The sequence below is a fragment of the Diabrotica virgifera genome, chromosome 10, assembly GCF_917563875.1.
Source record: "Diabrotica virgifera virgifera chromosome 10, PGI_DIABVI_V3a".
Taxonomy (NCBI): domain Eukaryota; kingdom Metazoa; phylum Arthropoda; class Insecta; order Coleoptera; family Chrysomelidae; genus Diabrotica; species Diabrotica virgifera.
Window position 1 is genome coordinate 110,168,227 of NC_065452.1, and position 72,089 is coordinate 110,240,315.

At 33.3% G+C, this 72,089-nt stretch overlaps 1 protein-coding gene across 3 annotated transcripts; it reads right to left on the reverse strand.

Annotated features, from left to right (window-relative positions):
* Positions 1-2,543: 2,543 nt before the first annotated feature.
* LOC126893314 (alpha-taxilin-like) lies at positions 2,544-45,975 on the reverse strand. Of its 3 annotated transcripts, XM_050663353.1 has the most exons (6): positions 45,504-45,975; positions 44,649-44,787; positions 43,644-44,285; positions 32,710-33,159; positions 29,020-29,299; positions 2,544-10,227 (listed from the first exon to the last, which is right to left on the reverse strand). In XM_050663353.1, exons 2-6 carry the CDS (start codon positions 44,649-44,651, stop codon positions 10,178-10,180), a joined length of 1,425 nt encoding a protein of 474 aa, XP_050519310.1. In that variant the 5' UTR covers positions 44,652-44,787; positions 45,504-45,975; the 3' UTR covers positions 2,544-10,177. The 3 variants fall into 3 exon arrangements, with proteins under 3 accessions (XP_050519310.1, XP_050519311.1, XP_050519312.1); XM_050663354.1 differs by lacking the exon at positions 44,649-44,787 and having other exon boundaries at positions 45,504-45,974; XM_050663355.1 differs by lacking the exons at positions 44,649-44,787; positions 45,504-45,975 and adding an exon at positions 44,340-44,642.
* Between the last annotated feature and the right edge of the window lie 26,114 nt (positions 45,976-72,089).

Sequence of the window (72,089 nt, forward strand, 5' to 3'; positions counted from 1 at the left end):
TTTATAAGCTTGACGGAAAGAAGGCTTTGAAATCAAACATACGAGTAGCTAGTTTGTTGTCAACAAAAATTATTATAACGCGTCATTTGAGTTTGAATAAATTAACAACTGTCAGTTTTATTATCAGTAAAATACAATAATGGCACGCGGAAAACCTACTGATCCAAAAGTGCGAGAAATTATTATTCATCAGTACCACAAGGGGAAAACAATGCGTGAAATTTCCAGTGAATTAACGGTAGCAACAACTACTGTGTTTAATATAATTAAGAAATATGGTGAAACTGCCAGTATTGATGTTCGCGGCAAAACCTCAGGCCGTCCAAAAGCTGTTTCTCAAAGGAGTGTCAGACATTTAATCAGAATATGTAAGTCGGGAAGAAGAAACACACTACGAGAAGTGACTGCTAGATGGAATAGAGAAACTGGGATGAATGTTTCCAGAGAATACTGTCGCAAATATATCCACAAAAGCGGTCTTAGTTTTTATAAGGTATGTTTGATAGGTTCTTATTTGCGATATAAATTTTCTATTTTTTTAATTATTTGAATAGGCCAAAGAAAAACCATTGTTGACAGAAGCTCAGAAAAGGAATCGTTATATTTGGGCTAAATCTAAACTTTCGTGAACCAAACTTGACTGGGACAAAGTTATCTATAGCGACGAAAGCAAATTTGATGTCTGTGTGGGAGATTACCGAAAGCGTGTGATTAGGGAAAAGACAGAAACATTCCATAAAGATTGTCTTAAAAGGACTGTAAAGTTTCCACAGGGTATCATGGTGTGGGGTTGTATGTCGGTCAAAGGGGTGGGAACTTTACATTTTATTGACGGCATAGTAAACGCAGCCAAATATCAAGATATCCTTGAACATTCGCTTTTACCAAGTGCGGCAACGTTATATCCATCCGGAGATTTTATCTTTCAACAGAACGGAGCCTCATGCCATACGGCTAAATCTACCAAAAAATGGTTGGGAGAATATGACATTAAAGTTTTGTCACATCCTTCTAGTAGCCCGGATCTTAATCCAATAGAGACACTTTGGCACAAAATGAAACAACGCCTAAGAAATAACCCTCAGCGTACTTTGCCACAACTACGTACTAAATTGCAAGAAATATGTGATAGTTTCACTCCTGAGTTCTGTGAAGGCCTAGTTGATACAATGCCTAATAGAGTTCGGGCTGTTATTCAAGCTAAGGGCGACGTTACGCCTTATTAATTTTTATTTTAATTTGTTAAAAACCGCTTGTTCCAATATTTAGTTGTCAGCATTTTTTGATTATCTAACAATTGATTAAATAGTAGTCAACATAAAATATATAATTAAATTGTAAAAATAATTCTACACACAAAAAAAGTTGTTAATTGCATAACTACAATTATTAAAAAAAATTAAATAAAAGAATTCCGGTAAATTGGCATTTTATTTGTAAAATAACTGCTTGTTCCAACATATAGTTGTTAGGGCTCGTATACTTATTTACGATCGAGAGTGAAATTTTATCACATGCCGGGCGCATGCGCACACAGACAGTATGTATTTTGTTGCTAATCTTTCAAGATGTATGTATCAGCGCAAATAAGTCATATTATATCATATAAAAGGATATATTAGTGTTAAGTAAATGTATTATTTATTATAATTTTTGTGTCTTTGGGTTTGTCTTCCACGGGAATAAGATATTTTATAATAATAGTAAGTATATTTAAAGTATTTTTGTATACTTCACTTGGTCAGTATATGAGAAATCTTGTAACCTGTCAAAGCAGAAGGGATATAGTTCAGTGGAAGAGCGTGTGACCGGAGATCAAGAGGTCCCGGGTTCAAATCCCGGACGATTCATATTTTTTTTTTTATATTTTTGGTATCGTTTTAATAAAATTTTTTTAAAAGTGGTAGGTAAATAAAGTTAGTTTAATATTTAAATAAAATACAAATAACCTGTTAAGTATATTAATTTCGTTGAAATCATAATAATAGAAGTATAACTTCTTACGTGCGTACAAAGTACACACACATTCTTTTTTTATATATAATCCCTTTTTTGTATTCAGTTTATTTTTGAATTTGTAAAGTAATTAATTTCGGTAAATTTTTGTAATATGAAGGAGGATCTGATTATTTACAGCTGACATTTCATCACCATCACTTGACTGACACAACATCGCAAAAGTACAGTCTTTTTGTCATTCAAATTTCATTAAACTACTTCACTTGATAGTGGTTCTAGCTCGACTGACAGCGCAGGTGACCTCCTAGCTATGTGCTGTTGACATCGACCGCGACTTAACTAGTAGCATCCACCGCGACCTATACCTCCACCTCGACCCACTTGTTCTGTTCTTAGCCTTTGAGGGCCTCGACCTTCTTAAGCTTTCTACGCCATTCTTTTCTGTCCCTTGCTTGAATTTTCCAGTTGGCGACTCCGATCTTTTCGGCATCTTGTGTTACCCCGTCCATCCACCTCATCTTTGGTCTACCCCGTCTTCTCACACAGTATTTATGTACCAAACGATATTTTGAATAAAACAAAAATTGACACATTAATTTATTTTATTTTGAATAAACAGATACGAAAGTTTGAGGTACAATACAATCATTACTATTTTCTGGTTTGTCAATTAAGTAACATTAATTATCACATAAGTTCTAAGGCATTGTAGTTATATATAGAAAAAAGTTGATCTCTATATTGGGATGAACTATCGCTTTTCTTGTTAATTCTTCAATTGGACCAGTTATTTTTTATTTGTTAGCTGCTCTAAGAAACAGTGTCGGTAATTTATAAAAGTGGTATAATTTCTCTTTATCGTTCGAATGTAAGAAGACCCAATTGGTCGCAATTGCAACCTTTGACTACAAAAATGTGACAAACCTTGAAACAGAAAACTTTTTTTCGAAAATTAGCGTTACCCATACATATATAGTACAGAGAAGAGAACTAATGGTTGAAAAGAAAACTAAATCTAATTCTACTATTAAATAAGTAGCGTCATATGTATTTCTACTATTAATAAATCCAGTAGAACCCCGATTATCCGTGATATAATTTTTCATTATTCAAATTGCATTTTTGAGATTTTATCGAAATAATATCATTGTAAGTCATTCGACGAAAACTATATACCGGGAGAGAGACGTATAATGCAATATCGATGGCACCAGTGCTGGAGGAAATCATTTGCTTGTCATTTGCCGCTGATGCTGAAGAGGCTACTCTGCTATATTACTAAAACAAGTGTTTCAAAAATAGTAATAGCTAGTGTAAAACGCAAAGAAATATTTTAAGGATTGAACAGAAGCTAGTGATTTTAAATAAAGTGAAAAGGGGGACGTGTCGCATCATTTTCATTATCACGAATCTATGAAGCTGGAAAACAAACAATACGGCATATCAATAAATACAAAGTGGATCTACAAAATTTTATTCTATAAAAAATTGAGTTTTCAACAACTCGATGAAGTACTTTCCAACCAAATGATTTCTGCAGAAAAGGTCGGAGAGCGTAACAATCTCTGGGCGAATGTGTGTTAAGCAAGCGGATTTTCACGAAAACTTGAAAATCGAAAAGCCGCTCAAACTGATTTATACGAAAATGAGAGTCAAGCCAAAAAAAAGTGATGGAACGGTATAAATCAAAAGAGTAATTACTCAGGAGGATGAGGAAGCTACCAAAATTGTATTAAGACTATTTCGAGAAACGAGAACCTTCGGACCTTGTCATTTTGAATTTGCGCAGAATACATCAAATTGTCACATTATGAATTAAACTTTATAAAAAAGTAACAATCTTTCATAAACCATGTGCTCCGTAAGTACAACGTGTTACTACCGATTGAAAGCATGATACAATAACAGAAGATATGACATGGAGCAGGTAGGCGGGGCCAACGTAGCTACGTCACTCTGTGAGTAGATCAGCATTATATTCAGTGTTGTCGTATAGTAAACACTGTTTATTTTTGTGTTTAAGGTGAATTTTACTTATAATTTGTTACACTTTTATCAAAAATATTATATTCATAGTTAGATTTGAATAGTCCTTAGGATGTGTGATCATAAATATAATTAATGAATAAGAGAACTTAAGTAATAAAAAAATATAACTGATGGGCTTCATGACTATCGCAGCTTTAACTTTTTTTATCATTTAACACATTACAATTTTATTGTTACCTTTATTTCATCGTCAGTACATGTATTATACATGGTGTACAATACAGGGTGTATAATACATGTATTACATATAGGGTGGAAGGCACTTATGGAATAAAATTATTTCTGTCCTTATTTTAAAAAAATTTAAAAAACACTGAAACCCGTTTATTTTTATATATAAATGTAGGCTTTTTAAAGCTGAATTTAAATTTAAACATGGTGATTCACATAAGCCTGGTATAGTCCATAAGCTTTATTTTTAATGGAACACCCTATACATATATTTTTATATTATTAAAAGCTACTTAACGGCCTGATTTCAACGACCCATATCATGTATGGTGTATGGAAACCACTTATGGAATAAAATTGTTTGTGTCCTTATTTTAAAAAATTATAAAAAACGCTAAGATACGTCAACTTTTAAATTTAGATATGCTCTCTTTAAACATTAATTAAAATATACGGGGTGATCTACACGAGTCTATCATAGTCCATGATCTTTAATTGTAATGAAACACCCTGTATATTTTTGTTTTTCGAATTTGCTAAATAACTTCATCACAAAAAAGTGTATTGTATAGGGCCTATTATGAATAATACAAGATGAAATTTTAAAATTATATAGGTTAAATTTTCGTCAAGATATTAAATAGGTACCTACATAAAATTTTGAAATTATCTAATAATTTATCATACTTTAAATAATAGTAAATTATATATATAATAATGGTATTTTAGCTAAATAAAGACATATATTTTCTAAACTAAGTATAAATAATATTTATTTTTTTTGGTTTTGTATCTTTAATGGAGTTTATGAATAATTTAAAAATTTCACCTTTTCAAAATTTCACCGTGTATTATTCATAATGGACCCGAATAATACATTTTTTTTAGATAAAGTGATAAAGTAGCTTCTAAGCACATAAAAATATACAGGGTGATCCATTAAAACTAAAGATCATGGACTATGCTGTACTTGCGTAAATCACCCTGTAAATCACCATTTAAATTTAAAAGTTGACCTGTTCCGGCATTTTTTATAATTTTTAAAATAAGAACACAAACAATTTTATTCCATAAGTGGATTCCATAGTTAATAATTTCAAAATTTCATCCTGTACTGTTCATAATTCACCCTACATGATTTAGTTAGTTGAAATCAGGTTGTTGTAAAGCAGCTTTTAAAAATATAAAAATATACAGGGTGTTCTATTAAAAATAAAGCTTATGGACTCTGTTTGACTTATGAATCACCCCGTGAATTTAAATTTGTGTTTAAAAAGTGCAGATATTTATTTAAAAATCGACGAGTATCACAGTTTTTATAATTTTTCGAAACAAGGAGAGAAATCATTTTATTCTACAAGTGCCTTCCACACTGTATAATTAGACGTATGTTGCATAATAATAAAAAAATCATGTTTCTGATTGATTTTTATTATTAGAATATGTTCTCAATAATTAAATTTAATCATACTAAAGAAAACAGCACTTCTAGAAAGTTTCATAACTGATATTAAAAGCTAAAATCTCCAAATCACAATGGCAATGCATTCGAAATTTAAAGGATCTACTCACAATGTGACGTCATATCATATCTTGGGTTATTGTATCATGGATTGAAAGTATGATTGAAAGTGTACCCCAGGCGCTTGCTTCGTAAAAGTGATTGACTTCTTAAGCACAGCCTACCTAAAAATACTCTTTTTCTGTTATGTATCTTCTTCTTGTAGGTACATAATATGTATGTGTGTATTATACAGGGTATTAGTAAATAAGTATGGAAAACTTTAAGGGCTAATTTTACATGAAGAAATAATGTCGGTTTGCTCCATAAACATATGTCCACAAATGCTTCGTTTCCGAGATACGGGGTGTTGAAATTTTTATTTCAAACTGCATATTTATGTATTGCTCTAAGACCAGTTGAGCTATGAAAATGAAGTTGTAGGAGGTAGTTATTTCGCATTTTTTGACATACAATTAAGAATTTTGCATTCATCATTGGCGCGCATACGGGTAATAGTCTGAATTGTTTTAAAGAAAAAAATAGTACGCCAATGAGATATTTCAATTTAAAAATTATTTTTAAATTCCACGTTTAATTTTTGATAAAAAACCTTTCCTGACTTTTTTTCACATGGTGCACCGTTTTTATGCAGAAAAATAAAACATCCTGACGCGTATTTTTCATTTCTTAATACATTATTAAGAAATATCCAATATAATACTCGTAATACTAAACTGGAACAATAACAGAAAATATTATTAACAAGTTTTTAACTAGGTGCAAAACTGCAAGAAATGTTTAAAATGATCTCCTTTACAGGTAACAGAAGAATTTTATATTCATCATTGGCGCGCGTACGGGTAATGGTCTGAATTTATTTAAGAAAAAATAGGACGCCACTGAGATATGTCAACCTAAAAATTATTTTTGAATTTCTTATTCAATTTACGACAAAAAATCTTTCTTGCCTTTTTTTCATATGAGGTGCCGTTTTTGTACAAAAAAAAATAAAACAGCTTAACGCTTACAAAGTATTTGAGGTAGTTTCCATATGCATAGAAACTTAGTTCAAATACTTTGTAAACGTTGTTTTATTTTTTTTAAGATGTTTTATTTTTTTGCATAAAAACGGCGCCACATATGAAAAAAAGGAAAGAAAGATTTTTTGTCGTAAATTGAACCAGAAATTCAAAAATGATTTTTACTTTGACATATCTCAGTGGCGTACTATTTTTTTCTTAAAAAAAATTCAGACCATTACCCGTATTACCCGTACGCGCTCCAATTATGAATATAAAATTCTTCTATAACCTCTAAAGGAGGTCATTTTTAACATGTGTTGTAGCTCTGCACCTAGTTAAAAACTTATTAGTAATATTTTCTGTTATTGTTCCAGTTTAGTATTATTATATTGGATATTTCTTCATATTATATTAAGAAATGAAAAATACGCGTCAAGGTGTTTTATTTTTCTGCATAAAAACGGTGCACCATGTGAAAAAAGGCAAGAAAGGCTTTTTTTATCAAAAATTAAACGTGGAATTTAAAAATAATTTTTAATTTGAAATATCTCAGTAGCGTACTATTTTTTTCTTTAAAAAATTCAGACTACTACCCGTATGCGCGCCAATGATGAATACAAAATTCATAATTGTATGTCAAAAAATGTGCAATAACTACCTCGTAAAACTCACAAAATTTTTTCATAGCTCAACTGGTCTTAGAGCAATAAATAAATTGCCAGTTTGAAATAAAAATTTCAACACCCCGTATCTCGGAAACGAAGCATTTGCAGACATATGTTTATGGAGCAAACCGGCATTATTTCTTTATGTAGAATTAGCCCTTAAAGTTTTTCATACTTATTTACTAACACCCTGTATATAAGAAATAAATGTTTGGTTATCCGTGCCACATCCGGCCATGTGGAGCACGAATAATAGGGATTCTACTGTAAATAGCGTCATATGTGTATCAGTATAAAATGATTCTGATATCTTTAAAATACACTGCTGCATAAAAAACTCAGATATTTAATTTTTTTTAGATTATTCAAAATTAACATACAGGAGAAAGTAAGCAACTGTTCTCATCTTTCTCAACGAATATCAAAGAATCTTATAAACTTGTTAACTATACTCTAAAATACAGTCTCTGAAACTATGTCGCAACAATTAAGACTAGTCTATGGCAGTCTAGTTTTGGCTTAAAGAACTAAATATAAATAAATCAGCAATAAATAAACCTGTATATACAATATACATACTTGTAGGTTAAGACAATTTTGTACCATATGATAGGAGTGTATTTCACTTTAATAATATTAGTGTTACACTTGGTGTCCGTTTTTTGTCAAACAGTGTCCAGTTGGTCCATGATTCAACACGTTCGCTACCAAGCGACTCATATATGAGCCACATCGATTTTCTCATAGACCAGCGTCTCACCCGTGAGCCGGGGATCGCACTGCACATATTGGCAATTTAAATAGCTATGGAAACCCAAATGGAAGAAATATGTACAGAAGAATTAAAAGAAGCGATAAGTGGATTAAAAATAGGAAAAGCGAGCGGAGCAGATAAAACTGATCACGAAATGATAAAATGGATAGGGAAAGAAGTGGTTGCTGGAAATAATGAGAGAAGCACAGAGAACAAACAAAATGCCGAGAGAGTGGGAAGAAAACTTACTGATCCCAACTCACAAGAAAGGAGCAGAATCCACGTGTGGAAACTATAGAGATATATGCCTCTCATCAGTAGCGTTCAAGCTCTATACGAGAATAATAGACAGATGATTAAGAACAGAGGTAGAAGAAAAACTTGAAGACGAACAAACAGCATTCAGAGCCAAAAGGCAAACAGTTGACAATATAAGCATACTACGAAATATAATAGACAAAAATAATGATCGGGGAACAAACATATATCAAAAATATATTCATAGACCGTAAAGCAGCGTTCGACTCAGTAGATCGGAAAGTATTGTGGAATACTCTGGAGGAGCTGGGAGTACCGAGGAAACTATTACAGATAATTAAAAGTATCTACAGCAGAGTATTGGGGAAAGTACAAATGGGAGGTAGCAGATCACTAGAATTTAGGATTAATAAGGGGATAAAACAGGGAGATAGCCTGTTTTAGCTAGGGAGATAAGCCCACTCCTATTCGTCATAATTATGGATAAATTATTTCAAAATATAAAAAGAAGAACAAACCACTTAAAAACAATAATGGGCTACACGCACCTAACACCCGTTATTGATGTAAGGATTACAGTATGCGGACGACGTGGTTCTCATAGCAGACAAACCGAGAACGATGCAACAACTAATAATTGGTGTATGAGCTAAGGAAATTGAGAAAATGAAATTAGAAATAAACATCAGCAAATACAAGACGATGAAAATAGGTTAGCAGGAGCAGGGGATTGGATGCAAAACACGAGTGTTCTGTAAAGGACAAGAATTGGAGAGGGTGACGGCCTACGAGTACCTGGGAACGACGGAAAGCTAGACCTAGAAATCGCAAATAGGACAAAGAAAGCTACGAAAATTTATTATGCGATTAATAATACGATACTGGGAAATCAGCCAGGAAACAAAAATACATGTATATAATACAATCACAACACCAACTCTTCTATATGCAAGCGAGACATGGGTTACAGATAAAAGACATGAAAGTGCCATAAATGCAGCAGAAATGAAGCAGCTAAGAAAATAGCTGGAGAGGGACAAAAGGGAAAGGAACGAAAACTAATAGAGAAAAAAATTGAAAAAAGAAAACTGAACTAGTTTGGACATATAATTGGAATACACGAGAACAGACTAGTAAAGAAGGTGACAGATGCTAATAGACAGGGGAAAAGAAGAAGGGGCAGACCTAGAAAGGGGTGGATGGAACAAATCGAGGAAATCGGGACCAAGAGAGGGAAAACAGTGTAACAGATGAAGGGAATGACAGGAAGAAGTGGGTAAAAGATGGATAGGTGATACCAAAGTCCAACGCTCTTATGGGGCATAAGGACAACGAGAAGAAGAAATAGCTATGGTCTATGAGGACAAAACTTAAATACCAGCTTAGTAGCGAACGGATTAAAATGCGTCTATACTATATCAGATCTAAGTATAAAATAAGTAGAAGTATATTATTTAGTGATGTTTAGTGATCAACCCTTAAAGTACAGTCTCTGATTGAGACAACATTGAAACCATTAAAAATACTGAAGATAGCCAAGTTTTAGCTTAATATGCTAAACATAAATAAAGCAGAAATGAATAAATTAAAGCACACTTCCAACGTGTAATTGTATTGCTATTGTACGTCCCCAACTTTCTAATAAAATTTGACTAAACATTTAAATTCTATGTAATAACATTTATGAACATAGTTTATGGACATAAAAAAGAAACACGAGAAAAGTAAAAAATGTCCTTTAGACCAAAACACAAAAAGGTCGAAGGAAACATGAATGCAGCGAAACCTTCGAAATTTATTGGACTGATTCATCGGAATTTTTTTCAACGGGTTGTGGAACTTTCCCTAAAATAAAACACAATAATTAAAGTAATATTAATGACAACTGGCACAAGTTAGATTTTTGCACACATTTTCACAAACTACCCCAAAGTAAAAACCAAATTACTTTGGGATGGTTTGTGAAAATACAGTGTGTCTACATAAGTTGAAATCATTTATGGAAAACTTTTTTGTTATTAATTTTACGAAAAAAAAGGTATTTTTTTATGGTCTAAAACCTAAGGTGCAACCATCAGATATCAAGTTTTGCCAATCTTGTACGAGGTATGTCAAAAAATATGAATTTCGCACAATATTGAAATATGTTAAAATTAAAAGTTGTTTCGAATTAAAAATTATCTTTTAATACGCAATTACAAGCTTCTAATAAAAAACAAATTGCAAATTTTTTTCAAAATAAAATACATTAAAAATCTAATGAACATTGAAGAGTTGATAACCTTTTTTTTTCTATCGGAACGGAAGAGTTATACAATTTGGTAATAAAGAAAAATTATGTTCGGTATTAGTAATTTGTCAAAAATTTGCAATTTTTTTTTTCAATTACCTTGAGCGAAACTCATATAATATTGATAAAATTCGATATCTGATGGTTGCATCTTACGTCTTAGACCATTCATAGCATTTTATGAGGAATAACATATATAATGTACACACAGTAAGCACGTAAAGGTTGGAATAAATTCCTTTTTTTCGTGAATCGGCGATTTTGTAAGTAAATCCCGAAACTGGTCGATTTTTTATTTTTAAAATATGATTTTTTGACATTTATATATCAAACGAGTGACGTCATTCATCTGGGCGTGATGCCTTAATCAATGATTTTGTGAAATGAGATTAGAGGTCGTATGCTAGCTCATTTGAAAGGTCATTCAATTCTCTATATACACTAAGCATCAAAATTGACGCACCACCTTAAAAATGCGACATTTTTTATATCTCGTATTTCCTAAACCTGTTGTCCGATTTGAGTATTTTTTTTTAGTATATTATAGCTTTATTCTTCAAGAATATCGATGTAATAATATTATTGCTAAACAGGTAAGTGTCATTGTATACCAGGTGTAACAATGATAGTGTGTTTGGAACACCCTGTGGAATATTCTAGCCTATATAAAATATTGAAATTAAAACTCAAGTGTAGTCTTAGGCTTTCTTAACATTTTGCTTTTCGATTCATTCGCTTATGTGGGATAATAAAAAAGTTAGGTTAACAACTTTAACAACTAGCCATGTTATTCATCAATACAGGGTGTTTCTAAATAAGTGCGACAAACTTTAAGGAGTAATTCTGCATGCAAAAATAATGACCATTTGCTTTATAAACATATGTACGCAAATGCTTCGTTTCCGAGATACGGGATGTTGAACTTACAAACTGACGATTTATTTATTGCTCTAAAACCGGTTGAGATAAATAAAATTTAATGGGTTTTAAGAGGTAGTTATTGCGCATTTTTTGACATACAATTAAGAATTTTATATTCACCATTGTCGTGCATACCAGTCATATTACCCGTATGCACGTCAATGGTGAATATAAAATTCTTAATTGTATGTCAAAAAATGTGTAATAACTACGTATTAAAACCCACCAAATTTGATTTGCATATCTCAACTGGTTTTAAAGCAATAAATAAATCGTCAGTTTGTAAAAAAAATCAACATCCCGTATCTCAAAAACGAAGCATTTGCGGACATATGTTTATAAAGCAAACGGTCATTATTTTTTCATGCAGAATTACTCCTTAAAGTTTGTCGCACTTATTTAGAAACACCCTGTATTAATGAAGAACGTTGCTAGTTGTTATAGTACCTAACTTTTTTATTATCCAACATAAGCAAATGAATCAAAAAGCATAATGTTAAGAAAGCCTAATAAGGCTACAGTTGAGTTTTAATTTCAATATTTTATATACTCTAGAATATTCCACAGGGTGTTCCAAAATTTAAGGAAAAACGCACTATCATTGTTACACCCGGTATACAGTGACACTTATCTGTTTAGCAACAATATTATTACATCGATATTCTTGAAGAATAAGGCTATAGCATATTAAAAAAATCACTAAAATCGGACAACAGGTTTAGGAAATAAAAGACATCAACAATATCCCATTTTTAAGGTGGTGCGTTAATTTTGGTGCTTAGTGTAGTAATATAAAAATTAACACAATTATTTATACAGGGTGCCCAAAAAATTTTTTTTTTAATTGAATTAATTGACACAAAAAGAAGAATGTATGTAATTTATTTAATTCAAAATACATTTTACTGCTGTCAGAAAACAGAAAAAAGCAAACGCGAAAAGATGTAGTGACTACCGAACCATTAGCTTGATGAGTCATGTTTTAAAGATATTTCTACGAATTTTGCACTCTAGGATGTACCAAAAATAGAATAACAGTATTCAGAAACACTGTTTAGTTTACAGAGATGCAGAGATGTCGGACATCCGGTTTATATGTGTTTTATTGAGTTTGAGAAGGCCTTTGATCGGGTAAAACATACTGAAATGATTGCTATTCTTCAGAAAGTGGATAATGATGATAAAGACCTACGCATTATCAAAAATCTTTACTGGCATCAACGTGCAAACATCAGGATTGGCCGGGACACGTCTGAAGAACTTCAAATACGAAGAGGAGTAAGGGAGGGCTGCATTTTGTCCCCACCAATATTTAGCATCTATTCCGAGTTTGTTTTCAATAAAGCAGTGGATAATGCTCAATGTGGTATCAAAATGAATGGCGTCAATATTAATAATTTGAGATACGCGGATGACACGGTGTTACTTGCGAGCAATTATGAAGAAGTTCAACATCTGATTAATAGGATTACCACAACGTGTGATGAATATGGACTCAAGCTAAACACCGCAAAGACCAAGGCGATGGTTGTCAGTAAGACGCCAATACAACCGGAAGTAGTAACAGCTTATGGTGAACAATTAGAGAGAACTAACAGTATCACCTACCTTGGTTGTAATCTAAATGAGAACTGGGACATGAGCAAAGAAATTAAAATACGTATAGAGAAGGCCAGAGCTGCATTCTTTAAGATAAAGAAACTTTTATGTGGAAACAACATTACTTTGAATCTTAAAATTAGATTAGTGAGATGTTATGTGTTCTCTACTCTTTTGTACGGTGTCGAAGGTTGGACTTACAGATACTCTTCCTACAGAAGTATGGAAGCACAAACCTTATGGAAATTAGGTCCCAGTGCATTTAGTTCATACTTTGGGAAAATACTCTTTGAAGCATTGTGATGAAAAGTTCTCATGGGCACAACTCGATCGTATGGAGGATTTTCAAGATATAGAGGCACAAACTCGGAAAATTACCGATTTACTGGGTATTACAATTCCCTGAATTACTGGTTATCTGGCAACATGTAGAAAGTTTGGATCAAAGAAAAGTACTATACTGCGTTACACGGTCACCTTTCAGTACAGACTCTTATGAAGAACAGTGTTGCCAAGAGATATTAATATTTATATTAAATAAATTTTTAAGTATTTTTATACCTCACTTGGTCTATTAAATTTGTCAGTATGTATGAGAAATCTTGTAAGCTATCTAAGCAAAGGGAGTTTAGCTCGGTGGTAAACGTTCGACCGGAGATCGAGAGGTCACTGGTTCGAATCCGTGTGTTATCTAATTTTTTTTTTATTTTTAGTATTGTTTTAATAAAAATTTTTGGAAAGTAGTAAGTAAAAATTAGTTTAATCTTTAAATACAAATAACCTGTTGAAAATATATTTATTTCGTTGAAATCATATAATAGAAGTATAACTTCTTACGTGCGTACAAAGTACACGTGTTAAAAAGTACATTTTTAAGGCACTCATGTGAATTGCGTGCCTTAAAATTGTACTTTTAACACTTATATCATAAATAACTATTAAATATAATATTAATCACAGGCTAATTATAATTAATATTCAAATGATATATCTTTAATATCGTATAAATATCTTTCATAGTACCTATCTATGAATTATTTAAAAATAATAAAACCCACAGATTTTCAAATCAAGATGTTTTGGACTTCTGGAATATTCTATTTAGACGGACTTTAAGTTCGTCTGCTTAAAACCGGCAACACTGAGCTGCAAGGTTCCATAAGTTTTATATTGGGATATGCTGCCCACACTACAAAGTGACTGCGGAACGCAGAATAGTACACTAGGATTTTTTCCTGACTATCCAATGGCGACCTTTACTTTGACCTTGACCTTCAACGGACGTCATCTTCTAGGGTTTCGAGGGTTTTCGGCATTAAATTGATATAAACAGATTACTCATGGGTTTTTGGGATCGCTAAACACGAATATGCCATCAGAATTGACCTCCGGAGTACGTGGTCATATTCTAGAGTTTCGATGGTTTTCGGCATTTAATTGATGCAAATGAATTACTGGGAACTGGGGGGGTTAAGGCCCCTAAACACGAATATGCCACCAGAACCGACTCCCGGAGCACCTGGTTTCCAAGGTCAATGAAAGGGACTCCTAGAGTTTTGAGGGTCTTCGGTACTACATTAATGCAAACGGATTAGTTATAGGTTTTTGGGGTTGCTGAACACGAATACGTGATCAGCACAGACACAGGAGCACCTGGTGCCTAAAACAGGTTATCTTCTGGAGTTTCAGAGAAAGCAAATGGATTACTCTTAGGTTTTTGGGGTTGCTGAACATGCATACACTATCAGTTCCGACCCGCGAATCACATTGTGCCTACGGCACGTCATCTTCTGAAGTTTAGTGAAAGCTCTCGAATCTCCAAAGCATGGCGTGCCTTAGGCACCAGGTACTCCGATGTCTGTTCTGATGGGGTTTTCGTGTTCAGCAACTCAAAAAACCTATCCGTTTGCATCAATGTAGTACCGAAGACCCTAGAAACTACAGGAGCTCCTTTCATTGACCTTGGAAACCAGGTGCTCCGGGAGTCGGTTCTGGTGGCATATTCGTGTTTAGCGACCTCAAAACTCAAAAAACCGTCCAGTAATTGATTTGCATCAATTAAATGCCGAAAACCATCGAAACTCTAGAAGATGACATCCCTTGCAGTGGCCCTGGCCACCACGTCCTCCTAAGGTCAACTCTGATGGCATATTCGCCTTAAGCGATCCCAAAAACCCATGAGTAATCTGTTTATATCAATTTAACCCTTAAACGCCCAAGGGTGGGTAAAAAATGTCCACCTAATGTGTATTCCCTTGTAACATATTTATTACGTGTTTAAATTTTTTTTTTAAATTATTTATTGTTAAAAAGACAGCCCATTATCGAATGTTAATTTGGTTCTACCAATATTTTTGAAAATAAAAGCAGCATCTTGAGTTAAATATGGATGGGCATAAAAAGTACACCCTTGGCAAAACTTGTTACTAAAGGTTTCTATATAATTTCTCGTTGGTAGGAAGATAATCCATATAATTATCGATGTATAATTACATAATCTACATAATTATCCGCCAATGAGGAGTCTGAAAGAAAGAATATGGAGAAAATAGACAAATCTGAATTACTGGTATGTTAATTTTGATGTACAGTTGCGGTCATTAAATAGTTTACAGGATTACGTATCTAGGAGCCGATTTTTAAAATTTTTACCCCGTGTAAACGCACCTTTTACGTCAAAGTGACGTTACCAGTGGTGTACCTAGAATAGGTTGATTAAAATTAAAAAATCAAAATAATATAAATAATATATTTTACAAAATTTAACAAAATGAAAAGTATAGAAAGAAGTTTTTTTGAATAAACTTGATTATGGTCTTAATAACGAAAATAAGGAAGTCTGGTTTTAAAATACCCTTTTATTTTAAATCTAGTTTATATTAAATATTGATAAACACATCTTTGTTTGATTTTCCATATGCAAATATAGCTCACGTTTAAATCTGCAGCAACTTACCTAAGTGACCAACCTTCTTCGAGTTTGGCAATTGCTCTTGCCTTTTGCGCATCACTCAAATGCATTCGAATCATTTTGGAGGAGTTTGATATCGTTTTATTTTATTTTCAACACTTCTGAAATTTTGACAATCATTGACTTTTTCAAATTTTTTGACTTTGACATTTATCAAATCCGTACGACACTGCTATTTTTGCAGTATTACAATGTAAAAATTAAAGTGTAAACTATTCAGTGACCGTAACTGTACATTGTAATTTTGTTGTAAGGTTTGTAAATTGTTTATATTAATATTTTAGAAGATGCTGTGTTTATTAAGCATAAGATTCTTAAGTTTAATCCATTTTCAACAACTCTCAATAAATATATTAGCTATTTTCGAGGTGGACATTTTTTACCCACCTTTGGGCGTACATGGAACCTAAAAAGGTTGGGCGTTTAAGGGTTAATGCCGAAAACCCTCGAAACTCCAGAAGATGACGTCCGTTGAAGGTCAAGGTCAAAGTAAAGGTCGCCATTGGATAGTCAGGAAAAAATCATAGACTACTAGTACTTTTATTTAATCCAAACTTCTACATGTTGCCAGATAACCAGTAACTCAGGGAATTGGAATACCCGGTAAATCTTATAATTTTCCGAGTTTGTGCCTCTATATGTTGAAAATCCTCCATACGATCGAGATGTGCCCACGAGTACTTTTTATCAGGAAGAGTATTTTCCCAAAGTATGAACTAAATCCACTGAGACCTAATTTCCATAAGGTTTGTGCGGGGTACTTTATGTGTAGACTGAAAGTCTGCACACTTGTTTATACAGAATAATCTAGTCTACAAATAGATACTAACACCGTTGACTGATAACTATACCACACTATACTGGAAGATACGAAACTAAATGAGCGTTTATGTACGACACCAGTGGTTTTAGAAATATATGGCGTTAGCAGCTTTCTACGTGCGAGATTGAATTTACCTGAGACAACGATGAGACGTATTCAGGTAGCTTTGGTTATCGGAATTTGGGGTCGGTCGGGTCGATCGGATTATAATAAAAAGTATTTAATTCTTTTGATGCATTTAAATTTGAGTTCTCATTCAACGATAACAATGGCAATCTTTAAAATAATTATTGGAGTGTACCTATATGTATTACTTTCTAAACTCGTTTTTAAATTAGCAAGAATAATTTTGTAGTTGTAATTTGTCTTCTAATTTGAATTCTTGAAACAAATCATTAAATATTCTAAAGTTTATTTAATAATTTTATATAATATATATATAATAATATAATTTATTTAATAAAAAATTTATTTAACGAGAAAAATACTCACTGGGTGATTTTAGATATTGTACCTACATTTCTTATTTGCCTCATAATCTCGATAAAAAAATAGGTAGTTATTTTCGTTAATTACAGTCTCTTCTGATAATTGTATATTTTGTTTGGAGATATTGCAAACGTATTTACTTAAATGAAATTGACTTAGTAACCCGGTCGGCCCCGTCGGCCACTTTAAACTCTTCGAGAAAAATGGTAAGGACTCATGAATTGTTGCAATCACGATCCAAGTTTTTTCGTGCAGTCGATATTTTCCGAGTTAGGGGGAAAATAGTGACTAAGTATAATTATTGAATTATTTATTATTAACTTTACTTCTTAAATGTGCCGTGTATTTCTGTGTAGGCGTCCATTGTGCATTGTATTGTCAGGTGAGATATTAGATAGTCACGATTACATTATTCTATTAAGAGTAATTTCATATAACATATAAAATATAAAACACGCTGTATTTTCCTGTCACCGTGTCACACAAAAAATTGGCCAGCACAGGTACATGTAATAATTATTATTACATGTACTTGCGCTGGGCAATTTTCTTTGCGACATGGTGACAGGAAAATACAGCGTGTTTTATATGTTCGTTCATGGGTATTCTTTCATTTTTCCGACTGTATCTCAGGTTGAAACCCAAATTTCAGTGAACAGTCATAAGAGTTTGGACGTCGACATTCCATTGTTTATGAGAGATATTTTTCATTAAGTTGAGCCCGTTTGAGCTGACAGTCGGAGTGAGTGTATATTGTCTTACCAAGATAGACGATTATCCAGTTTTATTCCCAAGAAGTTAATCAATTCTGAATAATTTATTGTAAACTCTTTAGGAACTACTTATTAACTTTTGCTCTCAGAACAAATTTCGAATAAACAATACGTTCTTCAGACACAAAGATCAAGAAAAATATACATTCAAAAATACAAGAGCACACATATCCGATATTGATTATATATTGACAAACAGAAACATCCATCATTCTCAAGTACTAGACATAAGATGTTTAAGTGCAGCTAATATCTGAAGTGATCACAACCTAGTACTTGGAAAAATCAGAATACATCTACAAAAAACAGGAAAAAAGACCCTATTGAATGTGAGACAAGAATAAAGGTAGAACAGCTACAAGACTTGTCAACACGAGATCTATACCAGACAAGACTGCAAAAAGTACTGAACGAAAACTACATAACACCAGATGAATTCATAGAAGAAAGTTGGAGGAAGATTAGAGATAATATCAAAATGGCAGCAACGGACGCACTTGGAGAACGTAAGATAAGTAAACAAATACGAAAGAAAAGGAGAACAGCCATGGATCTGTGAAGAAATAAAAATAAAATGCCAAGAAAAAAAGAAAATCTAGCTAGAATACAAATTCAAAAGAACGAGACAAACATATGTGAAGAATCTAAAAGAGTTTGAAATGAGTTAAACTCAATAGTAAGAAGGAAGAAAACAAAACATTGGTAAGCATTTTCAAAAGAGATGGATCACGACTTATACGGGATGCAAAAGGAAATGTGGAAAATGATAAGAGGTCAAACAGCAGAGATGAAGGAGTTGATAGAAGTAAAACATATTGATACAAATACATGGACAACTTACCTAGAAAACCTGTATCAAACAGCTAATCATGAAGAACTGGAAAACCAGCATTAGAATCGGATGAGCAAACAGAAATTAAAGAGGAAGATATAACGAACGCCTTAAAACAGATGAAAAATCGAAAAGCACCAGGGAAAGATGGAATAGCTAATGAACTTTTAAAATACGGAGGAGAGAGACTTCACAAAAAACTGAATATCCTGATAAGTAAAATAATAAATACATGAAGAATTCCAGAAGAATGAGTACCACTCAGATGATAGCGTTATTAAGAAAAGTGATAGGGCACACCCCAGTAATTATATAGGGATACATTTACGGAGCACTATACTGAAACTCCCAACAAAAATACTGATGAAGAAAATAATGGCGTGCATAAATATATCGGTTGAACAACAAGGATTTAGAAGGGGAAAATCATAACAATGCAGTTTTTGTGATAAGACAAATAGCGGAGAAATCATTAGAGTATAACAAGCGAGGGTTTTTCTGTTTTATATACCTAGAGAAAGCGTTTGATAGAATACAATTAAAAGACGTGATACACCTACTATATGACAAAAATTTACCACTGAATATTATAAAACTGATAGAAAACATTTATGTACGAAATAAAATAGAAATGAAAGTCAATGGAATAATAACAGAACCCATATAGAAGCAAACACAGGAATCAAGCAAGGAGATTCACTAAGCCCTCTACTGTTTAACATAACGCTGGATGCAATAATACAACAAGTGAAGAAAAAAAGAGGGTAAAAAATGGGCGATAAAGAGATAAAAATACTCTTTTACGCTTATGACACCGTGTTAGTAGCAGAGTGCGAAGACGACCTACAAAGATTACTGCACGAATTCAACATTAACGCAAAAGAAATGAATATGAAAATATCAGCCCAAAAAACAAAAAGCTTAGTAATATCCAATGAACCAATAAGATGCAAATTGGACTTAGACAATAAAAGTAAATACCTGGGAATTAATCTATCAGCCGACAATAATATCGAAGAAGAGGTTAAAGACTAATAATTAAAGCCAGTAGAACGGCCGGATGCCTAAACGACACAATTTGGAAAAACAAATACCTTAGAGTGGAAACAAAGGACCGAATACAGTCGAACCCGCTTATTGGAATAGCCTTGGTGCCAAGCAAAATTATTCCTATAACCGGGTTATTCTAATAACCGATCATTGGCTGCTAGTAGAAACGTTCCGGGACCTCAAATTTATATTCCTTAAACCGGGATATTCCTATAACAGTTATTCTAATAAGCGTGTTCGACTGTATATAAGTCATTTGACTGAAGTTATTAGACCAGTTATGACTTACACTGCCGAAACAAGATCAGATGCAAGCAAAATATAAAGACGTCTGGATACCAACAAAATGAAGATCTTAAGAAGGATTGCTGGAAAAGGACTACAGGACAGGGTAAGAAGTGAGGAAATCAGATGCATAATGTGGGGTAGACAATATAAATACCTGGGTAAAGAATAGAAAAGAAGAGTGGAATCAACACATAAGCAAGATGTCTGAATCAAGGATAGTAAGAATAGCCAGGGACAAGTCACCGTTAGGCCGAAGAAGTATAGGACGCCCAAGGAAAAGATGGAATGACAATTTAGGGACAGAATGAAAGGCACCGTTGAAGAAAAACAGGCAGTACTGCCTATATAAAAGAAAAAGTAGAAGAAGAAATTCTTTAGGTAGATTTTTGGTAGTATAATGTGCTTCTTTGGAGTTTTACTGAAGATTATTGTTTTCGTTTTAGTGGGAGAAAATTCTAGGCCAGTAGTGTTTGACCAATTCTCTAATTTCTAAATGACTAGTGGGTTAAGTGATTTAGCGATGTCATTGATGGCAATAAGAAAAAGTGCAACGAGTAGACCATTGAGGAATGTCGTTTAATTGGATTTTTGAGTCTAAAAGAACGTTATTTATTCGAATAAGTTTCGTCTATATAGGAAATTATTAATAAATTTTATATTTCCTGCAATTGACCAACTTAATAGAATTCTTATATCTAATCCCCAAATGGCACGCGTTATAAAATATAATAAAAGATAGCCATAAGCCAAACATACTTTATCACATCCAAATGACCCATGAATTACAGATTCAATATCCACTAGGTTGTCTAATGTAGATGTGGACTTTCTAAATCCACTTTGTATAAGGCTAGGTAGCTATAATATCAATAAGTCTAATACTATCTAGTATCTATCAAGTGGATAAACTGATTAATTGTAGCAAGTTTTGTTCCATTGAGTTTTTTCACTAAGCTAATACTTTTCGAGTTATTTGAGGGTGAATATGTTCGTTTTTTAACAAAAAAAAACACGTTTTTAGACGGTTTTACGCAAGTAACACAATAAGTAAGTATTTTATCGAAAAAAGTATTCAATAAAAATATACTTTATAAGCGTGAAAATCACCCTCTAAAAGGGAACTTGCATAACATTTTTATTTCGAAAGAGATGCTATAAATTTGCTAACTCATCGCAACTTTTTTAAAGTGTGCGAAAAAGCTTTGTTTTTGTTTTTAAAAATGTTTCTAGCATTAAAGTAAGCACGTTACGCTGAAAATAAAGTGGGTCCTTTTTTGTAAAAATAGTTTTAAAAAAGCGTGAAAATCACCCTCTAAAAGGGAACTTGCATAAAATTTTTATTTCGAAAGAGATGCTATAAATTTGCTATAAATCACAACAGAACACGATTTAAAAAGAAAAAAAGTAGTTTGTGTTTTTCGTTTGGCCCCTCAAGACGAATAAACTCAAATTATTGTTACCGCTTCACAAGTGACTTTACTTATGTATTGTTTTTAATACATATGATCTGTAAGTTTCATTGTAAATTTAGTTTTACAGTATTTTTTTTATTTTGAAAAAAAAAATGCCTTTTTTTAAATAACTTTTTAATTATCAGTGATACGAAATATCCCAAAGTGTAAAGGTTTTGGTTTTCTGAATATTTTGTTTTTCTGTAATACAAAAATTGGTTAAGATATGGCTGTTCCGAATTTGCATATACTCGTGATTAGTGACTCATTGAAGCCCTTTCAACTACAGCCTTTCACAAATAAGCACTTTGAACCGATGAAACTTACAGATCCTCTATAATAAGCATACAAACGTAAAGTAACTTATGAAGCGCTACTGATTAATTTCATTTGAGATGCTAATTAGGAGGTGATTTTTAGATTTTTTTACAAAAAAGGGATCAACTTTATTTTGTGCGCAACTTGTTTACTTCTGATACTAGAAACTAAAAAAAATAAAGCTGTTTTTAAACTTTTTAAAAAAGTTATGATGAGTTTTCCCCGAAAAGTTCTTAACTTTTTGGTTATTTCATGTAGAAATATTCAATTTTGAATTTGACAAATAATAAGAACCTACTTTTCATTAGCTACAACTCTGCTTTTACTGGGTCTACGACTTCAGAATATGTCATATTTATATAAAACATTTTTTTCACTTTTTGATAAGCTGTATTTTTGCTATGAATGTTTTTTTGGTGAAATACTTCCTTTTTTAGTTATTTGCGAAAATCCGTCTAAAAACGTACTATTTTTTGAGAAATGAATATATTCACTCGCAAATAACTCGAAAAGTATTTACTTGTGTGGTCAAGACTAGTGAAAAAAACTCTATACATAGTCAATTTATATTTCCAACATTTTTGCAGAAACAAAAACAAAAAAAAAATAATACAGATTAATATGATAGTGACTGCTGCGTTAAAATTTTGAATACGGGCCATGTAAAATAACCGCGTGTTCTTGGCTAGTTCCTTGAGTAGGGGGAATTTTACACTTCCCTCTAAGGCTAGTTCCAACAAATTTAAGCTAGGCGCGCCACTATACGGGCAGGTTTTAAAGACAACAAAATAATGCATAGGCTTTCGTATCTTTCCCGTATTTATCAATCAACGCTAACAGAATATGAACCTTTGACCACTCACTCTGGCATTGTGAAAAGGTATGCAGACAATTAAAAAAAATGTTAATGAAGTACTAAAGAAGTAGTTAGCACTCTCTCTATTAATTACTGGGAAATCCTTCATTGACTATAAAGAGCTATAATAGACATGAGTGAATTTTCCAATATTTACTGAATTACACTGTGGGTCAAAGAAAACGGGCACCCCAAAAATTGGTCATTTTTGATGTCTCGTATATCCTAAACCTGTTGTTCGATTTAAGTAATTTTTTAAATATGTTATAGCCGTATTGTTTAGCAGTATCGCTGTAATAATATTGTTACTAAACAGGTAAATTTTCATTGTATACCGGGTGTACGAATCAAACTGTGTTTTTTTTCTCAAAGTTCGCAACACCCTGTGGAATATCTTAGCATTTATAAAATACTGAAATTAAAACCCAACTATAGCCTCTGGTTTTCTTAAAATTTTGTTTTTTGAAGTTATACTTTTTTAGGCGCGTTGGGAGTAAATTTATATGTGCGCGAATTCATCAAAAGTCTTGGTCCTGGGCGCAGCTGAAACGTTATGCGCAGCTGAAACGTTATACGTGCTCTGATTGGGTAATTACAATGTCCTGCCAACAACTGTCCGATATTTCGGTTATTTTATTAATACGTCAATGGTTATGTATGGGTAAACCAATGTTGTGTATATTAGCTTTTATTGTTGTGAGGACACAGACAAAAGTAAGTTTATAATTGTAGTGACTTTTTAAATAGTTTTTAAAAGCAACAGGTACGTAATTGTAATGGTTTTTGTTTCAGTATTGTAATAAAAAATTATATAGGTACTTACCTATTTGGAAAATGTACCTACCTAGTTGGTAATGCTTTCATTTACATAAATTAATTACCAACAAAATTTCTACCAATCTTCATCTACTATATTGTTTTCTTACTCTATGTTTTGTTGTATTTTAATATTTTAATTCCACAAAAAATCAAACTGATTTGATTAAAAAAGAAAAAGTTTGTTTTGGTTGGATCAGAGAGAGCAGCATAATGTGCCTCCTGATGAGAGACTAATACGTTTCGAAACCGGTAGAGGTGCTTGCTGCACTCTCTGATTGGACTAGAATATGATGCGGCTGTATTTTCGTTTTGCAACGAAATTTAAAATGGTTATTCATTTCTAATTTGATTAAATTCAGAACTGTCAAACAGTAAAACGTTCAGTTCGCCTATCTTCCCACATGACAAATATGTGTAAGTGTGTAAATGAGTAGAGGCTTCGATTACAAATCTAAGCACCCTAATATGCACGGGTTCGATCCCCAATGCAAGTTTTTATTTTTTTTATACATTTTATGATTGTAAGTATATTTGTTATATATGTTTTTTTTTCAGAAAATGTGTATTTAGTTAAAATTTTTGCCAACAATTATTGTTCATATATCATTTCTTTGTGGCATTTTTCAATGTGTTTGTGTGTTTTATTCTTTTATTTTTTAAATTTTTGGTATAGTTTTAATAAAAATTTTTGGAAAGTAGTAAGTATTAAAATTAGTTTAATATTTAAATAAAATATAAATAAACTTTTAAAGTACATATCGATGGTGAAAGTTCCCAACCTCCTATGTCAATTTTTGGCTATTTTGTTTTGTTACCCTAAATTAAAGAAAAATATGTATTTTTGCTATTTACAGCTCCTACGTCGTTATTTCATTATTTGGCTTATAGATGGCCATAAATGAATTAACGACATAGGAGCTTGTAAACAGTCAAAATACATATTCCTCTTTAATTTTAGGGCAACAAAACAAAATATTCAAAAATTGACATAGGAGGTTGGGAACTTTCACCATCGATATTATCAATTTCGTTGAAATTTGAAATCACATAATAGAAGTATAACTTCTTACGTGCGTACAAAGTACACACACACACATTCTTTTTTTATTCATTCGATTATGTCGTATGTTTATTAATCACAAACGACATCTCTGGCGGAAATTTAAACAGACCGGGCTTTTCAGTGATTTTCAAAAACACCGCAGATTTTCAAATAACTTACAAACATTTCTAAAAACTTTAAGACGTAATTTTGAAACAAGTGTTATTGAAAGTGGTAACATTAAAAAAGTCTACAAATACATAAGATCCTCATTGACATCTAAAGTGTCCATACCTTTACTACAAAAACCTAATCAGACTTTATGCACTTCTGAAACTGATTCTTCCGAAACTCTCTCCTTAACATTTTCACAGGTTTTTACTAAAGAATCGAATGATGGCAACCTACCTCCTATTAGGTGTAACCGTGTCGGCGCATCCTTAGAGCAAGTCGAATTTACAGTGGATCATGTCAAACAACATTTAATGAAACTTCGCACAGTCGCTTCACCTGGTTTAGATGGTTGAACACCAAAAATGTTAAAAAGATGCGCAGACACGCTTGCAATACCTTTAACGTTAATTATGCAGACGTCTTTTATCCAGAATTCCTTACCCCCGAGTTGGAAATTAGCATCCGTTACCTCAATTTTTAAAAATGGCAACAAACTCGATCCCAACAATTATCGTCCGATTAGCTTGCTGTCAGTAGTTGGTAAGGTCATGGAAGCCATTATTTCCGAGGAGATGACTAAATTCCTTCTCCAGGAACATGTCATTCCAACACAACAACATGGATTTGTGTCTGGCCGCTCTACTCTAACCAATCTCCTACATTGTGTTAACGACTGGACGCTATCCCTTAACAGTTCGCAGCCGGTCGACGTTGTTTATCTAGACTTCTCTAAAGCCTTTGACCGTGTTCCTAAGCGCAGACTTCTACATAAGCTAGAACATTTCGGAGTTCGCGGTACTTTACTCCGTTGGATAGATGAATTCCCGACAGATCGACATTACAAAGTTAGAGTTGGCGAATCTTTCTCACAGGACAGGTTAGTGGAAAGTGGAGTGCCTCACAGTTCTGTCCTCGGACCTCTGCTTTTTACGGTTTATACCAGAGATGTTCCTTATTATGTTTCAAGTAAAATATCGTTCTATGCTGATGACACAAAAATATATGCCAATCCTATGACAAACCAGTTACCCTCCAAAGGGACTTGGACTCTATCTTTACTTGGTGTTCCCAGTGGTTACTGCCCTTAAACGCGGAAAAATGTGTAGTGCTTAGAATTGGTAAAAATAACCCACTTGTGCCGTATTTTGTTAACGGGCGACCATTAGATTCAGTGTTCTCGTATAACGACCTCAGTGTTATCGTAAACAGCAGTCTAACGTGGTCCGACCAAATTTCTTCTATTTGTAAAAGTGCGAACTGCAGACTATATCTTATTCGGAGGTGTTTTTCGAGAGTTTCAATGCAGTTATTCTGTAAACTTTACACTATTTACGTAAGACCGATTCTTGAATATGCTGGTCCAACGTGGTATCCTGATTTGGTTCGAGACAAAACATTGTTGGAAAACGTCCAAAGAAAAGCCACTCGAATTCCGTTGCGACTGAGAAGACCCTCCTATGCAGAGAGACTTAGTATGGCCAATCTAACTTCCTTCGAACTTCACCGACAACGTGGAGACTTAATAACCACTTTTAAAATATTAAAATTCAATTTCGGAAATCTCGACGAAATGTTTACTATAAACCAAGATGAACGCCTCAGAGGTCACCAGTTCATACTTAAAAAAGAGAACTTTTCCACGAGATCAAGGCAGAACTTCCTACCAAATAGAGTGTTCGAGAGTTGGAATAACCTTATTGAAAACATTGTCTTGGCCCCCTCTACCAACACGTTTAAAAACAGACTTGACCGTTTTTTATTATAGCTGAACTATTTTATTTTTTTATGTAAACCAAAATTATATCTTTTTTGTTTTTGTTTTATATTGTATCTACTAGTAGGTTAGTTATGTAATTTCTGTGTTTTTCTGGGGATACTAGGGACTTGTCCCTCTGCCCTTGCTTATGTATAATAATAATAATAATCATTGCAGAAAGCTGTACTACTCGCGACGGCCAGAAGTGTACGAAAATTTTTGGGAGATACACCTGCATACCAAGTCACCTAGGGCTCGATAACATGGAAAGAGTCCCACCAGAGCTCAATTCTTTTGATACCTTAGGTATCTGGGATGAGTCAATTTTCCCCTTAGAGGGAGTGTGAGCCGTATGGCTAAATCTGGATCAATGGGTATAATAATAATATTAAGTCAAGCCCAAGAATCCATCCAACATCTTACCGGGGGCTGCCAGGCGTTTGTCGGAACTGATTATAAAGAAGGTCACGACTCAGTAGGAAAGATTCTCCACCAAGAACTAGCTAGCAAACTTGGACTTCTCCAAACCGATCATCTTCCTTATCATCAATACGTCCCTGACAGAATGCTTGAAAACGACAACTACAAGCTATACTGGGATCGCACTGTGCTCACAGACCAAACAGTGGCACACAATAGACCGGATCTAATACTAGTTAATAAACTTACTAGGCAAACAACATTAATAGGGTGGCGATACCTAACAATAATAATCTGCGTGTTAAGCACAACGAAAAGATCGCCAAGTATAGAGATCTCGAAATAAAAATAAGGAGACAATGGAGAATGGAAAGTACCCAGACAATACCTATTATTCTTTCTACTACTGGAGTCATTCCAAAGAACCTCATAGAAAACATCAAAAGCTGGGTCTAAATGAACATCTTTAAAAGACTATGCAGAAAGCTGTGCTATTCTCGACCTCCAGATGCGTGCGAAAATTTTTGGGAGATACTCCGGCGTACCAAGTCACCTAGGGCTCGATAACACGGAAAGAGTCCCACTAGAGCTCAATCCTTTTGATACCCTAGGTATCTGGGATGAGTGAATTTTCCCCTTAGAGGGAGTGCGGGCCGTATGGCTGAATCTGGATAATAATAATAATGTTGGATACTACAAAGGTTAGGTACATTAACAATTAGCCATGTTCTTCATCAGTACAGGGTGTTTCTAAATAAGTGCGACAAACTTTAAGGGTTAATTCTGCATGAAAAAATAATGACCGTTTGCTCGATAAACATAATGTCCACAAATGCTTCGTTTCCGAGATATGGGATGTTGAACTGTTTCTTACAAATTGACGATTTATTTATTGCCCTAAAACCGGTTGAGATATGAAAATGAAATTTGGTAGGTTTTAAGAGATAGTTATTGCGCATTTTTTGACATGCAATTAAGAATATTATATTCACCATTGGCGAATATGATTGATCATATTACCCGTATGCACGCCAATGGTGAATATAAAATTCTTAATTGTATGTCAAAAAATGTGCAATACTACATCTTAAAACCCACCAAATTTTATTTGCACACCGGTTTAAAAGCAATAAATAAATTGCCAGTTTGTAAGAAAAAATTCAACACCCCGTATCTCGGAAACAAAGCATTTGCAGACATAAAATTATAAAGCAAATTGTCATTATTTTTTCATGCAGAATTACGCCTTAAAGTTTGTCGATTTAGAAACATCCTGTACTCGTGAAGAACATGGCTAGTTGTTAAAGTATCTAACTTTTGTATTATTCAACATAAGTGAATGAATAAAAAAACAGAATGTTAAGAAAACCTGAGGCTATAGTAGGGTTTTAATTTAAGGTTCGCAACACAGGGTGTTGCGAATTTTAAGAAAAAACACAGTTTGATTTGTACACCCGGTATACAATGAAAATTTATCTGTTTAGCAACAATATTATTACAACGATATTGCTAAAAAATAAGGCTATCACATATTAAAAAAATACTTAAATCGGACAACAGTTTTAGGAGATACGAGTATGAGACATCAAAAATGACCCATTTTTGGGGTGCCCGTTTTCTCTGACGCGCACTGTATTATAGAAACCACAGAAAAACTACTTTATACTAAAAACACTGAAAATCAGTGTTAAAAACAAAACTAAACCTGCATACCCAGCATATTAAAGTAGATTTAAATAAACATACATATTAAGGCGGCACTCACCTTCTTCCTCCACTGGAGTAATTGGGTTCATGTTGGACTGCTTTAACTCCTGTAAATAACACTGTCTCTCAGCTGTTAACTTTCTGCACAACTTTTCTAATGCTTCCAACTTTTTCTGAGTGACATCTAAGTCTAAAGCAGTTTTTTTATGAACTTCCATAAGTGATACCCATTTATTGTTGGTTTGTTCCCATCTATTGTGCCACTCATTACGATCTCTTTCCAAAACATTGTTTATTTTATGCATATGAGCCATTTCATCTTTGAGCGAATCAAAGACCTGAAAATCCACAAATATAATAGTAGAACAATATGACTACTCACTTACTTTCACCTGGAAGATAAGTGAGTAATCACATTTGATGAAGACAAAATAATGACTGAAAGCCTAAAACTAGGAGGAAATAAACTTTTACTGGCATTTGCTAAATTGTTCAATAAATGTCTGAGAGAAGAGATAACAGACAATAAATGTCTGTGCGTAGAAACTACCGCCCCATTAGCTTGTTGACACAAGTATATAAGCTATTCACAAGAGTTATTATTACCAACAGGCCTCTGATTACATCCTCTAATTTTAAGCAAAAAATGTTGTATAAAGTTTTTTCAAAAACCCAATACTTTTCAAGTTATTGGCAATTGAAAATTCGGAATTTTCTCACGATTTTTAACAGTTTTTTTGCAAATATCTCCAAAAACATGCATTTTAACGATAATATAATGAACAAAATTGTAGCAGGTAAAAAATTAACAAATTGTTTTTTTTAAGAGTGTTCTAAGTCCAATATTACGCGAGATATTGAAGATCAAAGCCGTTTTTTATTTTGTGTGAAATTTAATCGATGTATTCAATGCCATCTAGCGGAGAGCGAATAAATTTTATGCATGCTAATGAGAAAGGATTTAATAGTGCTTAAAATAAGCTTTCAAATGAGCACTGTTAGAAGACTTTTGTACGTAAAATGAGTGAGCTGTAATGAAAAAAGAGGAACATCTAATGTTTTTTTTAATCAATGGATTTCATAAGTGCCACTTCCACCAAAATTAAAATTAATCGTATTTCGTCTAGAATCAACTTTAATATAAAGAGTTTGATGGATTCTAGCAGTTTGGCTACTTTGGAACACATCTTTAAAAAAAATCACGATTTTAAGAAACAAATGTTTTTCGAATTAAAAAAAAACACTTTCTTGTCATAATATTTCAAAAATATTGAAAAACACGTAAAAAAGTCTAATAACAAAAAAATAGGTTTTTTTGTCAAAAATTCTGGTTTGTTTGTTTTTCCTATCACACAAAAATTGACGAAGATATGATTGATTAAAGAGCGCGCGGTAGCACAACCACAGTCTCTCTCGAGCCCTTTGACCCTTCACCGTTTCAAAATAAAGGTTTTTCACTACATATTATACTGAAAAAAGTTGGAACTCTTTTAATTACCTTCAAAATGGTTTTTTTTATAAGTTGTGATAGCTTCAAAATTGAAGTAGTTATGGCCCAAAAACCAATCGTATTTTTTTCTACTTAGTAAACTAAACATTTCGGAGCGTGAATTTTTGGAAGGTGAGTGAGTATGTGTATTGTTGGGGGTCTACTGTGCGTGCTCCATTTTTTGATAAAATAATGACCCTAATGTTTTGTAAATGTAAATGAAAATACAATGATTTTTTATAGTTTTTTAATGTATTTTATGGTTAATTTATGGTTTTTCTATCTATTGCAATGCTCTTGTTGCAGATTTTTTTATAATGTATTACTAATTTAATCTAGTACACTTCCACGTAACTTGTAAGTTTATATTTTAATCAATATTTTACTCTATAATTGAATTATTTTTAAATGTATAATCATACATATTCAATGTATTTTAAGGGTAGTTTTAATGGTTAAAGAACTTGAGCATGATTTTCCAGCATAGCTTTTTCGAGAACGTGGAACGATATTTAAATCCTTTTTAGTTTATCAAAAGAAATTTTTTATACAATTTTTAATCGAGGGGTTGATTTTAAGGGTTGAAAGGGGATAACAATTAAATAATTAAGATAGAGAACGTAAAATATATTTACTCTATATTTAAGTCTTCTTGTCAAACCAAATTAATTTTTTGTAAATTTTTTCTATTTAGGGGTTGTTTTTAAGGGTTGAAAGGGGGTTAACAATATGATAATTAAGATAGCGAACGTAAAATATCATTTATTCTATATTTAAATCTTTTTATGTCATACTAAATTAATTTTTTGTACATTTTTTCGATTTAGGGGTTGTTTGCAAGGGTTGTACGATTTTCAAGGGGATGAAAATGAGTTTAACATGAGATTGTTGTGTTAGAAAACACTTCATAATGTCACTCTTTATTATTAAACACGTTTTCTGACGATAAAATGGCTCAATGTCAATTTTTCCATTAAGGGGTTGTTTTCACCCCTTAAAAATAAAAAACGGAGTTCGGGTCAATATCACTTTTGAAGTTAAGGGTAAGATAAGCCTAATTCCAAAATTTCATGTACATCGGTTTATAGTTTCGGAGGTCAAAACCTATTTTACGCTTCAATGACTGCACTAAGCAGGATATGGCACAAATGATCATTTACAAATAATTTAGAACTTAATAGAAAAAGTGTTGAATATGACAAGCCATTAGTCCTGATATTTTTTGACTACGAAAAAGCTTTCTACACAAAAAGTCATCAAAAAATGTTAGCCTTAACAGAGTGCCGTATAGATCAACACTATGTAAACATGATCAAATACATCTATCAAAATGCGACAGCAAACGTGAAACTGGCAGATAAAAAGACCATCGCATTTAAAATAAAACGGGGAGTCTGACATAGACACAATTTCGCTAACATGATTTAAAACATTATTAGAACAAAAACGGAATTAATGGCAATGGAGAAATACTCAGTCATTTGAAGTTCGCTGAAGATATTGTTAATTTTGCTGACAGCATCGATGATGCAGTATCGTAATTGGAGAAACTATACCTAGCCTCCGTACAAGTTGGATTAAAAATCAATCATACAAAGACAAAAATCATGGCAAATCTTATGTTAAGCGAAAATATTTCAGTAAATGACATGCTTGTTGAACAAACCATCTCTTATAAATACTTAGGGCATGAGAAACGTATAGGAAGAGATAATCAAACATGCGAACTAAGCCATAGGACTCATAGTGCATAGGACTCACTTGGGTGGCATTTGGCAAGCTGAGTTATGTCCTCAAGTCAGAACTGCCTATGTGTCTTAAAGGAAAAGTCTTTGATCAGTGCGTGTTGCCAGTACTTACAAATGGTGCAGAAACTTAAACAGTAACCAAGAAAATAAGAAATAAAATTTGAGTTACCCAAAGAGCCATGGAACACTTGATGTTAGGCATTTCTTGTAGGGATCGGATTATGAACAAGGAAATAAGACGGAGAATAGGAGTGACAGATGCAATAGAAAGAATTATGACCCTTAGGTGGAACTGGGCGGGGCATATAGCTAAAATGTACGATACAGACACTGGAGACCAAGACAAGAAGCATATCGAAGTAGAGGCCGTTCGCCAACAAGATGGTCTGATGACATAAAATGGATCAGCAAAAATTCGATGCAAACAGCACAAAACAGAAATACCTGGAAAAGACTGAGGTAGACCTATATCCAGCAGTGGATAGATCCGGGTTGAATCCGACTCACTTACCTTGTTGCTTCTCTTCATTGTAGTTTCAAAGTCACTATACTGCTTCTGATATGAGTTTAGATGATCCTGTAAACTATTGACATTCTCTTGAAGTACCTTATTTGTCTCGTCACTTCTTTCTAAATTAATAATCATCATAGCTCTATCTTTTTTCCAAATTTCACGTTCTGCTTCAAACTCACATTCAAGCTTCTTAAGCTGTGTGTCAGAGAGTTTCTTCTGCAGATCCATTTGACGATTCATATTAGACATGTGGAGTTCTCTTTCCTGGAATTGTTCGTATAATTCAGCTAGTTTAGAAGTCATATTAAGATTTTCATTTCGTAAACGAGAAGATTTATCTTTATTCTCATCCATAAGTTGTGTAAGGGCATTAAGTTTTTCTGTGAAGCTAGCTGCAACTTCCTTTCTCTTCTCCTCCTCATCCTTCAGTCTGTTGTAGTTTTCCTCCTGTATGGAACCATACAAAATTAATAAATATCATTACTGATTAATCATCATAAACATAGCATACATATACAGGGTGCGCCAAACCTCTGGTCTTCTTTGATTACGGCTAAACTATGAGATATACAAAAAAATGTTTATAACAAAACTAATGTGTATCAAAGAGGTCTATAATTTAAAATTATTTTCAATTATACAGGGTGAGTCAGAACGACGGTATGAACCAAAGTTTTATTTTTTTAAATGGAACACCCTGTATATTAAATCATTTTTGAATATATTATTTAAAAATATGAAAAATTTGTATAAGGTCTTATAGGCCTAAAGTTAATAATTTTCGAAATATTTACATTTTTATTGAGAAAAATGGTAATATTTATAGGGTTGTGGATTATGTTTCCAAGGAAATAAAAATTTACGTGATAGGTCAAAGTTTTTAAAATATAGTGTTATTTTTAAATAATTTAATATTTTTTACTTTTAGCCATAACATATACAGTGTGATCACTATTTGCAAATACAAAATTTTCTCATTTTTTTTAAATGGGACATCCTGTATATTAGTTTTGCGTTTTGTAGTAAATATTACAACCTTTCTTTTGGTATAAGGTTGTATGTACCTAGCATGTTTCGTTTTGTAAATATTTTAAAAAAACTATAGATTTTACGTGTTTGCGGATTTTTTATTTAAACTTTTTTTTACAAAAAAAATAATTATAATCTGGTTTTAGAGACATACACTAAAATATAAAATAAGAAAATAAAAACGTAATTAAAGATTAAAATAAATCGTATGCTAGTACAACTCAATATTATTTTACAAAAAATATTATACCATATTAATGAATGCATAAATTAGTTACTAAATTAAATAAACAACCAAATTTTAAATCAACCGTAGTAATTTTTCTACTACAGCAACTTTCCTGTACCAAATTAATTGTTAGTTAAATTGTATTTAGTTAAACTTTTAATTTACCTTTTAAATTTACTTACATACATCTTGAGAATATAAAAATTATTATAAAGTATGCTTTGAAACAAATGAATGTTAAATGTATCATCCAAATTATTTATTAATATAAATAGTATTTACTGGTGTCACAAAAACTGGTAATACTTTTGTAGTTGAAATTTTTGTAACAATTTTTTATATTTTAAATTTTAATTTTTTAACCGAAAAATTTTTGGATATGACTTTTGTTTTGGGCGAAACCATTAGAAATTATTACCAGCTTTTGTGACACGAGTAGGTACATAGATACTATTTACTTCTTAATATACTTCCATAACGTTCATTTGTTTCAAAGCATACTTTATACGTTCTCAAGATGTAGGTAAATTAAAAAGTTATTAACTGATCTTACTCGTAAATACAATAAAACTAACAATTAATTTGGTACAGGAAAGTTGCTGCGGTAGAAGAATTACTACGATTGATTTAAAATTTGGTTGTTTATTTAATTTAGTAACTAATTTATGTATTCATTAATAAGGTAAAATATTTTTTGTAAAATAATTTAAAGTTATTAAATTCAATTGAATTGTACTAGCATACGATTTATTTTAATCTTTAATTACCTTTTTATTTTCATATTTTATATTTTAGTGTATGTTTCTAAAACCAGATTATAATTATTTTTTTTGCAAAAAAATTTTTAAATAAAAAATCCGCAAAAACGTAAAATCTATAGTTTTCTTAAAATATCTACAAAACGAAACATGCTAGGTACATACAACCTTATACCAAAAGAAAGGTTGTAATATTTACTACCAAACGCAAAACTAATATACAGGGTGTCCCATTTAAAAAAAAATGAGAAAATTTTGTATTTGCAAATAGTGATCACACTGTATATTTTATGGCTAAAAGTAAAAAATATTAAATTATTTAAAAATAACACTGTATTTTAAAAACTTTGACCTATCACCTAAATTTTTATTTCCTTGGAAACATAATCCACAACCCTATAAATATTACCATTTTTCTCAATAAAGATGTAAATATTTTGAAAATTATTAACTTTAGGCCTATAAGACCTTATACAAATTTTTTATATTTTTAAATAATATATTCAAAAATGATTTAATATACAGGGTGTTCCATTTAAAAAAATAAAACTTTGGTTCATACCGTCGTTCTGACTCACCCTGTATAATTGAAAATAATTTTAAATTATAGACCTCTTTGATACACATTAGTTTTGTTATAAACATGTTTTTGTATATCTCATAGTTTAGCCGTAATCAAAGAAGACCAGAGGTTTGGCGCACCCTGTATACAGTATGTCCCTGTAAGTTGTATCCATATGGAAAACTTTTTTATTATTAATTTTACGAAAAAAAGTTATTCTTCATAAAAAGCTCTGCATGGTCCAAAACCTAAGATTTAACCATCAAATATCAAATTTTTTGAATATTATATGAGGTATGTCAAAAAGTTTGAATTTCACTCAAGAGTAAAGTAGCTTTATTTTTCACAATATTGAAAATTGCTATTATGAAAAGTTGTTTGGAATTAAAAACTACATTCTAGTATGCAATTACATCCTTCTAATTGAAAAAAATAATTTTTTGAAAAATTATGGATAACATAACATTATTTTCAGTTATTTCAATTCAGATAACTCTTATTATTAATTTTACGAAAAAAAGTGATTCTTAATAAAAAGTTCTGCATGGTCTAAAACGTAAAATACAACCATTTTATGTCAAATTTTATCAATTTTATACGAGGTATGTCAAAAAATATGAATTTCGCTCAAGAGTAAAATACGTTTATTTTTCACAATATCGAAAATTGTTATTATGAAAAGTTATTTAGAATTAAAAACTATGTTTCAGTATGTAATTACATCCTTTTAATTGAAATATTCTGAACTATAAAGGTACTTTACTTTTGATCTAAATTTATATTTTTTGACATACCTCGTATAAAATTGATAAAATTTGATATAAAATGGTTGTATTTTAGGTTTTAGACCATCCAGAACTTTTTATTAGGAATCACTTTTTTTCGTAAAATTAATAATAAAAGAGTTATCTGAATTGAAATAACGAAAAATAATGTTAGTTATCCCTAATTCTTAAAAAAAAAAAAAATTTAATTAGGAGATAATTGCATACTAGAATATAGTTTTTAATTCCAAACAACTTTTCATAATAGCAATGTTCAATATTGTGAAAAATATAGCTACTTTACTCTTGAGTGAAATTCAAACTTTTTGACATACCTCGTATAATATTCAAAAAATTTGATATTTGATGGTTAAATCTTAGGTTTTGGACCATGCAGAGCTTTTTATAAAGAACAACTTTTTTTCGTAAAATTAATAATAAAAAAGATTTCCATATGGATACAACTTACAGGGACATACTGTACATAATGTCAAAAGCAACAAAGCTAGAAATAAAGGAAGTTAAAAGATTCGATAGTTATAAAGTAAAAAAATATTGCTCTCAGTGATGATGTATTGGTAAGGAGGTATTGGTGTACCAGTAGGGAGGGAAAAGACTACAAAAAGAGATATGACCTGATAACAAGAATATGGGAAGTAGAAAAAATACCAGAAGAGTGGACCAAAGCAAGGATCTGCCCTATACATAAAAAAGGGGATTGAATGCTATGCGACAACTATAGAGGCATTGCACTATTAGAAATAGTTTACAAAATCTTGGCACAAAGTATAAGAAAAAGATTAGATCAGTATTCGGAAAAGATATAGGGAGAATACCAGGTAAGTTTTAGAAACAACAGATCAACCACAGACCAAATATTTGCCTCCAAAGAAATACAGACTACCTGTTACGAACATAAAACAGTAGTATATGCTTTGTTCGTCGACTTTAAGCAGACTATGACACAGTAAACAGACAGCAGATGTACTAACTGAGGAAAGAATTGGGGATATCAAGTAAAATTGTCAGGATGGTAAAGGTGATGATGGAAGATACAACAAACGAAATAGCATGGAAAGGGTATACATCCAAAAAGTTTGAAACCAAGGAAGGATTATGATAAGAAGACCCACTATCAACAACTGCATTCAATCTAACATTGGAAGGAATAATCAGGAAAAGCAAAATAATCATGCAAAAAACGATATTTAATAACGGCCGTCAATGCATAATATTTGCAGATGATCTGACACTATTAGCAACAAGCAAGAAAGAAATACAAAAGTTAATGAAAATAAGACAAAGTATATGATAATAGGAAAAATCCAAAAAGAAAAAAACATCATATTACAAATACTCGTAGATGGAGAAAAACATACTCGTTGAAAAGAGCCAAAGAAATTAATTACCTGGGAGCCAAAATAGATGAAAATCGTTAAGAGGAGCAGGAGATAAAGGCAAGAATTGCTAAAGGAAATAAAACGTATGGAGCATTACGAACATTAATGAAATGCAAATACGTCTCCAGAAAAACCTACAGTAACATGTATGTGAAACATGGGTGCTGAAAAAGGCAGAAACTGACCTTTTAGAAAGATGGGAGAGGAAAATGCAAAGAGTAATATATTGAGGTGTGAAAATAGAAGGTAAGTGGAGAAGAAGAACCAATAAAGAATTGGAAGAATTGTATAGAATAGAATAGAAAAAAAGCTTTATTCTACGGATTCACAAGTTACATACAAATATAAATTGTCAATAGAGAGAATGGTGTCAATTACAATTTATAATGGTTGCTGTAACAAACTACACTTAACATAAAAGTAATATTAAAATATAAATAATAGTAATAGTCCTGTGGGAGTTTTTGTCAGTTCTTCTATCAGGCGCGGCCGCGGCCCCCTGCGAATGGGGGATGCTTTCTGGGTATTCGTAGCGCCAGTACCCAGAGAGTAGCAGGGATACTTGCCGTGGAACAAAAACTGACACCTGGCAGTAGGTATAAAATGCACACCCATGAGAATGGAGAATAATAATTTATGTTTAGGATCGCTGCCTGGGGATCGCCAGGGCACGTCTGGAGCCGGCGCTGGACGTGACAGCATGCGGGACGTGGGTGGCAGGGTGTTGAGGAGGCGGGCCCCTGTCATACAATCAGCTACAGCTCAACCACAACCACAAGCGAGCCAAACAACAACAAGAGCTCCACCCGCCGAAGGTGCTGCGCTGGATCATCAGCCGGCGCTCACTCAAGCGGGACGACCGAGGCAGCGCATGAAATGGACTGCGTCCATTAATGAAAACATTTTGCGGTTCTACTACAAGGTGACAAACCTCGGTCAAGAAACAATCGGCTACCGACAACAGCTGTATGCCGAATTTTGCAGGACGTACCCAGATATTCAAGTATCGGAGCAACGAGTATCAGACCAATACCGGGTAATTATAAGAAACAACCTTATCCCAGAGACTAGACGCAATATCATAAGAAGCGAAGTCGAACGGGAGATTCATAACGATGTTGTAATTGAAGATTAAGTCCCCAATGAACTTCATGAGCAGATTCCTGAGCTTGCCATACAAGAAACTCAACCTGACAATACAGAGCAGGAAAACAACGAGCTACATGATAACCTAGTCAGCGAAATGGCACGTGCTGCACAAGAGTTTAATGGAACAAACCCACTTAGCAGACCACCGCTACCACGAATAAACTCTTGTAAGAAACTAGGTGTGCTGTTACAAATTGTGAACACTGAAGTCCTACCCAATTATGTCGTAGAAGCCCACACATTAGAGTATCTGCACATGCTAATCTACTGTGCAGCAACAGCAATTGCTAATGTAATGGGCATTAAGATCAGAACACGAAGGGGTACTAATAATGGAAGGACTGGTAGCAGAACTGCACCCTGGGAAAAAAGACTGCTCGGAAAGATTGAATTGCTGCGTAGGGATATTGGTCAAGTCACAGAATATATACGAGGTGTAAGAAGTACAAGAGTCATCAGGAGAGCTGAAGAAATAATACGGAATACTGCAAGACACTCAAGATACGATCCAGAAAACAACACAGCCCAACAGTGCCTGGATACATTAAAACAAAGACTCTCAGTTTATTCAGGACAACTAAGAAGGTACAAAGTGAGTAACAACCGAAAATCCGACAATGCCCTTTTTGAGACTGCTGAGAAGGCGTTCTATCGAAAACTCAATTCCACCGTAGAAAATCTCGATAAGTCTTACCCAAGCCAAGAAGAAATTCATGAGTTTTGGGGAAATCAACTTTCCACACCAGCTGCTCTTAACAAGAATGCTGGATGGATAGAAGATACGGCACAGAACTGCCAACACTACACTACTACTCTCTACGAACCCTTCACCACTGAAGAAGTCTCAAATATCATCAAAGAGCTTCATAACTGGAAATCTCCTGGACCAGACGGAGTTCAAAACTTTTGGCTCAAGAAGTTTTGGAGTGCTCATGAATGCTTATCAACCCTAATTAATCATGTTATTTTTAATCCGCAGGATATATCATTATTCCTAACTCAGGGAACCACTTATTTAATACCGAAGGATCAAAATAACACCCAAGATCCAGCAAAATACCGCCCAATTACTTGCCTTCCAACTTTGTATAAATTGGTCACATCCTGTGTAGCTCGGCGTATCTACCAACACTGTGCTCTGAACAATATCATAGAGCCTCAACAGAAAGGATGCGCTAAGGGTTCCATGGGTTGCAAAGAACAACTTATCATCGACTCAGTCATTTCTAATCAAGCATATTCCAAAAAGAGGAATCTATTTACTGCTTTTATTGATTACAAGAAGGCCTTTGATTCAGTGCCGCATGAATGGCTTATAGATATACTGAGAATATATAAAGTAGATGATAATATAGTGACCTTTTTACAACATACAATGACAGAGTGGAAAACTAGAATTCACCTTCAAATACCTGGTGAAAGTAACATCGAAACTGAAAATATCGTAATCAGCCGGGGGCCTGTTTCAAGGAGATTCATTGAGTCCTCTGTGGTTCTGTCTAGCTATGAACCCACTATCTCAGCTATTGAACTCCACAGATGCAGGTTTTAGCATCAAAAATAACAACAATGTGGTGGCGAAGCTTAATCATTTATTGTACATGGATGATTTGAAATTAATGGCTTCCACTCGAAACCAACTCGACGAGATGCTAAAAACTGTAGAAACTTTTTCTAATGATATTAGTATGCACTTCGGACTAGATAAGTGCCGTATTTTAAATATAGTCAGAGGAAAAGTACAGCCCGGAGGATTCGATATGCAAAATGGCCAGAACATCGATGCCATGGGTGAAAACGATATGTATAAATATCTTGGAGTAAAGCAAGCGCGGAAAATTGACCATAAACAAATGAAAACAGAGATAACTACTGAGTTTATACGAAGGGTAAAACAGCTGCTTCGCTCACAGCTTAACAGTAGAAATTTGTTTAAGGCACTAAACACCTACGCATGTTCCGCGCTTAGCTACTCATTTGGTATTGTTAAGTGACAAAAAACAGATATAGAAGCTCTTCAGCAAAAAGTACGAACACACCTCACAAAGGCACAAAAACACCATCCTAAAAGTGCAGTAGAAAGAACAACATTACTACGGAGTCTAGGAGGAACAGGACTTATGGATACAGGTGAGCAATTAGATAAACAAATTGCTAATTTAAGAACTTATTTTCAGATGCAGGCTGAGACATCTACTCTACATCACGCTATCTGCGCAGTAGATGACACAACACCGATCAAACTGAGGGAACCAGAAATGCGCATAAACCACCTTACTAAGGACGAAAAAGTGCGCACCTGGATGGGTAAACCTCTGCACGGGTGACATCCCAATGAGGTCAGCCAAGATTATGTCGACAATATAGCGTCGAACTACTGGTTGACATCAGGAAAGATGTTCCCTGAGACGGAGGGTTCATTACTGGCCATTCAGGATCAGGTTATACCAACCAGAAATTACCTGAAATATATCATCAAAGACCCTCAGGTTCAAAAACGACAGATGCCGATATGGATGTCAAGCCCAAGAAACCATCCAACATCTTACAGGGGGCTGCCAGGCATTTGCTGCAACTGAATACAAGGAACGGCATGACGCAGTGGGAAAAATCCTTCATCAAGAGATAGCTATCAAGCTGGGACTTCTCCAAACAGACCATCTCCCGTATTATCAATACGTCCCTGAGAGTATGCTTGAGGATGGCAACTACAAGCTATACTGGGACCGCACTGTGCTCACAGACCAAACAGTGGCACATAATAGACCAGATCTCGTACTAGTTAATAAATTAACAAGACAAACAACACTAATTGATGTGGCGATACCTAACAACAATAATCTACGTAGTAAATTTACTGAAAAGATCGCCAAGTACAGAGATCTAGAAATTCAAATACGAAGGCAATGGAGAATGCAAAGTACCCAGACGATACCGATTATTATGTCTACTACTGAAGTCATTCCGAAGACCCTCCTCGAAAGCATAAAAAAGCTGGGTCTGAATGAACATCTTTATAAGACCATGCAGAAAGCTGTACTACTCGCGACAGCCAGAAGTGTACGAAAATTTTTGGGAGATACACCTGCATTCCAAGTCACCTAGGGCTCGATAACACGGAAAGAGTCCCACCAGAGCTCAATCCTTTTGATAACGTAGGTATCTGGGATGAGTCAATTTCCCCCTTAGAGGGAGTGTGAGCCGTATGGCTAAATCTGATAGAAGTAATAAAGGGCCAACAATAACGACAACAATCAAAGCACAGAGAATACGATATTTGGGGCAGATCGAAAGAATGGGAAATGAAAGAATGTCAAAAATGTTACTCTTATGAAGACCAATACAAAAGAGAAGGAAAGGAAGGCCAAAAAAAAGATGGAAGGACAGTGAGTATGAATACCTGAAGAAAAGTAAGAGATGGAAAGAACTAGCATTGGACAGAAGGAGATTGAGGGAGGTGGTGAAGGAGTGTATAAAAAGGCTGAAGTGAATGTAATAAAATTTATAGGAGTAACATAAAAAATATAACCAAAAATGTAAACATTTTAGCCCTACGCCTACAAGGCCTGTTGAGCTTAATAAATAAATAGACTACCAGTAGACCTCTTACTGATAGGGCATTAGAAGAATAGAATAGATATAACTAGTTACGGAGATGTTGAAGAGGAAGTATGACAACAAAGCTTAAAAGCAAGTGAAGAGGCGGGATCTCTTAATGACACAATCTGGAAGAACAAACACCTAAGACAAGACACAAAAGCAAGAATCTATAATTCAGCAATTAGACCTATATTGACATACACAGCGGAGACAAGACCTGACACATCTAAAACGAGACGACTACTAGAAACAACAGAGATGAAAATACTTCGATGAATATCAGGGAAAAGTCTGTTGGATAGGAGGAGAAGCAAAAACATAAGAAGATCATGCAATGTAGAAGACATACATAAATGAATGGGTGACAAAACGGAAACAGGAGTGGAACGAACACATTAGTAGAATGGCAGAGGAAAGGATAATACGAATAGCACGTAATAAGTGACCAAATTGACGACGAAGTATTGGCAGACCAAGAAAAAGATAGTGCGATAATTTAAACAATAATTTAGGAGGCTAGTAGAAAAAAAAGCAAATACATACAAGAAGGAAGAAGAAGAATAAAACCAATAACTGTTTTCTAAACTCCACACTACTTAGTTATCAAGAATTATTTTATATGTATTTTAAACTCGAAATAAATGTTACAATAATTTTTTTAACACCTGGGCTGTGGCTGGACTTATTAATGCAGATCTACTAAAAATAAAAGTATCTATTGCGTGAATAAAGACCTATGACGTTAATAGGTCATCTAAATTAGTTAAGTACTTAAAATTTTCGTATGAATACAGACCCAAGCAAGTTACGCCGCAGAATAGCACATAATGTGAAGCAATTTGTGTGTTTACTTCTCGTCAAGGACGACCGATCTTATACTTACGATTAGTTTTTGTGAAAATTCTCTCTAAAATAAGGACTCTTTTTGTAGTTAGGTCAGCGTTTTAACAAAGTTGAAGTATATGTTTCTGAGGAAAAAAGACTCAAATGTAATAGGGGTTAACAAAAACACTTTATAAATTTATCTAGTTATCACAGTTTGTATTAAGATATATTTCTAACAAAATTGTATAGGTAATTTCTTTAAAGTAACAACTTATTCGGAGTCATGCTCATAATCATATCCATGAAGTTTTAAAATGCCTCTCCCCTAAAATCGTCTTTTTTTGACTTAAGCCTACGTTCTTGCAAAGCAGCGATATGTCCCATAGTGAACCTTTGTGAGAGTGCATTATGACAAAGTCGATGTAGCCACAGGTTAGTGTAATACAAGGTCTATTTGTCTTGTAATGCAACCAAGGTGTTAAATAAGATTTTTGATTATTTTTTATATTATTTTTATACCTCAATATACAACCCAAAACACACAAATATACTTTTTGTAAAAATACAGAAAAATCAAATAGTATAACATGTTTATTCATAAATACTGTTTCTTACCTTGATATCTCGATTTTGTTTCTGGAGTTCTCTAGCTAAATTTTCTAGTTTAGATCTAGTTAATATGTTTTTTGCAAGATCAGCTTCAACATGTTCCTTTTCTCTCTTTATACATTTTAATTGTTTTTCACTAGTTTTAAGTGTTGAAGAAGCTGCTTTGTAGTCATTATATAGTTCTATGTATTTCTCTTTAATAAAATAAATTCTCTCCGTTATGGGAAGATTAGTAATAGATTCGAGCATATTATCCCATGATCTTTGATCTCTTGATTTTCTTTTTTCATCTCGCCTCTTCTTAATCGCTCCTGTATTGACTGCAGGCACAAATACTGGCAAGTTGGCTGTATTGGGGCAGATATTTTCAGAATAAGGTTTTTCAGATGAATGAAGAGACATTCTGGAGATAGGGATAGACAGATTATCAGCATTTTGGCAAACCTGTTTAGAATCTACTGCTACTGTTTCGGAAGTACCATTAGGACAGATATTCTCAGATGAAAGGGGGGCTTTTTCAGAAAGAGGTACTGCCAATTTCTCAGCAGCATTCTGAGCTAATTGTGGTGTTACTAATGGAGATTGTTCTTGATTTTCACCAGAAGCCGGTGCTGCCGGTATTTCAGTGTTATTTTGGGGTTCCATAACCTAGAATTTAGATTTAATAATATACAAAATTTTAATATATTAAAAGAAACTTACAAATTATAGATTGAGCACAGACAGAGATATTATAATTTTCACACAAGATTTAAGGGTATAAAACACTTGACCAAAAGTCAAATTAACAGTTGAATAAAACTACTTGATCTCGAATCCGTTTTAAACTGTCTTTTGTTTTATAAACAACTTGGTTTATTTGGTTGTCAAGGAAACCACTACAAATCTCAGCATTTTAGTTTGTATTAGATTATTTTTCATTGATAAAACATTCATAATTATTTGGTCTAACTATGCTCTAATTTATAGAAATCTACTTATATTCAATTTGTTTTTAAAAACCGTATCTACCATAAATTAAGCTTTAAGTTACTTGTCACGTTGTCACTTGTCGTCTATATTCTTACCAACCGCCTTTAATGGTTGCATGGTTGCAGACGTTGAAGTATGAGTATACCCCCACACCCCCCACGTGTGGGGTTGTGCAGTGCTAAAAATATTCAAATAATGATAATAATATATCTAACATAATCAACTTTATTGATAATAAAATATGATAATAGAGAAATATATGCTATGAAAGTTTTAAGAGAATCATGTCAGTTAATAGGATAAAATGAGATTAATTCATATTTCTATATAAGTATTATTAAATAAATACTTTACAATGTTTAGGAAATGATTTAATTATAAACACGATCATAAAAAGTTCTTCATTATATTTGAAATATAGTTACTTTTTCCATATAGGTATCTCGTACATTAAAATATGTATGTACCCAATGTATTTTTGTTGTATTTTAAAAATTATTCAAACTTATAATAGATACCTAGATGGTTATAGGGTTTTTGATCTATAAAATTACTGTCTTATTTCTGCGACAGAACAAAAATGAAATATTTCCAGTTACAGATTTTTTATACCTAGATACCTACCTAAATTTTAAGAACACAAATTATGATTTAATGAAAATAATTCTAGATATATAGGTATTAGGCTCATGAGCATGTCTCACAGCTTCAAAAAACAAAACTAGATTCAAGCCATTTATCTACATATTTCGAAATAAATTCGAAATTTATTATACTTAAAAAATATATTATGTTGAGGTTATGTGAAAACTATTTATGAATTAAGCACATGGGTAGTATTTTATTACTTTTCTACAAGAAACCAAAAGTGTATTTATATACGCATACGCTTACCTTTTTATTATTAATTCACTTTCTAAACTGTATGGTACATATCTTAGTATACTTCGAATATATCATGTACAAAATGTCATTGATGTAGCCTACATTTTCATATTATAAAAAGATCTATTTTCAGAACCTAATTTTATTCCCATCTATGTTTAGATTACATGGAACCAAAATGTAGCGCAACTTCAAATGGTTTCCCGCCATCGTATGAAATAAAGGCCAGTTTCTGTTACCTAAATAAAAACAAATAATGGAGTCCATTCATTCAAATATATTATATATATTATATATTAATTTCTTTCTCCTGGATTATCATTTGATGACCTAGCCATCTACCTATAGTTCTACATTATATTTATTTTCGTCACGATATTTTTTTTAAGTACAATCTCTGTATTTGTTAGATACTGTAGCGGTTTTTTTAATAACTTATAATTACAAAGAAACTAGCGGTTCGTATTTATATACGATTTTATTTATATAACTGTACAGACGACTTTATTTTTACATACTCACTACCTCTAAAGTTCCATCCTTATTTATATTGAATACAAAAATACAAGTCATGTTCTTGAACGTTCCAGAAAAACGGAACCGCCCAACTTTAGTAATGCGTAGGCGATCATTCTCAAGAAATCTTTTCCTCGCTCGTCTGATGAGTCATCCTTCCAGATATCTCAATACGTAATGAGCTGTCGAGACGGAACCTATTATTTGCTGTCGGTAATTCGTCACACTGCTCCCTTTTTAAGATCTGAGCGTCCCGATCAGCAACTTAAGATGTAGGCCCGCGATGGCGGAATCTACAAAATTCTCCAGCTCTGCATACACCCCTCAAGAAGAAGTGACAGTCTACTGTCTTTGAATGGTACGATATCTTTGGGTTAATGCAACACACAATAATTCATACGCCGGTTTCTCTGAAGATCAGTTCCAGCATGCTTTTCACAATCTTCCAATCCAAATCTTCTACTGCATGGCCCATTTTTGGTAAAGACAAATTTTTGATGTCATAATTACACACGATTTTCTTCAAATTAGTTAGAGCACGCCATATATTCTCGTAGCTTGGCGTGTCCGTATAAGACTTCCTGGTCACCATATACAGCAAAGATCGAGGACCATCTTCCAATCGCAGTACTCTTCCAATTTTAGGCTGCTGATTTCTTAACTCGTCCAGGCCGCCGAACTTTCTATTGAATACGGATGAGATTCCTTTAGTCATCTCGAGATCTTAGGCAACACAGTGGGCTAGAGAGACGTCTTCTGGAACACTAAACAGATCTTGCTGAACTTCTGTGGTCACGCTGAATCTAGCACTCTTTCTCTCTGCGTAATTTGACATAAATTTCTTAAAACTTGGTTGTGCAGCATCTTTCATCTCCTGTTGGAAGACTCGGACTTCTTCTGTTTTATTTGAGCCAGCTTGTGGTGCAAGACGATTTATGTGAATAACTTTTGGTTTACCGTTTGGCAAATTCTTAATTCTGTATACTACGTCATTTATTTTCTTCTTAACTTCATACGGACCTTCCCATTGTCTTTGTAGTTTAGAACACAAGCCTCGACGACGCTGTGGATTATAAAGCCAGACAAGATCACCTACTTCGAAGCTTTCATTCTTGCATCGAGAATCATATTGATCTTTCATTCTGTCACTGGCTATCTGGATGTGTTATCGGGCAAGTTCATGAATGTTGTTCATTCGTAACTTCAGGCGGTCGACGTATTTTTCGCCTGCAACATGTTCCTCGAAAGGTCTGAAGCCAAACTCTAGGTTGCAGGGCAAACGAACTTCACGACCCAACATCAGGCAGGTTGGTGTCTGACCTGTAGTTTTATTCACGGCCGAGCGGTAGGCCATCAGGAATAAATGAATGTGCTGGTCCCAATCTCGCAAATGTTCAGATACAACTTTGGACAAGTGTTTACCCATCGTTCGGTTCATCCTCTCGACCTTCCATCTGATTGAGGATGCAGGGGTGTCATTCTGGTCTTATTGACACCAATCAATTTACAAACCTTTTGGAAAAAGGGAACACCAAATCGGCTGAAGAATTCTTTAATAAGTACCTCTGCAACGGTAGCAGCTTCTTGATTCAGTAATGCATAGGCCTCGGTCAATTTCGTAAAATAATCCATGGCTACCAGGATGTATTTATTTCCAGCATCGGTTTCTGGAAATGGACCCGCAATGTCGATTGCTACTCTTTCCATAGGACTGCCAATTTTGTACTGTCTCATGGGTGCTTTCTTTTTACCAACTGATTACTGGATGCACACAGTTCACATTTCCGGCACCATCTTCGTACATCATCTTTACAGTTCACCCAATAGAACCGTTCTCGAACCTTTTGTAGAGTCTTCGTAATACCAAAGTGTTCACCTAATATACCGTCATGCAACTGCCACAATACTTCTGGCACTTTACTTTTAGGTACAATCAACTGAAGCTTAGATTCTGTACCATCATCGTTCTCAAAGGTTCTGTACAGAAGATCATCTTTTAGTACCAGGCCATTCCATTGGCTCCAGTAGGCCTTGACTGCCGGACTACATGCACTATAATGTTTTGCCAACTATGTCTCTCACCTTGCCGCATCCAATCCAATACTCTTTTTATAAATGGATCATCTTCTTGGGCGTCTTGTAACTGTTGGGGCTGCCATTGCTCATTAACTACGGTGGTTCGTCTCACGGGGCAAAATCGTTTCTCTAATTTGGCACAGTGGTTACAATTTGCACTGCATAGTCGTCTCAAAAAGGCATCAGCATTTGAATGAACTCTTCCGTTCCTGTGTTCTATTTCGTAATCATATTCTTGTAATCGTTCTAACCATCTTGCCATCTGGCCCTCTGGATTACGGAATTGTATGAGCCATTTTAGAGCAGCGTGATCTGTTCGAAGAAGGAACTTTCTGCCATACAAGTATTTATGGAAATGCTCGCAAGCCTTCACTACACCCAGCAGTTCTCTTCTGTAACGCAATAGTTTCTTTCTGGTTTCGACAGGACTTAGCTGAAATAAGCGATGACTTTTTCCTGTCCATCCTGGATTTGTGAGAGAACAGCTCCTATGGCATTGTTACTAGCATCTGATCAGAGCCATCTGTAGTTGTTCGAAAGCTTTTTGGCACTCTCCATGTATATTCTTTCCCCTCCTCCGTCAACTTTTAGGGGCTTGGAGATATTGGCAAATCCTTTGACAAATCGTCGGTAATATGTACATAGGCCAAGGAAACTTCTAATTTCATGTTTATCTTTTGGTACTGGCCAATCTTTAATTGCTTCAATCATTTCAGGATCAGCTGTGTTACACCATAACTCGATACAATATGTCCCAAATACTTAACTTCTCGTCGAAACATGTGACATTTCTTCGGACTTAACTTCAAGTTCGCTTCCCTCAATCGTTAAAAGACTTCTATTGGATTCTTGGCATGTTCATCAAAGGAGTTCCCAACCACAATTACATCATCCAAGTAAACCAGGCATGTTTTCCATGTTAGACCTCTTAAAACTGCCCCCACTAATCTTTCAAATGTGGCAGGAGCATTACATAAACCAAACGGCATAGCCGTAAACTGCCAAAGCCCTGATCCTATCGAAAATGCGGTTTTCTTCCGATCGGCTGGCTCCATGTCTACTTGACAATATCCACTTTTTAGATCGAGTGTGGAGAACCAACGAAAACCGGAGAGACTATCGAATGTATCGTCTATTCTGGGCAAAGGATAACTATCTTTTTTTGTTACCGCATTGAGCTGGCGGTAGTCGATACAAAACCGCGTTGAACCATCTTTATTCTTTACCAGAACTACTGGTGATGTCCATGGACTCTTCGATTATCCTTGATAATCTCTTCGGCTTCATCTCTTTTCGCAAATGGAAGTCGTCTAGGCCGTTGTCTGATTAACTGAGCGTCTCCGGTATTTATTTTATGCGTTACCATGCTTGTTTTGCCTTTATCCTTCTTATCAATAGCAAAAACATCGTGATACTCTATCAGCATCGACCTCACTTTTTCGGTTCGTTCATGATCAAGATCTTGGCATCTTCCAATGACCATCTCAACAAGCTCCTTTGGACACTTTGACTTCGATGATTTCTCATTGGTGTTCGTAGAGCAAATCGAAGCCACGGGAACACACTGTCCGATCAAAGTTCTTCTATTTAACTTGATAGCAGTTTCCTTTCAATTCATAACTCTTACCGGGACGACACCTCGAACTCTCACCAAAGCTTTTGCCGTTAGGAACTCGACATTGTCCACATCTTCGACCATCCTTAAACTTCCATCTCGGCAGTGTCCATCAAGCATGGTCGTCAGAATTTTCTCACTATTACCGGGTATGGTTACGTCGCATGTAGTCAGTAAGCGGATGACATCTTCTCTGTCGTCATGAACATTTCAGACAACCAGATGATATCGTCATCTGGTAACATTTTTCTTGACCCTTAGGAATTGACCTTAATATATCTGCAGCATCACCTCGTAGAGCAGCAGTCAAGGAAACAGCCTTTTCTTGTTCGGTTCAATGATTGACAGTCGCAATAGCTTTAAATTGTTTAAGGTATATGGACCAAGAAAACAACACAAAAAACAACAATGGATGACTGATGAAATCCTGGAATTGATGGAGCAGAGAAGAAAACTGAAAGATAACAAAACAGAATACAAAGAAAAACAAAAACTAATTAAACAAAAAATAAAGGTAGCTAAAGAAAAATGGATGGAGGATAAATGCAAGGAATTAGAAAAGTTGAATGAAAAACATGATACGTTTAATATGTTTAAAAAAGTTAGAGAAGTATAAGCGTCGTTTAAACACAACGATAAGTCACAGCAACTAGTTGTGATGACAAGTTGAAACACTGTTTAGACGCTGCTATTCAATGCGATACCACCTTCAACCCAACTCCAACTTTGATAAGTTGTGCCATGTTGTGCGATGCACCGTTTACACACAATGATAAGTTGCAACAACTCGATTGACCTTGATAAGTTGTTTGATTTATCGCTGTGTTTAAACGACCCTAAGAAAACTCCACATACTGTAACCGATTCGAAAAATGATAATAGATGAACACGAAATCCGAACTACCTGGTATAATTATATAAATGAACTGTATAATGATGATAGACCCGAAGAACTGGACACTTTAGGTGAAGGTGAAGGACCAGAAATACAACATGCTATAAAATTGGCAAAAAACAAGAAAGCCGTTGGTCCCGACAACATACCTACAGAAATGTTAAAGCTCATAAATGAGGAAAACATTGGAATACTAGTCCAACTTTTCAATGATGTTTATTCGACTGGTGATATCCCTGAAGATTGGTTAAAGTCCGAATTCATAACCCTACCAAAAAAACAACGTCCGAAAAACTGTAGCGACTATAGAATGATAAGCCTTATGAGCCACACCTTGAAAATCTTTCTACGTATCATCCACAGTAGAATCAGAGATAAATGTGAAGAAGACCAGGATGAAACACAATTTGGCTTCAGAAATGGACTGGGAACCCGGGACGCACTCTTTGCACTAAATGTGTTATTGCAGAAATGCCGAGATCAAAGGAAAGACGTCTTTGCTGTATTTATTGACTATGAGAAGGCCTTTGATCGAGTACAACATCACAAATTAATTAAAATACTAAAGGATAAAGGAGTTGATAGTCAAGATGTACGAATCATAGAAAAATTATACTGGCGTCAAACAGCGACAGCTTGCATAAATGGAAAATCAACAGAAATGCACAAAATACAAAGAGGCGTCAGACAGCGTTGTATACTGTCCCCACTGTTGTTCAATTTGTATTCAGATAGAATATTTAAGGAAGCGCTGCATAATTTGGAATGGGGTGTGAAGGTTAATGGAATTCTGATAAATACAATCAGATATGCAGACGATACAGTTATTTTAAGTGATGATATGAATGGATTACAACACCTTTTAAATGCCATTGACAGAGTGGGAAGAGAGTTTGGCCTAAATATAAAGTCAGTTGCCTGTCAGCTCTTGTAACATAATGACCTAATTTGTTACCTTTGACCCACTTACAACGTGTGGGAGTCATATGTTATCCTAGGGCCGTATCCTTAGGGATTATATCCATCCTTTGGAATTTGCTATGTTAGCATTTTGATGTGACTTTTAGTCCATTTTTGAAAGGCTTTGACCTTCGTATTTTTTGGTTGGCTCACCATGTTCTTGCAACACTGATTATGCTCTTTTTAGAGCGAAAACGTTTTGTTCGATGTTTGTAGCCCTATAGGGCTTTTTAAAATAATATACCTTTTACCAGGACCAAAGTTTTTTATTAAATTTTACTTTTAAATATAAACTGTTCAAAAACAAAGTACATGGTATTTAGCCGTTTGGCCCATCAAGATTCACGGTTATATCTTGATGGTCATATGATTCAAAGAGTACCCAGTTTTAAATATCTTGGTTGCCATATTACTGAACAACTAGATCCAGATAAAGAGATAAAATGTAGAATCGAGATAGCCCGCACGACATTTTTAAAAATGAGGTCATTCTTCTGTAATGATACCTTGCAACTTCAACTTCGAAAGCGCATGATTAAATGCTACATTTGGTCAGTCCTCTTGTATAGTGTCGAAGCATGGACATTAAAAATACCCACCATTAACCGTTTGGAGGCCTTTGAAATGTGGCTGCACAGACGTATTCTAAAAATACCATGGACGGCTATGCTGACAAATGTGGCAGTCCTTAAGAGAGCAAATGCTACCCGCGAGCTGCTTGATAACATCAAATATAGAAAGATGGCCTATTTTGGACACGTAGTAAGGGGAGACCGGTATAATATTCTTCAACTTATTATGATGGGTAAAATCGAAGGACGCAGAGGAATTGGTAGAAAGCAGGCCTCTTGGTTGAAGAATATCCGGGAGTGGACAGGAATAAAGAAAGCAGAACACCTATTTAGAATAGCTCGAGACAGAGACAGTTTCGCCATGTTAATCGCCAACGTCAAGGGGACTTGATAGGGCACGTTAAGAAGAAGGACCAAGAAAACTTTCCATCAAATGGTGGTAATTTAAATCTCATATGATGCGATCTTTCGTCTCTCGGTGTTTCATCTTTCACTACAGGATCTAAAGCTACTGCATTAACTGATGGTTGCACTTTTGTATCGGTTATCATGCTCTCTATTTCTTTGAACTTCTCTTCTACGGCTAAAACTACTTCATTAACTGATGGTAGAACATTCGTATTGGTCAGTCTCTAATTGTTTGATCCTCTCTTCTAGCATTTCTTTATTGTTAGTTGTCTACACTTTTCTGTATCTTATCGAATGTTCTAGAAACTTCTTCAAATTTCTCGTTTTTCTGTCTACAAACTTCTTTAAGTTTTTCGTTGTTTTGTCTACAAACCTCTTTAATTACTTGAGAAGTCTCGTCAAATTTTTTAGCAACGTTTTCGAATTTCTCGTCGCTTTTTCTAGAAGTTTCATCAAATCTTTTAGCAACATTTTCAAATTTATCGTCGCTTTTTCTAGAAGTTTCATCGGTCTTTTGAGAAACACTTTCGAATTTTCCAGAAGTTTCATCAATCGTTTGAGAAACAGTTTTTAATTTCGATAAGATTGTTTGTTCTGTTGACTGGAAGTGGAACCTCTCTGGGTCATCTCCGTTCTTCGTGAGGATATCCTCACGTGAGTCTTGCTTGTAGGGCTTTCTTGGACCCATACTGCTGTCTTCATCCCGTTCCTCTAGGTGTTCCCGCAACTGTTTTACGGAAAGGTCTGCTAGCAGCATCTTTGGTCGGCACACACGTACTTTCTAAATGTTCTTTTAGAAGTTTTTCCAAATACCGAACAATTAACGCACTTTAATTATTCCCGACGAATAAAGTTCAAAAGTCTTTTAAAGTCTTTCTAAGTTTTTTTAATTCACTTTTATTTATATCGCACTAAGGTTACCGAACCCCGAACACCGGACACCAACTGTAGCGGTTTTTTTTACTGTAGTAACTTATAATTACAAAGAAACTAGCGGTTCGTATTTATATACGATTTTATTTATATAACTGTACAGACGAATTTATTTTTACAGACTCACTACTCCTAAAAATTCCATCCTTATTTATATTGAATACAAAAATACAAGTAATGTTCTTGAACGTTCCAGAAAAACGGAACCTCCCAACTTTAGTAATGTGTAGGCGATCATTCTCGAGAAATCTTTTCCTCGCTCGTCTGATGCGTCATCCTTCCAGATGTCTCCATACGTAATTCGCTGTCGAGACGGAACCTGTTATTTGCTGTCGGTAATTCGTCACAATACTATACAATTTTCAGAGTTGTCACTGTATTCTTGCATTTAACTCTTCTCTCCAGTTCTTTTTGTTTTGCCAGTCCCCTTCATGGAGATTTCTTCTTTCCATTGCGTCGTCCACTTCATCTTCAAATGCAAAGATCTTCTGAATCTGCTTATCCTCCTTTTTCCTATCGGGCTCCACTCTGTTATTCTGTTTATCCAACTTTTTTTGTCTGCTCTTTTGACAATGTCCATACCAGGTTTATCTGAGTTCATTCTGTCCAATGTAGTCTATTATATCTGAGTTCATTCCCATTCTGTTCTTAAAATCTATGTTATTTATTCTATTTCTTCTTGTTACTCTGCAGCTTCTCCTTAGGAATTCGATCTCTGTTGCTTTTATTTTGTTTTTCGTTTTCTTATTTAGTATCCAATTTTCACACCCATAAGTCAGGATACTTCTTGTCGTTATCTTTCTTTTTGTTTTTATACTTATGTTCTTATCTCGCAGTACCGGGTTCAATTTTCGTATACAGTCTCTTGTTTGTCCCAGTCTATTTTTTATATATTCTTCAGTTGTTCCGTTGTTCCTTTGTTTGATATTATGAAAACTAAATACTTGTACTTGTCTGTTCCTTTGATTTACATTTACTTTCGTCTATTTCCAGCTGTTTTATTTCTGTATTTTCCATTTTTAGGTATTCACTTTTCTTTAGGTTTATTTCCATTCGTTGAGCGGTAGCGGGTAGGTACCGCTCTATGATCCCGATAGAGGGTAGACTTACTTCAGGGAGGTAGCGTTCCTGCCCATGCAAGCTCCTGGTTTTTCCCCCACTCCCTACTTCGGAGAAACCAGGCCCAAACCTCAGTATTATCCTACTTCTTCTTCTTCTTCTTTAGGCACTACAGCCCAAATTGAGCCTTGGCCTCCTTTATTTTTTGTCTCCACTCTTGCTTGTCTGTGGCTGCTCTTCTCCATACACGGACTTCTAAAAGGGCTTGTGCGTCGCTGTTTACTGTGTCTTCCCAGCGCTTTCTTGGCTTTCCAACCGGTCTCTTTCCCTGCATTCTAGCATTCAGTGCTCTTTTTGGTAGCCTATCCTCTCCTATTCTTATCACATGTCCGGCCCATTGCAATCTTTGTATTCTAATGAAGTCTGATAGGGGTGCTTCCTTATAAAGTTGATAAAGCTCGTTGTTGTATCGACTTCGGAAGATTCCGTTTTCTCTCACAGGTCCTAGTAATCTCCTCAGTACTTTCCTTTCTAATGTGTCGAGTTTGTTTTTGGATGTTTCTTTCAGGACCCAGGCTTCACTGCCATAGCATGTTATTGGTCGAATTCAAGTTTTATAGATTCTCATCTTTGTATTTCGGTGGACACTTTTAGACCGAAATATATGGAAGAGGGCAAAATAAGATCTGTTTGTCTGCATTATTCTCTTCCGTATTTCTCCATCTTCTGATTCGTCGGCATATATTTCTACTCCCAGGTATGTAAACTTTCCAACCGTTTCAATGTCATCTTCATGTATGATGTTTTGTGGGACTATATCTCCTCTCGTCTGAGTCATTATTTTTGTTTTTTTCTGTGTTAATTTCCAGACCTAGCATTTTTGTTTGTGTTTTTAACTCTATGCGTATGTTTTCTGTGCTCCTGTTGATGTTCTACTCATAATATTAATATCATCGGCACAAGCGGCCAGTTGAACCGTTCGGTTGGTCAGTAGGTTTCCTCGTCCAGTTTGCATTTGCCTAACCGCATACTCCAGTGCCAGGTTAAACAATGTTGGAGCCAGCCCATATCCCTGCTTTAGTCCCTGCGAAATTTTGAAAAAGTCTGTCCGGTGGTTTTGTATTCGTACACATGCCTGAGTTTCATCCATTGTGGCTTTAATGAGTCTTATTAGCTTGTGTGGTATTGCCAATTCAGCCAATATATAGTATAGTTTGTTCCGTTTGACTGAGTCGTATGCCTGTTTGAAGTCTACAAACACGTTCTGAACATCAATTTTGTGTTTCCATGATTTTCTCAAGATCTGTTTGACTGTAAATATTTGATCCAGTCTTCTCCGTCGGAAGCCCGTCTGATACTCTCCAATAATATTTTCTGCTAGTGGTTGGAGCCGCTGGTTTATAATATACGTGAGGACTTTATATGCTGTACATAGTAGAGAGATTCCACGGTAGTTTTTGCACTGGAGTGTGTCTCCTTTTTTATAGATCGGGCATACTATACTTTTCTTCCAGTCGTCGGCTATTTTCTCTTCTTGCCATATATCTTTGATGAGCGCGTGGATGTAATTTGATAGGTGGTCGCCACCTACCTTATACAGTTCTACTGGTATTTCGTCAACTCCCGGAGATTTATTGTTTTTCTGGGCCTTAATAGCTTCGAGAACTTCCTCTATAGTTGGAGCTTCTACTCCATTATCTACTTCATTCTCTTCTACGTAGTTCATACCCATTTCATCTTCCATATCTACTTTTGTTGCAAGTAGGGTCTGAAAATAATGCTTCCAGGTATCTGTGGCTTTCTGTTGGTCACTGATTATTTGCCCACTTTAATCTTTACATAGACTTGTTTGAGGTTTATACCCACTTCTTATCTTTTTTAGGTATTTGCATGCCCCTCTAATTTCGTTGTTTTTGAAATTTTCTTCCATTTTTTCTATTTGTCTATTTTCATAGACTCTCTTTTTCTTTCTACATATCTTGTCTGCTTTCCGTCTTGCGACTTCAAATAATGTTCGTCTTTCCCGTGTTCTTCTTGTTATGTACATTTTGTGTGCTTCATTTCTTTCCTCTATTGCTTGTCTGCACTCGTCATCAAACCATGCTCCTCTTCTCTCCCTTTTCTTGTTTCCCAGGGTGGACGCTGCTGCTGTCAGTACTGCTGTTTTGATATTACTCCATCTGCCCTCTATGGAGTGCAGTTCTAGCGTCCTTAACTCATTTACGACTTCTTGTTCGAACTTCTCTTTACATTCCTGGATCTTCAGTTTTTCCAGGTCCAGTTTGTTTGTTCTCTGTTGTCTTTCGTTCCTTTCCCTGATAACTCTGCATCTAAATTTGGTTTGTAGTAAAAGATGGTTTGATCCACAGCATGATCCTCGTCATGTTCTCACATCGGAGATACTACTGGCTGCCCTTTTGTCTATCAGCACATGGTCAATTTGATTGGTTGTGATTCCATCTGGTGAAATCCATGTCATTTTTTGTATGCCTTTAAGTATTATCCTACCCAAAACCTAAATTTCTTCCCTATATCCCCCCCACAGGACCGAGCATAGGCAGTATAAGCTTAACATCTCGCACGAAGGAAATGTCGTTGCCACCTCCAGGACTACTACCCCCTGAGGCTTGTCTGGAAGCTACAGTCGGCAGCCCCGGCACCAGACTCGGTTGCGAAAAGCCAATAATATACCCATCTTAAATTTTATATTATTACTGAAACTTTGGTAGAACCAAACCGGACGGATCAAATGTTGACGATTTTGGTATCACCTAAAACACGGACACGATTTGGTTGCTGGAATGTTAAAACTCTGTATGAGATTTCTAAACTGGCTTAAGCAATAAAGGGATTAAACAGATATAAATTAAGCTTTGTTGGTCTATCGGAAGTAAGATGGTTGGGCAATGGTGAACATCATACCCAAACAGGAGAACTTCTATTATATAGTGGTAAAGAAAATGGAAGTCACGAGAGCGGAGTGGATCTTCTACTCAGGAAACAAGCCAAACAAAAAAGCCTCATTTCATGGAAACCTATTAATGATAGCTGCCAGATTTTGTATCAGATACCGTAAGATACATAGGAGACTATGAAATTAAGAGACTATAAGGACTAAGAAACATAGGAGACCTAATACATACTGCAAAGGATAGAGAAAAATGGTCAAACGTGATCGTGAACATCCATTAGTTGATTGCATAAGAAGAAGAAAACCGTAAGATAACAGTTATTCACTGCTATGCTTCTACGAACACATCTCTCCACGAAGATAAAGACATTTTCTACGAACAACTAGAACAAACGACCCAACAAGTAAACAAAGGCGATATCCTAATAGTGATGGGCGATATGGACGCTAAAGTTGAAGAAGACAATATTAATTTAGAAACCGTAATGGGAAAACATGGCCTGGGAGTGATGAATGAAAATGAAGAGCGCTTTACAAATTTTTGCTTCAGTCATCGTTTAGTTATTGGTGGAACCATCTTCCCACATAAAAATATTCACAAGGTAACATGAACTGCAACTGCAACTGACATTGCAAATGACCACCATCTCTTAATTGGTACCATTAAAATCAAGATAGCAAAAACAAAAACACAAGAACCACCAACAGTCCCACATATAATCTAAACAAATTAAAAACGCTCCCAGGAAAACACATGTTTAGGGAAGAGCTTCAAGTAAAAACAAGAGAACGTGAAGTAAATAGCTGGGAAAATTTGGCAGATATTTTGACAGAAATAGCTGAAAATAAACTGGGTAATGTTGTTCTGAAGCTATTTCTTGGTGGCATTTTTATGAATTAATTATTTATATGGGAAATAAGCCACAATTAAAATGAAAAAAATAATTTTTTTAACGTTTCGACGCCCAAATCGGGTGCCGTTGTCAAAATACAAAATATTACTAAAATAAACAAAAGTGTTGGTGCTAAGCAAAAAAATTCTTCTAATAATTTATTTAACCTCACTCATTTATATTGGCAATTCAGACATATATTATACATTTTAAAGTAGAAGACTTTAAAATGATATTGCCAATATTTATGAGTTGCGTTCCTGGGACGACTTACTGAAAGATAGTTCATTCGATTACATGAAATCAACCCCAACTCAAGAATATCCGTCATAAAAAATTATAGCATGTGATATGTCTTTAAAAAGACAACCAAATGAAACGACAGTAAAATTCTCGCGTTAGAGACTTCATAGTAAATCACAAGGGAAAACCAGGAAAAACCCTGTGATACTATCCCGACATCGTAAGTATTTGGTCTTACATTAATTTACTCTCAAAAAATAATACCAAATTCTGACCTGTAACATGTTTTAATTATAAATAATATTAATAATACTAGATATATAAGTAATACTAAAATATAAAATATGTACTAGCTCGATATTATTGACTTACTAATCTTGGTATTTTCTTTCTATTGACTTCCTCTTTCAGTATGGGTAACCACATCCTACTGCATTCTACCGAGGAATTTGCGACACAATTGGTTTCATTTAGCATAATTAGAGCCGCTTCTTTGATTTTTCTCTTTTTACTATCTGATTCTTTCAGGACTATACTTGAATCTCTCCACTGAACTCTATGTTCATTATCCCATGCGTGTTGACATATTTGAGATCTCTCAAATTCTCTATTTTTAATATAAGATTGATGTTCACTTATTCTAACGTCTAATGGTCTTGATGTCTCACCTAAATAAAATTGTTCGCATTCACAAGGTATTTTATAAATGCAATTCTTTGTTCTTTCTTGATCATTGTTAGGTTTAGTTTTAGATAGAATAGATCTCAATGTGTTTGTTGTTTTGAATGTTGTTGAAATTTTGAATTTATTTCCTATTGTTTTAAGTTTCTCGGATAGTCCTTGTATATATGGTATTGATATTTTCCTCGTATTATTTCTGGTGAATGTTGTAGGATCCCGTTCTAAGTTGTTCTGTTCCATTCGATCCAATCTTGACAATTCCTTATTTATAAACGATAAAGGATAATCATTTTTTAATAAAACAGATGTTAACAATTGTTTTTTTGCTAAAAAGGAATTTTCGTTAGAACAAGTAATTTTGGCTCTATCATATAAGGATTTAATGATTCCCTTTTTAACGTTGATGTTGTGATTTGACTTGTAATTGAGATATCTGTTGGTGTGTGTTGGTTTTCTATACACTTGAGTCTCATATCCAATATCCTTCTTTGAGATCAAAACAGGGTTTTTCCTGGTTTTCCCTTGTGATTTACTATGAAGTCTCTAACGCGAGAATTTTACTGTCGTTGCAATTGGTTGTCTTTTTAAAGACATATCACATGCTATAATTTTTTATGACGGATATTCTTGAGTTGGGGTTGATTTCATGTAATCGAATGAACTATCTTTCAGTAAGTCGTCCCAGGAACGCAACTCATAAATATTGGCAATATCATTTTAAAGTCTTCTACTTTAAAATGTATATTATATGTCTGAATTGCCAATATAAATGAGTGAGGTTAAATAAATTATTAGAAGAATTTTTTTGCTTAGCACCAACACTTTTGTTTATTTTAGTAATATTTTGTATTTTGACAACGGCACCCGATTTGGGCGTCGAAACGTTAATAAAATTATTTTTTTCATTTTAATTGTGGCTTATTTTCCATATAAAAAATTAATCATAAACTGGGTAAAAAAGAGAAAGATAGAAAGGAATGGATATCAGATGAAACTTGAAATCTTATCGAGGAAAGAAAACAACGAAAAAAAGATATCTTGCAAGCAAGAACTGTAGAAGGAAGAAGGAACCGACAACAAGAATATGAAACACTAAATAAAGCAGTTGAAAGGAATGCCAGACGATACAAAAGAAGGTGAGCTGAAGAACTGGCAAAACAAGCAGAAACAGCTGCACAACACAACAGGCCTAGAGAGCTGTACCAAATTACTAGACGATTAACAAAAAATGGGCTTAACTGTTCGAACATTGTAAGATCCAAGACAGGTGAATTACTTACTACAACAGATGACCAAGTAGAGAGATGGAAAGAGCACTTTCAGGAGATGATAGGCACGCCTAGGGATAACACAGATGAAGTTATCGAAAACCCACATAATATAGACTTGTATAACAGCTATTAAATCTCTGAGAAATAACACGTCCCCGGGAATCGATAACATTGCTGCCGAATTACTTAAAACGGACCCGCATCTAACCGCTGAACTTTTGCTCCCCATAATCCGAGAGGCGTGGGAAAGGAAAATTAAGCTTCCAAAAAAGGGTAACCTCACACTGTGCAAAAATTGAAGAGGAATAACCTTGCTTACCGTCATAAATAAAATTTTTACGACCATCATACATAAAAGATTATCAAACAAGGTTGAATTTCGAGCTAATCAAGTAGGTTTCAGACCAGAATCTTCCATTGCATTGGGTGTTTTATTGGGAAACGGAAATACTTGAACGGTTGTTCTGAAGCTACTATTTCCTTGTGGCATTTTTTATAATCAACTATTTTTAATGGGAATAAGCCACAATTTTACCAAAAAAATGATTTTATTAACGTCTCGAAGCCCAAATCGGGTTTCGTTGTCAAAATACAAAATACTACTAAAATAAACAAAAATGTTGTTGCCAAGTAAAAAAAATTCTTCTAATAATTTATTTAATCTGACTCATTTATATTGGGCAATTCAGACATATATTATACATTTTAAAGTAGAAGACTTTAAAATGATATCGCCAATATTTATGAGTTGCGTTCCTGGGATGACTTTATTAAAAGATAATTCATTCGATTACATCATTGATTATAGACACGGATTACATGAAATCATTCTCAACTCAAGAATATCCGTCACAAAAAAATCATAGCATGTGATCTGTCTTTAAAAAGACAACCAAATGCAACGATGACGGTAAAATTCTCGCGTTAGAGATTCCATAGTAAATCACGAGGGAAAACCAGAAAAAAACCTCGTGATACTATCCCGACATCGTAAGTATTTAGTCTTACATTTAATTTACCTTCAAAAAACTAATACTAAATTCTGACTTTAATATGTTTAAATTATAAATAATATTAATAATACATATATATAAAATAAGTAATACTAAAATATAAAATTTGTACTCGATATGTTATTGACTTACTAAGGTATTCTCACGCATTCACAAGGTATTTTATAAATGCAATTCTTTGTTCTTTCTTGTTCATTGTTAGGTTTAGTTTTAGATAGAATAGATCTCAATGTGTATGTTGTTTTGAACGTTGTTGAAATGTTGAATTTATTTCCAATTGTTTTAAGTTTCTCGGATAGTCCTTTTATATATGGTATTGATATTTTCCTCGTATTATTTCTTGTGAATGTTGTAGGATCCCGCTCTAAGTTGTTCTGTTCCATTCGATCCAATCTTGACAATTCCTTATTTATAAACGATAAAGGATAATAATTTTTTAATAAAACAGATGTTAACAATTGTTTTTCTTCTAAAAATGAATTGTCGTTAGAATAAGTAATTTTGCCTCTATCATATAAGGATTTAATTATTCCCTTTTTAACGTTGATGTTGTGATTTGATTTGTAATTGAGATATCTGTTGGTGTGTGTTGTTTTCTATACACTTGAGTCTCATATCTAGTATTCTTCTTGGAGACTAAAACATCGAGGAAAGGTAAAGTGTTATTGTATTCCTTTTCCATTGTAAATTTTATTGTCTCTTCTAGATCGTTTATAATATTCAGGAATGTATCCAACAATTCTGATCTATTAGGCCATATTGAAAACACATCATCTACATATCTCCACCATACTGTGAGTTTTAAATTTTGTTTGGAAATGATATTATTTTCGAAATCCTCCATAAATAGATTACCCAATAATGGAGATAAAGAAGAGCCCATTGCTAGATCAAAATTTTGTTTATAGAATTCATTATTTAGTTGAAAATAGGTATTACATATTGGTAATGTCAATAACTCCATTATAGCTGATACATTTAGTCTTGTCCTAGTTGCCAATGTATTCTCATTTTCTAATTTCGTTTTAATTATGTTTAAAGTTTTATCTAATGGTACATTTGTAAATAAACTGTTTATGTCAAAACTTACTAAAATATTATTTGGATTTAATTCGATATTTGATAATTTGTTAAAAAATGTTGTGTATTTTTTATAAATGTGTCATTATTATTTGCAAATGGGTTTATAATATTTAATAAAAATTTTGATAGTTCACTACAAGGAGAATTGATGGTACTACACATGGGTCTTAATGGAATATTCGCTTTAAGAATTTTCGGTACTCCATAAAAATGTGATGTCTTACTGTAATGAGGTGTCATTAATTTTCTTTGATAGTACGTTAGATCATTTTTAAATTTGAATAAAGTTCTATAGATTTTGTTTTCCAGTGTCTTCGTTAGATCCTTCGTTAATTTGGTATAAGGTCCATTTGTAATTAGATCTGTAATTTTGTCCTCATATTGTATTTTATCCATTATTACAGTTGCATTTCCTTTATCTGCTGGTAGGATTGTTATGGAGTCATCATTTTTTAAAGTTTTTAAAGCTTTCATTTCCTCTTTGCTGATGTTCTGTTCAATTTTATTAGATTTTTCCCATTAAAGTTTACATAGTACCCTATATTGTTCTTTTTCATGATTTGGTAAACACTGGGATATTTTTTCCACTGAGCTAATTATGTCTAATTTTGGAATAGATGGATGAGTAACAGCATAGTTTAAACCTTTTGACAATATCAAATTCTCCGTTGCATTTAAATTTCTATTTGATAGATTGAAAACTGTCGCTAATATGTCATTATTTCTATTTAGGTTATCAAAAGCATGTATACTATTTTGTTCTAAAAGAAAATTAAATTTATTTAAATGTATATTTCTTTGTTTTTGATATGAATTTTGATAAATTATTTGTTAACTAAAAATAATTCGATCAAAATCAGAATTTGATATCATTCCGAAAAGCAAATCTTCAATACTTACGATGTCTTGTTCAATAAAAAAAGAATGTGTGTGTACTTTGTACGCACGTAAGAAGTTATACTTCTATTATATTATTTAAACGAAATTAATATACTTTTTATTTATATTTTGTTTAAATATTAAACTAATTTATACTTACTACTTCTCAAACATTTTTATTAGAATGGGGCGTCATTTGATAAGGGGCAGGGGGGGCATTTGCCCCCCCTGGCCCTGAAAATTACTGAAATTTACAAAAAATAGATCAATTTTGTATTATGTTTGCATATAAATGTACAATGCTTGCCCCCCCCCCTATCAAAATTTAAAATGACGCTATTAGAACAGTGCCAAAAATTACAATAATAAAAGAATAAAACACACACAAACACATTAAACAAGCCACAAATGATGTCTGAACATTAATTGTCGAAATTTTTTTTAACTAAATACGTATTTTCTGAAAATACAATTATATAATAAATATATTTAAAATCATAAAATGTATTAAAAAAAACAAAAAAGAAAGTTTCTATTGGGACTCGAACCAGCGCTGATTAACGCGGTTGGTATTGGAATTCATTCGCCTTCAACGCTTAGCCACGGACACTATGTGTCATTATTTACGAAGATCGACTAACTAAACGGATTAAACTTGTGATATTTTGATATTTTGAAAATTGATCAAATTATTTTAATTTTGAATTGAAATGATTTAGAATTGAAAAAATACAACAAAACATAGAGTAAGAAAACAATATATTAGGTGAATATTGATAGAAATTTTGATAGTAGTCAAATTATATAAATAAAAGTATTAAATACTATGTATTTTGACAGATCAAATAGGTAGGATTATACCCATGATACATTAACATTTATTACGTACCTGTTGCTTTTAAAAACTATTTAATAGTCACTACAATATTATAAACTTTTTTGTTTCTGTCCTCACAACAATAAAACTAATATATTATACATTTGTTTACCTTTACCTTTACCTCCAAACCACAGCTCTCCTACAGCTGCCATATCGGATAATTTTTGCCATGTCATTTGAACATCCAATCATAACAAAGTTATAATGCGCATGCGCCGGGCTGATAGGTTTTAACATATAAAAATTCAATCTCTATCGCCGGTAAAGAAGTATAACTTCAAAAATAAATTTGACCTATGAAATTGTAACTTTTCCCGGATCATCGATAAACTGGCTCTATGTAGAATATTTTGGAGTCTTCTGCTTGAGTATGCTGGCCGTAACCTCAAGCCCTTTGGTATTAAATTGTTGTCTCTACATCTTCTTAAAAATTTAATTTAATTTTTACAGTGTGCCAGTTTCTCGTACAAGGTTTCCAATCTCCTAAAATTTTGACAAACGCTAGGCCCATACCGGTTTCTTAATGTTGTTCTGAAGCTACTATTTCCTTGTGGCATTTTTTATAATCAACTATTTTTAATGGAAATAAGCCACAATTTTACCAAAAAAATGAGCTTATTAACGTTTCGAAGCCCAAATCGGGTTTCGTTGTCAAAATACAAAATATTACTAAAATAAACAAAAATGTTGTTGCTAAGTAAAAAAAAATCTTCTAATAATTTATTTAATCCGACTCATTTATATTGGCAATTTAGACGTATATTATACATTTTAAAGTAGAAGACTTTAAAATGATATCGCCAATATTTATGAGTTGCGTTCCTGGGACGACTTTACTAAAAGATAATTAGTTTTCGACTGGTTTACCAGTCATCATCAGTGCTTACGTGCAATGTACATGCTAACCACCAAGATAGTATTATGATAGTATTATGGTGGTTAGCATGTACATTGCACGTACGCACTGATGATGACTGGTAAACCAGTCAAAAACTAGTTATGTGATTGATGTGGCCCTTTTGAGGGTTTCTTAAATATACCTTTTATACAGCATTTTACTGTTTTTTTTTGTATTACATGGTATACAGCCAACTACAGGAAAACTTTTTCCTTGTGAATTTTTAAAAGATAATTCATTCGATTACATGAAATCATTCCCAACTCAAGAATATCCGTCACAAAAAAATCATAGCATGTTATCTGTCTTTAAAAAGACAACAAAATGCAGCGATGACGGTAAAATTCTCGCGTTAGAGATTCCATAGTAAATCACGAGGGAAAACCAGGAAAAAACCTCGTGATACTATCCCGACATCGTCAGTATTTAGTCTTATATTTAATTTAACTTCAACAAACTAATACCAAATTCTGACTTTAATATGTAATATTAATTCTGGCAATAAGTAATACTAAAATATAAAAGTTGTACTAACTCGATATGTTATTGACTTACTAATCGTGGTATTTTTTCTATTGACTACCTCTTTCAGTATGTGTAACCACATCCTACTGCATTCTACCGAGGAATTTGCGACACAATTGGTTTCATTTAGCATCATTAGAGCCACTTCTTTGATTTTTCTCTTTTTACTATCTGATTCTTTCAGGACTATACTTGAATCTCTCCACTGAACTCGATGTTCATTATCCCATGCGTGTTGACATATTTGAGATCTATCAATTCTCTATTTTTAATTAATATAAGACTGATGTTCACTTATTCTAACGTTTAATGGTCTTGATGTTTCACCTAAATAAAATTGTTCGCATTCACAAGGTATTTTATAAATGCAATTCTTTGTTCTTTCTTGTTCATTGTTAGGTTTAGTTTTAAATAGAATAGATCTCAATGTGTTTGTTGTTTTGAATGTTGTTGAAATGTTGAATTTATTTCCAATTGTTTTAAGTTGCTCGGATAGTCCTTTTATATATGGTATTGATATTTTCCTCGTATTATTTCTTGTGAATGTTGTAGGATCCCGCTCTAAGTTGTTCTGTTCCATTCGATCCAATCTTGACAATTCCTTATTTAAAAACGATAAAGGATAATCATTTTTTCATAAAACAGATGTTAACAATTGTTTTTCTTCTAAAAATGAATTTTCGTTAGAACAAGTAATTCTGGCTCTATCATATAAGGATTTAATGATTCCCTTTTTAACGTTGATGTTGTGATTTGATTTGTAATTGAGATATCTGTTGGTGTGTGTTGGTTTTCTATACACTTGAGTCTCATATCCAGTATCCTTCTTTGAGACTAAAACATCGAGGAAAGGTAAAGTGTTATTGTATTCCTTTTCCATTGTAAATTGTATTGTCTCATCTTGATCGTTTATAATATTCAGGAATGTATCCAACAATTCTGATCTATGAGGCCATATTGAAAACACATCATCTACATATCTCCACCATACTGTGGGTTTTAAATTTTGTTTAGAAATGATATTATTTTCGAAATCCTCCATAAATATATTAACCAATAATGGAGATAAAGAAGAACCCATTGTTAGACCAAAATTTTGTTTATAGAATTCATTATTTAGTTGAAAATAGGTATTATTGGTACATAATGTCAATAACTCCATTATAGCTGATACATTTAGTATATTATATTATGAAACCATTTGCAAATTATAATGACTCATTTATAAAAAATACACAACATTTTTTAAACAAATTATCAAATATTGAATTTAATCCAAATAATATTTTAGTAAGTTTTGACATAAACAGTTTATTTACAAATGTACCATTAGATAAAACTTTAAACATAATTAAAACGAAATTAGAAAATGATAATACATTGGCAACTAGGACAAGACTAAATGTATCAGCTATAATGGAGTTATTGACATTATGTACCAATAATACCTATTTTCAACTAAATAATAAATTCTATAAACAAGATTTTGGTCTAGCAATGGGCTCTTCTTTATCTCCATTATTAGGTAATATATTTATGGAGGATTTCGAAAATAATATCATTTCTAAACAAAATTTAAAACCCACAGTATGGTGGAGATATGTAGATGATATGTTTTCAATATGGCCTTATAGATCAGCATTATTGGATACATTCCTGAATATAATAAACGATCAAGAAGAGACAATAAAATTTACAATGGAAAAGGAATACAATAACACTTTACCTTTCCTCGATGTTTTAGTCTCAAAGAAGGATACTGGATATGAGACTCAAATGTATAGAAAACCAACACACATCAACAGATATCTCAATTACAAATCAAATTACAACTTCAACGTTAAAAAGGGAATCATTAAATCCTTATATGATAGAGCCAAAATTACTTGTTCTAACGAAAATTCATTTTTAGGAGAAAAACAATTGTTAACATCTGTTTTATTAGAAAATGATTATCCTTTATCGTTTATAAATAAGGAATTGTAAAGATTGGATCGAATGGAACAGAACAACTTAGAGCGGGATCCTACAACATTCACAAGAAATAATACGAGGAAAATATCAATACCATATACAGGGTGCGCCAAACCTCTGGTTTTCTTTGATTATGGCTAAACTATGAGATATACAAAAAAATGTTTATAACATAACTAATGTTTATCAAAGAGGTCTATAATCTAAAATTATTTTTGATTATACAGGGTGAGTCAGAACGACGGTATGAACTAAAGATATATTTTTTTAAATGGAACACCCTGTATATTAAATCATTTTTAAATATATTATTTAAAAATATGAAAAATTTGTATAAGGTCTTATAGGCCTGAAGTTGATAATTTTCGAAATATTTACATTTTTATTGAGAAAAATGGTAATATTTATAGGGTTGTGGATTATGTTTCCAAGGAAATCAAAATTTAAGTGATAGGTCAAAGTTTTTAAAATATAGTGTTATTTTTAAATAATTTAATATTTTTTACTTTTAGACATAAAACATACAGTGTGATCACTATTTGCAAATACAAAATGTTCTCATTTTTTTTTTATGGGAGACCCTGTATGTTATTTCTGCATTTTGTAGTAAATATTACAACCTTTCTTTTGGTATAAGGTTGTATGTACCTAGCATGTTTCGTTTTGTAGATATTTTAAAAAAACTATAGATTTTACGTTTTTGCGGATTTTTTATTTAAAAATTTTTTTGCAAAAAAAAATAATTATAATCTGGTTTTAGAAACATACACTAAAATATAAAATATGAAAAGAAAAACGTAATTAAAGATTAAAATAAATCGTATGCTAGTACAATTCAATTGAATTTAATAACTTTAAATTATTTTACAAAAAATATTTTACCATATTAATGAATGCAAAAATTAGTTACTAAATGAAATAAACAACCAAATTTTAAATCAACCGTAATAATTTTTCTACCACAGCAACTTTCCTGTACCAAATTAATTGTTAGTTAAATTGTATTTAGTTAAACTTTTAATTTACCTTTTAAATTTACTTACATACATCTTGAGAATATAAAAATTATTATAAAGTATGCTTTGAAACAAATGAATGTTAAATGTATCAGCCAAATTATTTATTAATATAAATAGTATTTACTGGTGTCACAAAAGCTGGTAATACTTTTGTAGTTGAAATTTTTGTGACAATTTTTTATATTTTAAATTTAAATTTTTTAACCGAAAAATTTTTGGATATGACATTGGTTTTGGGCGAAACCATTAGAAATTAATACCAGCTTTTGTGACACGAGTAGGTACATAGATACTATTTACTTCTTAATATACTTCCATAACGTTCATTTGTTTCAAAGCATACTTTATACGTTCTCAAGATGTAGGTAAATTAAAAAGTTATTAACTGATCTTACTCGTAAATACAACATAACTAACAATTAATTTGGTACAGGAAAGTTGCTGCGATAGAAAAATTACTACGGATGATTTAAAATTTGGTTGTTTATTTAATTTAGTAACTAATTTATGCATTCATTAATATGGTAAAATATTTTTTGTAAAATAATTTAAAGTTATTAAATTTAATTGAATTGTACTAGCATACGATTTATTTTAATCTTTAATTACGTTTTTATTTTCATATTTTATATTTTAGTGTATCTTTCTAAAACCAGATTATAATTATTTTTTTTTGAAAAAAAATTTAAATAAAAAATCCGCAAAAACGTAAAATCTATAGTTTTTTTAAAATATCTACAAAACGAAACATGCTAGGTACATACAACCTTATACCAAAAGAAAGGTTGTAATATTTACTATAAAACGCAAAACTAATATACAGGGTGTCCCATTTAAAAAAAATGAGAAAATTTTGTATTTGCAAATACTGATCACACTGTATATTTTATGACTAAAAGTAAAAAATATTAAATTATTTAAAAATAACACTATATTTTAAAAACTTTGACCTATCACTTAAATTTTTATTTCCTTGGAAACATAATCCACAACCCTATAAATATTACCATTTTTCTCAATAAAAATGTAAATATTTCGAAAATTATTAACTTTAGGCCTATAAGACCTAATACAAATTTTTCATATTTTTAAATAATATATTCAAAAATGATTTAACATATAGGGTGTTCCATTTAAAAAAATAAAACTTTAGTTCATACCGTCGTTCTGACTCACCCTGTATAATTGAAAATAATTTTAAATTATAGATCTCTTTGATACACATTAGTTTTATTATAAACATTTTTTTGTATATCTCATACTTTAGCCGTAATCAAAGAAAACCAGAGGTTTGGCGCACCCTGTATAAAAGGACTATCCGAGAAACTTAAAACAATTGGAAATAAATTCAACATTTCAACAACATTCAAAACAACAAACACATTGAGATCTATTCTATCTAAAACTAAACCTAACAATGAACAAGAAAGAACAAAAACTTGCATTCAGTGCCGGCGCTAGGGTATAAGGTGCCCGCCTGCAAAACTAGCACAGGCGCCCCCCCCCACCCCACACACAGATACTCGTACAACCCCAGCCTCGGGAACATTATGTGTGTTCAAACGGAACAGTGAGACCCACATGTCCGAAGATCAAACCGGTTACACTGCGTAACCTGACCCCGTATCTATCTGACCCCCAAGCTGTACCACCACCCCTCCCCATCGCAGTACATAACGAATAAGGAGGCTTTGTACTGAACGTTACCTTAGATGCCCTGGGTAATGGAACATCCTCTGTATTAGTTTATGTGTTAAATCCACTGATTTTAGGGGTAACTAGAAGAGCTTTTCTCCCTATTAATGACTTGATTTTGGACTTGTGTCCTAAAAATGTGTGTTCCGGGCAGCGACTTAGTCGGTGTCCCGCCATTCGCAAATGTACCCGGTAAATAAATTTCGGTTACAGTTTTATTGGACCCATCATCTGACACAACAACTTCACTTTAACTTCTTTAAGAAATTGGCTAACGGTCGGTTTCATAATCAGTTAAAGTGGACTTTAAATTTTTAGTTGGTACCTTTATTAATGCAATTCATATGGGTAAATGTCAACTGTAAAGTGAACTTTAGTTAATGTTCACTTTAAGTTGATTATGAAACCGGGCGTAAGAGAACTGATATTGTTTTTTGTGTCATTTTTTCTTTTTCGGCTTTTTCTTTTTCGATTTGCGCCCTAGATTCTTAGATAATTTTTTTAATCCATTTTTATTTAACTAAATAAAAATAATAACTTAAGCGTAGATTAATAATAGTATGTACCTACTGAGTACTTAACAAATATAATTTTATATTAATTGAATGCTAATAGATTCTTTAACTGCAGAGTACAACTTACAAACTATTCTGTATTATAATCACATGAAATAATACTAAATCTAAAGAGCTCTAAACTAAATTTAAAGTAAAATCTTTATTTTAAATATTATGTTTTTATGGGATTAATACTTAACTTGATACCTATTAATAGGTACATTAAATTAGAGAGGCGCGGGCGGCAAGAAAACAGTATCACAATCTTGTTTACTTTACTAGAAATTATTAATTTCCTCTCATAACTGATGATACAACACTAACAACTTGCAAGAAATTTGAAGAACATAAACAAAGCATTCTCATAGCAAAGTTGTTTGGTTGAAATAATATGATAGATTTGACCAATAAATTATATTACTACATGGTAAGAATTCTATGCGGCGTTGCATATTTTTGTATATTATTTGATATGCAAAACTAACAAACACAGATTAGGGTATTATGACGAAATTAAACCACATTAAAAACATGAATTTTTTTAATTTAGTATTTTACATAATACCAGCAGAAAAAATGCTCATTCTGGCGCCCCCCAAACAGGGGCGCCCGCCTGCAATGCATCCCTTGCAGGCCCGTTATCGCCGGCCCTGCTTGCATTTATAAAATACCTTGTGAATGCGAACAATTTTATTTAGGTGAAACATCAAGACCATTAAACGTTAGAATAAGTGAACATCAGTCTTATATTAAAAATAGAGAATTTGATAGATCTCATACCACGATTAGTAAGTCAATAACATATCGAGTTAGTACAAATTTTATATTTTAGTATTACTTATTGTATATCTATGTATTATTAATATTATTTATAATTTAAACATGTTAAAGTCAGAATTTGGTATTAGTTTTTTGAAGGTAAATTAAATGTAAGACTAAATACTTACGATGTCGGGATAGTATCACGAGGTTTTTTCCTGGTTTTCCCTCATGATGTACTATGAAATCTCTAACGCGAGAATTTTACCGTCATCGTTGC

Bases quoted from the DNA above. Each gene is read 5' to 3' on its own strand.
- LOC126893314 (XM_050663353.1), bottom strand. The intron at 29,300-32,709 runs GTAAGTGAGTCG...GTGGATTTTCAG, and splicing joins CAATGAAGAGAAGCAACAAG to GTCTTTGATTCGCTCAAAGA. The intron at 10,228-29,019 runs GTGAGTGCCGCC...GTTTTATTTTAG, and splicing joins TACTCCAGTGGAGGAAGAAG to GGAAAGTTCCACAACCCGTT.